The sequence below is a fragment of the Phyllobates terribilis genome, unplaced genomic scaffold (assembly GCF_046119375.1).
Source record: "Phyllobates terribilis strain yellow unplaced genomic scaffold, ASM4611937v1 Scaffold_1__5_contigs__length_1240528914, whole genome shotgun sequence".
Lineage (NCBI taxonomy): Eukaryota > Metazoa > Chordata > Amphibia > Anura > Dendrobatidae > Phyllobates > Phyllobates terribilis.
In genome coordinates, this window is record NW_027362761.1 from 1,095,426,138 (window position 1) to 1,095,498,226 (window position 72,089).

Below are 72,089 nucleotides of genomic sequence, written 5' to 3' on the forward strand. Positions count from 1 at the left end.
GAGGGCATTTACTGAACATACATTTCAGTAGGACAACATTTCGGATTTTAAAATAATTTCTCAAGCTGTTATAAAGTATTCTAATTTACTGAGATAATGACTTTTGTGTTTTCATTGGCTGTAAACCATAATCATCAACATTAACAGAAATAAACACTTGAAATAGATCACTCTGTGTGTAATGACTCTATAGAATATGAGTTTCACTTTTTGTATTGAAGAACTGAAATAAATTAACTTTTTGATGATATTCTAATTTTGTGAGAAGCGCCTGTATGTATAGGGAACGGTTTTATCCAGTCTACCAGGCCAGGAGAATGTGCTGTTCAGCGATGGATGACCTGGGCATGATGCCTCTTAGGAAATGAGCTTTTCTTGTAGACACAGTCCAGAATTTCCTTTTGACTCATAGGGGGTTAAACTCCACCTAAGTTGTAAAATTGATGCAATAGGTCACTGCTGCAGCCAGACAGTATCCTCTGATATAACTATCGTTAAATGTCCTATCTGCACACTGGTGGCTTTCGCATCCACGCAGCTTTTCTAAATAAAAAAAACTATAAATTTGAGATATGAGAAATTCATCCTGTGGGCGATGCAGACTCAACCTTGGGTGTAGCCACACAGACATTCTGCAATAAGGACATTAGTGACCTAAGGGATTAAGAGAAATTCTGTTTTTTCCTCCCAGCATGACTCATACTGAAGAGTCAGAACTGAGTCCTAATGACGTTCTAGCCCTCACTACATCAGCTTCATGTTTTTATATATTTTATATATTCATGGGTTTCTGAACTGCAACTTGAGCCACATTTCTAAGTGTAGCACAAACTTCCTTTGTATGCACTGACATCTAATGGCCAAATGATGGAACTGCGCTCAGTCACATGCAACAGCTCTACTCAAATAACTATTGTGGCTAGTCTGAAAATCGCAGTCCAAGAAACTTGAACGTGTGAAAGTAGTCATTTATTAGTAGTCTATTGGCAGCCATCATCATAAATGATTGTGCTCTAAACTTCCCAAGTTGTAATTTTTTATTTATTTTCTTTTGTTACATTTTTTTTTTTTCCCCATCATTAACTTTTTATGATTATAACTTTATTTACAGGTGGAGACCATTGGGAAAAAGGTGGCTTCCAAGAGGATCCCTTTTACACCAACAGCCAACATGCCCAAAATTAGCCTCGGGGATGTGCCCCTCAAGAAGGCCAGAGTATAATGCTGCTGGGTGGGGAAGGGTTAAGGATGGTGTTTTGTTTTTTACTGTATGTCTTTTGTGACTGGAAATAATAATAATAACCTATTGAAGTATAAATTCTGCCCTGACGAAGGCTTCACATGAACACAATTGTACATGGTCTACACCTCCAGTATTTGGCCATCCTTAGGGGTTACATTTTCGGAGAACTTGGTTGACTCTCAATGTCAACAGTAGATAATGTATTTGTAAATTATTACACTTCCAAAAAGTGAACTGTAAAGACCAAACAAGCATTTTTACTATTTCTATAGAACTACACAATATATTCACTTTATTCATTGAAGTTTAATGGCTTCTGTGTAAAAGAAAAAAAGGCTTTGCAGTAACTATCTGCCGTTATTTCACAGCGAGAGTGGATTTTGTGCATTATTTTTGTACGTGGTTATTTATAAGTGACACTTTTTTGAATCAGATCTATTTTTTTTGAACATTTTTATATTTTTATAATCTGTGATCACATATCATGCTTGTTCTGTTCGTGCACCTATTGTCTGTTTGGGGACCCCCCCAAAAAAAGATTTTTTCAAGACTTTTAACATATAGGAAATCATTTATCTTGTTGACCAGATGGTTAAAGTTTTTTTTTTTTTTTTTTTTTTACTTAAACCATATATTTCATGTACTCCAACTTTAGTGACTTTTTGTTTCATACTTCAATTGCAGGCATTTTGGACTAAAAATATCTAAAAAAATAATGCAGTTTGGTTTTATTAAAAGTTTTGCAATGTTTGGCTTTTATAGACTTTTTCCCTGCACATTCAACTTTGATGAGGTCATAAGTCAGCTGAGAGGAGTTAAAGAAAACAACAAAAAAAAAGGTTACAAACTCTCCTAGAACTAGCTCACTGATAGATTCTCGGTTAACTCATTCTGTAGACAGTGCAACACAGAGGCTATAAAAGGTAAATTGTGCCAAATTTTTAATGAAACCCAAATTGCAAAAAGTTTATTTTTTAGCCCCAAATACATGCATTTGAGTATTAATCTTTTCCCCTAAGGAGAAGAACCCCTGGAACAAATTTGTATACGTGGTTGTATGTGGAAACTGAAAGGGTGGCAGTATGTGCAATAAAAAGGCCAGCGTCCTCCGGAGGTTTTATGGAATATGGCAGACCAATCTAGCAAGTTTATAAGATGTTAAGGGAATGGATCACTTTTTATATATTTTTTTCCTAATGAAAGGAGTTTTCCAGGACTTTAATATTGATGGCCTATTCTAATGACAAGTAATCAATATCTGGTTATTGGGAGGGGGGTCTAACTGCTGGTAACCACACCGAGCAGCTGATTAAGGGGGCACAGCAATCCAGGAAGAAATTGTTTTTGGAAGAAATGCTAAATGTTAATATGATGTTTGTTTGCTAAGAGTACGAGTATCACTGGCATAGTAATGCTATTTTCTGTCTATGGGATCATGTTAATGTTATACTTTATTTTTCTTTCAATGTAATTTCTAAAATAAAGAATTGCATCAATAATTTTTTTGTTTGTCCTCTGTCCCATTTTTGGTAAACTTAATGACTCCAGGTAAAAATGTGGCGACACTCCATCTGATGTGAAAGGCAATGCTTTGCTACTCATGTAAGTCATAGAGCAAGGAGGGGGAGGAGGTGAGATGTGACCATTTATCTGAATGGCGGATCCTGTGTTATTTATAAAGTATTATCTGTCATTATAAACTTGGCTCATAATAATCAAGTGACTGAGAAATTATCCCTACAGAACCAGCAGGTTCAGCTTACACTCCCTGACAGAAGTTATGTCGCTTATCCATGTTATGTAAATGAAAGCTTATAACCTGACCTTATATTCATCCATTGGTTTTATAAATTACTCTTTTGAAAGCTGAAACCCTCCCAAATTTGGTTTAGATTAAGAAAATAATTTGGCATCAATGCTGAAATATTGATCACTTTAGCAATTACAGAACTAACAGGTCGAACTTGATGGACGCAATTTTTTTTCGGCTTTACAAACTATGTTATTTAATGAACACAGAATGGTCAGATTTTGACAAGACAAAAGTTTTGTCGCCCACAGAAAGTAATGTGATATTCAAACAAATAATTATCTTAAAATACAAATATATGTTGCATAACATTGGTGAATGAAGTTCTGGTGTTATTAAGAGTCATATTTAATATTTTGTGTGACTTCCATGAACTTGAAGGACTGCATCCATGCGGTTCAACAATGATTCATACAATTAATGAAGTCATCAGGAATAGCAGAGAATGCCGTCTTACATGCCTCCCAGAGTTCATCTAGATTCTTTGGTTTTGTCTTCCAAGCTTCCTCTTTCATCCTACCCCAAACACGCTCAATGATGTTCATGTCTGGTGACTGGGCTGGCCAGTCCTTGAGCACCTTGATCTTTTTTGCCTGGAGGAACTTTTGTAGGGATGGATGGATGAGATGGAGCACCATCCTGCTGCAGAATTTGACCCCTTTTATGATTTGGAATGTAAGGTAGCTAATACTTCTTGATATTTTAGGCTATTGATATTGCCGTCCACCTTGCAAATGTTTTGCACACCCTCATACTGAATGTAACCCCAGACCATGATCTTTCCACCACCAAATGTAACTGTTTTCTGGGTGTATTTTGGATCCATACGGGCTCCAGTAGGTCTCCTGCAGTATTTGCGGCGGCTGTGGTGTAATTCTACTGAAGATTCATCAGAGAAATCCACCTTCTGCCACTTTTCCAGCATCCATCTGTTTAGCAGGCTGTGGGACTTAGCAAATGCCACACGTTTTTTTATTTGCCTTTTGTTTAGTGCTGGCTTCTGGGCACTGATTCGACCATGGAGGCCATTTCGAGACAGAATCCTACAAACTGTTCTAGTTGACACAGGGACTTGAGGTGACTAGACCTGTTGGAGCTCTGCTGCAGTGGAAGAGGGACTTGCTTTGGATTTTCTAACCAACAAACGTTCCTCCTGAGCAGTTGTCTTGCGGGGTCTGCCGGACCTGGGCTTGTCAAACACATCTCCAGTCTCTTCAAATATTTTTTTTAATTCTTTGTACTTGACGCTGAGACACATTAAACGTGCCAGCCACCTCTGCAGTGGATCTGGTCTTCAGCCTCTTGATAATCAAGGCTTTGGTTGCAGGGTGGATTTTTGGCATGTTGTCAGAGCTCAAGTTGCAGTTCAAGTGAAGGTCTGGGGTGTGGGGTTTCTTTCTATACACACCCACTAATTAACCGATCATTTACTGAGCACTGGTGAGGATGTAAACTAGGATTGGGTGCATTATATGACCAGGCGACAACTTTTGTCTTGCCAAAATCTGACCATTCTGTGTTCATTAAATGATCAGTATTTCGGCATTGATGCCAATTTATTTTCTTAACCGAAACCAAATTTGGGAGGGTTTCAACTTTCAAAAGAGTAATTTATAAAACCAATGGATGAATTTAACGTCAGGTTATAAGCTTTTATTTACATCACACGGGTAAGCGACATAACTTCTGTCAGGGAGTGTAATATGAGGATTGGATTGAAAACGACAAGAGTCCTTTTCAATATAGATAGTGATGTGAAAAGAAAAAAAAAAAATTGTGTTTATTGATGGGGTAGTCTTCTGCTAAAAACCAGATTATCACAAATTAATTCCAACCACAATGGAAATAAAGGATAAGGTTTTTTTTATGTAAAGGTGTGTGTGCAGAGTAGGATTGGTATAATGGAATTTATATATTTAATAAAAAAAATAAAAAAAAATGCTGCTCTAGATTCATTAAAGTTTATTATGGAGCTTCAATGGCCAATAATAAATCACCAGGGTTGGACGGGTTCCCTGTGGAAATATACAAAATATTTGGGGATATATTACTACCTCAATTGCTGTGCACCTTCCAGGAGGCAGCCAGGGAAGGCATTCTGCCCCTCTCAATGAGAGAAGCAGTTATTGTAGTGATACCCAAACCCGGGTAAGGATCCATTGCTCCCCGAATCCTATAGGCCTGTATCCCTGCTACCTACAGACATTAAAATTATAGCAAAAGTTCTGGCCACCAGGTTAAATAACATAATATCTGATGTTATACAGAGTGATCAATCGGGCTTTATGCCAGCTAGGTCTACAGCCGTTAGTCTACGGATATTATTTCTTAATCTTCAGTTGCCAGTGGACAATGCAGGAGACAGGGTTATTTGCTCACTAGACGCTGCTAAAGCATTTGACTCTGTTGAATGGGAATATCTATGGGTGGTTTTGGAGAAATTTAGTATGGGCGCTGGATTTATTTCATGGATCAAGCTACTATATGAGAGGCCATTGGCATGATTAAGGGTAAATGGGCGTCTTACTTCAGCCTTTGAACTGGGGAGGGGCACCCGGCAGGGATGCCCGTTGTCCCCTTTACTGTTCGCACTGGCCATTCAACCACTAGCTGCGGCTATCAGGATGCACCCTGGCATAATGGGATTTCGCAGAGGGAATATAGAGGAGAAAATTGCGTTTTATGCTGACGATGCACTACTATTTTTAGCGGAAGCCTCCAAAACATTATCTGTAGCTATGGAGACAATCGAGAAGTTTGGGAAATTTTCGGGTTTGGTGATTAATTGGACTAAGTCAGTGCTGCTTCCAATAGATAATGGGAACGTTAATGCACCTCACTATACTGACTCGGACTTACAAGTGGTCAATGAATTTAAATATTTGGGTATTAATGTAACATCTAAAGTAACTGACTATGAGAAACTAAACCTCAACCCAATACTGGCCAGATTCAAGTGTAAACTGGACGCGTGGTCTAAATTGCCACTGTCAGTGGTGGGCGGCACTAACTTGGACAAGATGATCTGGATGCCACAATTGCTATATGTATTGCATAATTCTCCTATATGGATTCCCCAGAGATATTTCCTTAAAGCAAACAGCATGTTCAGGGACTTAATCTGGGGAAAACAAGCTCCAAGAATTAAACTGGAAACTTTGCAAAGAGATAAAACAATGGCTGGCCTTGCTGTCCCAAATCCATGGGTTTATTATATGGCAGCTCAGCTCCAGCATATTCGTGGGTGGGACGACCCTGGAGGGGGAGGGGGGGCTCAACGTCTTCTACTCCAATCACATCTTAAATCACTCAGACTCTATGAAGCATTGGAGGCTCACAAATTTAAGACACCCTCTTGTAGAAGCCCAACTACGCTGTTAATACACAAACTTTGGTGGGCAGTGAGGAAATTACAGGGGATACAAGGGATCTCACAATTTACATCACTGTGGGAAACGCCATGGCTCCCTAACCTATATAAATTGGAAGGGTTTAAAAATTGGAGTCTAAAAGGACTAGAAAGATTCACTCATGTTTTAGCGGGAGATTCACTCAAGGAGTTTACACAGATACAAAATGAATATGGACTGCCCAACACCGAATTTTATAAGTACCTTCAGTTACGACATGCATATCAGGCAGAGGGTCTTGTCCTAAATAATGGAGTTCCTCAAAATGCTATAATACAGAGAATGGCTAGGTCACATAATTCTGGGGGGGTAATCTCATTGCTTTATAGGGGTCTGCTGGACCTGGTATTAGCAAAACACCACATAAGATCAAAAGAAAAATGGTCTGAAATACTGGAAAGAGTTCCCCAGTTATCTCTGAGTGAGTCCCATAGATTCTCCCACTTACAGGTGCTGCACCAGTCATATAGAACACCCCAATTTCTCCACGATACAGGGCTTCGATCAGACCCCCTATGTGCTAGATGTAAAACATCCCCGGCTAACATGCTTCATATGATGTGGACCTGCCCTGCTCTGGAAAACTTCTGGAGGGATGTAATAGCGATCATTGATAGAACATACTCAGTCAATTCAGATCCCTCACCATTAGTATGTATACTGGGATATATAGAAGATCTGAGCACTGACGAACATGGCAAAATAACGGTGGCACGGATGTTATACATGGCCAGGAAACTAATAGCCCAACATTGGTTATCAGAGCAGGCGCCCACGGTGATGGAGTTTATAAATAAGATTAATTGGTTATTAAATCTGGAAAAAAGTATATATCTGAAAAGCAAGGCCATCTCTAAATTTGAAAAAATATGGGCTCCATGGATTGATGGCTCCGGCCTAGCATCCAGAGAACTGCATAGATTTCGACTTGGTCTGCTATGATTGATGTATAGATTACTTGACAGGTGCAAAATCCTACATTGGACTGCTTTAGACATGTATATAACTGCTCCAAAGCAAGAGTTAGATACCCCTTAATACAATTGTGACTATTCATACTGTAAGATTGTTCATTTGCTGTGGACAGAACTGTGGAACATTTAACTCAAAATGTTTTGTGTGGGAGGGATAGAATAGGGACTGGGTCCCTTCTTTGGTTGGGTTGTTTTACGGTTGTGTTACAAAAAAAGTTTTAACAATAAATATTTGATTTAAAAAAAAGTTTATTATGGAGTCAAGAATATCCTTGTGTTGTCATAACAGTAATTTATTTTCTTAAATATTTATAATACAAAATAATGAAAATCATTCAAGATGTCACTCAGAACGAGCGCCATGCTGTCCAATGTAACACACAAAAAAAACTTGACAGTAGTGGAATAAAGGTTCATCTGTAATCTAGTTGGTTGATAGGAAGGACTTTGCCACTGTGGGGGGGGGGATGGACTATAACCTGCGGCGCCACATGCTGGTTTCTTTCTAATGAAGTCTTCATTATATCTCCTACTTTTAAAGGTTTGGAAATTAAATGTTTCTTTACAATATGAAGCATCAGACTGCTTCCAGCTGATATTCCCAAACCTTCCCGGCTCACCCCACATTATACCGCACCATAGGGCACACTGTAGATGGCTCACATCCATTTTGAAATACATCACGTTGTTCATCCTAAGTTCATATCGTTCCAAATTATTGCTTATATGGCTTTTATTTTCCTTTTCTGAACCAGATTCTTCAAAAAGAATTCACCTGAATGTAACAAGAAAAAGTTATGAAATATTCACAAAATGTGCAGAATAAAGCCCCTATAATAATTCACAGGTGACCAGCGCTAGAGGAAATAGATCTAGTTGAAACATAACTGGTTACTTTAACATTTTCTTTTATTAGTTTTTCAAATGAAAGGTTTGAGGCCTGCAATTCCTTAATGACAATGTCATGGCTGTGCCCGGGCGTGTGAATACAAACCACCATCCGTATCAATATCCAAAGTGGCCATTATGTGCAGATTGTGATTTGGGAAATAATTTGGTAACATTTAGTATAAGGGCCAAATGGAGTCGCTGCAGATTTGCGCTTGTTTAACAGTTAATCCATCACTTGATTCTCTAGAGGAACAGCTGTTTTACCTACAAACTCCCCAAATGTAATGGTATAGGCTTGGGGCCCCCATTCAGCAAGAGTGGCGACCTTCATGCCAGTCTTAATGAATCAGGAGCCTCACACTCCACCCCATCATCAAGAGGCATACACCTGAAATTCTGGTGTAAAAGCTTTGATGTATCGGGCCCTTGATGTTTCAGTTGAAAGTGAAGGTTCCCTGCAAAATTAAATGAATGTTTACAGGGGTTATTCTCAGAATTGTAAGCCATCCCCTATCATCTGGATAAGGGACAACTTACTGATCACTGGGGATCCCAACAATGGGGTGATGCGGAGCCCTATAATAAATGGTGTGCGCTCATTCTCAGCTTCAATCATTGTCTATGGGACTGCTGGAGAAGGCAGAGTACAGCTGTCAGCTATTTCTAGCAGTCGTATAGACAATAAAGAGAGCCAAGGTCTAGTATGTGCACCGTAGCGCAGTCCAAGATGGAGCTCTGTTCCCTTGAATGGTAAGGGTCCCAATAGCTGTGACCGCCAGTAATTTCAATTCTGGGAATACCCCTTTAACTAGCAATTTGTAAACAGCAGCAACTGCTGACTGTTGTGGTTTGTGGACGTGAACCCATCACTCTATTTTTAAAGTATTTAGTGAAGTGCACATTTATGGCTGTTAATTCCCATGTAGAGTAGTGGCCAACCCATTTAAAGAGGTTGTCCACTACTTTTTACATTGATGGCCTATCCTTAGGATAAGTCATCAATGTCTGATCGGCCGGGGTCCAACACCCAACACCCCCGCTGATCAGCTGTTATCAGTGGCCGCCAACCAAAAGTGCTTACTTGCCAAGCTGCTCCCTCTTCTGGTCGGGGCCGGGTACTGCACACCCATCTCCTATTCAAATCAATAAGAGGCAGATGTGCAGTACCCTGCGGCGGCTACTACAAGTAGATAGAGTAGCTCGACAAGTGACTACTTCCGGCGGACCCGAACCCCGATAACAGCCGATCAGACATTGATGACCTATCCTAAGGAGAGGCCATCAATGTAAAAGTAGTGGAGAACCTCCTTTAACTTTCACAAACGTAGGCTATGTGCACACGGTGAGTATTTGCAGCAGATTTCTCTGCACCAAAAAACAGAGTGTTGGCAGGAAAAATGCTGTGTACAATACATGTGTTTTAATACATTTTTATGTGCAATTTTTTTCCCCATTCATTTGAATGCGGGAAAAATGCTGCAAAAGCGCAGAGCAAGTTGACATGCTGCAAATTTGAAAGAAGGCTTTTATGATAAAAATCTGCAGAGGAAAAATAAGCAGCATGTGCATGAGATTACAGAAATCACGTTCATTTACTGTTAGGGTATGTGCACACTTTAAGTATTTGGTGCAGAAATTTCTGCATCTCTTGGTAAGAAAAATATAGCGACAAAAATGCGCGTTTTTTGGTGCAGATTTTTCTCCGCTCAGAGTGAAATCTGCAGTAAAAACACTGAACGAATTAACATCCTGCAGATATAAATCTACAAGTCACAAATAAGCAACGTGACCATGAGACTTCAGGAATCTCATTCATTTTGCCGGAATCAGGAAACCCTTCAGTTTTTGTGACAAATCCGCAATGTGTGCACAGGCCCTTACTGTAAAAAGTTGTGTTTTTTTAACCCTTTAAAAATGTGAGGAACAAACACAGCAGAAAAGCAACAGAAAGTTTAATGGTAGACAATGAATTTTAGGCATGCTAATATTATATATGAAAAACATTTAAAATATAATATGTTGAAGATCCCATCACAGTACTAACTACCGGTATATAAGCTGGGAGACATAGCCTGCCCTTAATATCAACAAGCACCATGTAATTTCTCATTTCTCCTGCAGGGGCAGTGTAGGGAAATTGAACACTAGCTGCATGGTTTGCATGCAGATTACAGCGGATTGCTGAGGTCCAGCATTGGGACACCACGTGATCTACTTGTTTCTAACAAAACTGACATTCCTTAATTGTTACTATTTTCTCAAAAGTGCACAAGCATAAGATGGGCATTCGTATCAATGCTAAGTATAACCTAAAGAAACATAATGGCGTACCTGCTTTGTAAGAGGACCGGACTAGAGGACCGCTGGCTGTGTACAGGAATCCTAGCTCGTTGCCTATTTTCTCCCAGTGCTTAAACTTTTCAGGTGTGACATATTCTTCAACCTGCAGAAAAACAAGTAAAATGATCTGATATTAAAATAAAAATCTATCTAGAATATTATTATTAGCTATTCAAACCTTAAATCAATACTACCAATAAAAAGAAAATTTGTAATATATCTTAATCTGAGAAATCTGCTTCTTTCTCCTCCTGGACTGATCTTTCACTCTCAATTTAAGGCCACGGCCCCATTATCAGTGTTCGGTCAGTATTTTTTCTCAGGAGTGGGAGCCACAACCAGGAGTGGGTGATAAATGCAGAATTGGTGACTTGTTTCTGTTATACCTTTTCTCTGATTGTTCCTCACCTGGTTGTGGCTCCCACTCCGGAGAAAAAATACTGACCGAATACTGATAGTGGGATCGTGGCCTTAGGGTAAAAAACAAACAATGAAGACAGATTTTCCCATTACTGAGATGGGGGATGGCAGTTGCTGCCCATGAGATTCTATGAAGAGGGCAGTAGGGACGAGCTAGAGGCAGATACAGACATTCTGATGCAAGTTCTCCTAAAAAAGACAGTTATATTCTGAATCTTTGGTTAAAAAGAAATTAGTAAAGTGTAACTGTCATTTAAAGTGTAATCGTAACCTTTATTTCATAAATCAATAGTACACATGAAAGTAAACAACTTTATAATATATCTTATCAGAGAAATCTGTTTCTTTCTCCGCCAGGACTGATCGATCATTTATACAATTCTCAAGTCAAAGGTAAAATCTGTATTCAGTGAAGACAGATTGTTATATTTAATGAGATAGAATCTTGTCAGTAGTAACTGTCATGTCCTATATAGATGGCAGGAACCAGAGCAAAGTTCCTCCCTCTTCCTCCAGATTACATAGAATATTATAAGCAGCAGCTGCCATTTCCTATCTCAACAATGTAACATTCTGTCTTCACTGAATACAGATTTTACCCAGGAATTGAGAATTTAAAAAATGAAAGTCATAAGTTACTTACCGGTAACGGGATTTTTCGGAGACCATGACAGCACCACGAGAGAGGGGATCCGCCCACCAAGGACAGGAAACCTACAGGCTTAAAAGGGGGCGGCCCTCCCTCTCAGAGCATTGAGAGGACCGCCAGGTTAGTAGACATAACAAAACAATCATAAAAATAACATTTTTATACAACACCACTAAGTGAGAAAAGGTTGTAATTAATAGATGAGGAGTGCTCCCATAAGGTGAAGGGAGGGAATATAAGGGTGCTGTCATGGTCTCCGAAAAATCCCGTTACCGGTAAGTAACTTATGACTTTATCGGTCGACCATGACAGCACCACGAGAGAATTGCAGAGATGAAATAAGTCTAGGGAGGGACCACTGCCTGGAGCACTCTTCTCCCAAATGTGAGGTTGGATGAAACACCCAAATCCAGTCTATAGTGCCTATAGAAGATAGATGGAGAAGACCAGGTAGCAGCCTTACATATGTCTTCCATCGAGACACCAGTTTTCTCCGCCCACGAGGTCGCCACTGCTCGGGTAGAGTGAGCCTTCAACCCCTGTGGCGCTTCCTCACCACTGGAGACATAGGCTAGAGTAATAGCCTCCCTGATCCACCTAGCTATGGTGGATTTAGTAACCTTAAGCCCCTTCCTCAGCCCTTGGAAGGAGATAAATAAGGAACTATCTTTCCTGAAGGCCTGGGTGACCAACAGGTACTTAATCACACATCTTCTAACATCTAAGGAATGGAACTCTGCTTCTTTTTGGTTTCTTGGATTAGGACAGAACGACGGAAGTATTATTTCCTGGAGTCTATGGAAACGGGAAACTACTTTAGGGAGATATGCCGAGTCCGTTCTAAGAATTATTCTATCGTCCAGGATTTGAGTGAAAGGTGGGGCTGAAGACAGAGCCTGGATATCACTAACCCTTCTAGCTGATGTTAGAGCCATTAGAAGTGCTGTTTTAAGGGAGATGGACTTAAGAGATGCCGACTCTATTGATTCAAAAGGTGAACCGGTTAATGCTTTTAGAACTAAATTTAGATCCCAGGGTACTAAATTGCTTTTGATAACCGGTCTGGATCTCAACACAGCTCTGGTAAAGCGAGAAATCCAGTAATTCCCTGCCAAGTCACAGTTATATAGAGCACCTAAGGCCGAGACTTGGACTTTAAGGGTGATTGTCGCCAACCCCATCTCGAGGCCCTTCTGTAAAAATCCTAAAATTTTACTAATTGGAGCGCCCGTACCAACTGTAGAACCAGAGAAAGAGAACAATTTTTTTTCCAAGTTCTAGCGTAAATCCTGGACGTGACAGGTTTTCTACTATGCATTAGTGTAGTCACTAGATCTCGGGAGAATCCTTTGCGTTCTGACAGGGACCTCTCAAGTTCCCCACCGTCAAGTGGAGGCCAGGAGCTTGAGGATGGAGTATCGGACCCTGGCTGAGGAGATCCGGGATTTCTGGTAGGACCCAAGGATCGGAGATGGACATGTTCCTCAGGCATGAGAACCAGGGCCTCCTGGGCCCAAAGGGGGCGACCAGAAGGACCCTCGCCTTGTCCTCTCTGATCTTTCTTAGAACCATGGCCTTCCGAAATCCAGGTGGCTCAAAAGGCTGGTACCGATTTGGAGGAAGGACCCTTCTCAGCCGGGGGATCATCCATGGAGGCTGCAGATTCGTCCATCCTGCTGGAGCCGTGTTGACTGGACTTAGACGCCGAACCTCGTTTTCCTGAGGACCGGGCATAACCAGAAACACGCGGGCGATGCACCTTTTGGGGCTCCCCAAACTGCCGCCGAGATGGTGGAGATGGCGGCTGCTCAACTTGCTGCTGCAGTAGCTGCTGCTGCTGTTCACTATCAAACTCCAATATAGGGAGAATGAAGCTGGGAAGCCCTGAACAGTGGTGCCTGGCCAGTTAAATAGGCCTTGATCCACCCCTCCACCACCAGATTTCAATCAAATTCCTCTTTTTTTTTTTTCCCCAGTACCTTTACAAAGAGGGACTATGAGGTACAGACACCCTATAAAAGCACTACAAGGCACAGGGGCACCCTGAAGCACTGAGAGATACTATGAGGCCCCATTAGGTACTAAAAGGCACTGAATCGCTATGAGGTACTAACAGGCGCTATACGGCACTATGAATGCACCATAAGGCACTATGATATGCTATGAGTCACTATAATATGTTATGCTATGAAGAGCCATAAGGCGCTATGAAACGCTATGAGGCACTATGCCATGAGGCACTATAAAGCACTATGAGACGCTATACGGCACTATGATGTGCTTTGAGACACTAACATGCGTTATGAGGCACTGTGAAGCACTATGCGGCACTGTGAAGCGCTATGCGGCACTGTGAAGCGCTATTAAGTGACATGAAAAGCTATGCCATGAGGCACCATGCTATAATGTGCCGTGAGGCACCATGCTATAATGCGCCAAGAGGCACCATGCTATAATGCGCCAAGAGGCACCATGCTATGATGCGCCAAGAGGCACCATGCTATGATGCGCCAAGAGGCACCATGCTATGATGCGCCAAGAGGCACCATGCTATGAAGTGCCAAGATGTGCTATGAAGCGCTATGCTATGACGCACTATGATGTGCAATGAGGCACTATGATGTGCCATGAGGCGAGGCACTATGATGTGCCATGAGGCACTATGATGTGCTATAAAGCGCTATGCCATGACGCACTATGATGTGCAATGAGGCACTATGATGTGCCATGAGGCGAGGCACTATGATGTGCCATGAGGCGCTATGCTATGAGGCACTATGATGTGCAATGAGGCGCTATGCTATGAGGCACTATGATGTGCCATGAGGCATTAAGATGTGGCATGAGGCACTATGATGTGATATAAAGAGCTATGATGTGCTCTTTGTGAAGCGCAAAGAGGCTTTATAAGGCACTGTGAGGCACTGCGCTCAGATTTATATTTAAAAGAGTAATCCATCTGAATGAAGGATAAACCTTTCCTTTGGGTGGTAAATCTCAATTGTCAGACTAGCCCCACCTGAAGGAGCCAACTGATGAGACGCAGCTGGACAGCAGACCTTCACAGAGACCATGTGCTGTATTAACACCATGTGCCGTCCCATGGATGGAGTAAACAGACTGGAGGACAACAGTAAAAACCTCTGAGTGTTACTTTAACATTTACTGAGCAGATTGAGGCTCATTTTTGTGGTAAATTCTAAAGGCCAATCATGAGGCTCTGGTGGCCCAGACATGTGGCTAACTTTAGCCTAGAGGTCTAAGGTCCAGCTTTCATCCTGAAGCCAATTTTAAAGCACAATGCCCTTGGCCCAGATGGGGTCTTACAGAGCGCACACACATCCATTGAGTTTTGCACTAACATCCTTCAGCCTTTCCTAGTAACCATAACAAGGAAAGGGCCCCATAAACAAGGTATACATTCACGAAGATCACTCACCACCAGCTGTACGGATTCGGAGGCAGAAACGAGTCACAGGCCTGTTCCTCTCCCTCCGTCCATGCCTGAGCAATACTGGGGTGGTAAATCCCAGGCAGGGGCGCCTCCAATAGTGCGCCGATCAAAGCAGGAGCTGCTGCCCCCAGGCAGGGGCGCAGCTCAACAGGTGCTCCCATTGATGTGCAGAGCTGGAGCTGCTGATCCCAGACAGGGGCGCAGTTCCACAGCAGCTTCTCCACTGATGCACTGAACTGGAGTTGTCGACCCCAGATAGGGGCGCAGGTCCACAGCAGCTTCTCCACTTATGCACGGAACAGGAGCTGTCGACCCCAGACAGGGGCGCAGGTCCACAGCAGCTTCTCCACTGATGCATGGAAATGGAGCTGTCGACCTTTTTTTTTTTTTTTCTCCTTTTCAGGGACGCATGCATCGCGGTTAATACCGCACTAACAAACAGATGCCGGTAACCCGACTTCCGGGTTCCGGTCACATGATGTCCTCGAGGTGTGGTGACGTCATCAGGCTGCGACTTACAGGAGGACGGAAGTGCGCGCCCGCGCGAGGATGCCTCATACACCGCCGGCGCTCCCAGGTAGGTCCTGCCCATAGCAATGGCCTGCTACCTCTGAACGAGGCGCCGCTCTCCCGCGGCCCGCTCTTGGTGGGGCCGGAGGTTCGTAGACGGCCTCAGACCCGGCGCGCCGACCTCCGCCAGGTGTCGATGGGGACAACACCCCATGCAACTCACATCTCCAGGGCAATGGTGGGCTTGCCATCCCAGATAGGGGCGCAGTCCCACTGCAATCCAGATCCCAACCAGGGCAGACTCCTCTACAGAAAGCACAATCTGGCTGAAGCAGATAAAAGGGCTGCCACCCCAGATAGGGGCGCAGCTCCCCTGCATATCCGGTGCAAAAACATGCTGTGCCTCTCCCAGATAGGGGTGCACTTGCATAGGCAGAAAGCTGGAGCTGCAGATCCCAGATAGGGGCACTGCTCGACAGCCGTCGCCATCCAGATCTTCCACGAGACTGCAACAGGTTCCCTCTATCAAGGACAGGAAACCAAACTGAGGCGAGAGGGAGGGCCGCCTCCTTTTAAGCCTGTAGGTTTCCTGTCCTTGGTGGGAGGATCCCCTCTCTCGTGGTGCTGTCATGGTCGACCGATAAAAATCAGTCCTGGCAAAGAAAGAAGCACATTTTTCTGATAAGATATATTGCAAAAAAGTTGCTGATTTTCATGTGTATTATTGATTTGATAAAATAAAAATTAAAAACGACAGTTACTCTTTAAGGAGAACTTGCAGCAGAATGTCTGTGTCCACCTCCAGCTCCACCCTCCTATTCCATAGAATCTTATAAGCATCAACTGTCATCTCCTCATATCTCAGTAATGGGAAAGTCTGCCTTTACTTAATATAGATGGATGGAGTGTGAAAGATCAGTCCAGGGGGAGAAAGAAGCAGATTTCTCTAATAAGATATGTTACAAAATTCCTTGTGTAGTATTGATATTGAAATAAAAATTAAATTGACTTATTCTTTAAGACCCCCATACACATTAGGCTAATATAGGCTAAACCTAAGCTGACAGTCTAATGTGTATGGAGTGCTACCGATTCTCGCCCAATAGATGATACATGTCAGATGTTGGACTTCAGATCCTCCGGGAGATAAGCCACTTGAGGAACTAGCAGCTCCCATAGAGAACACAGGAGCGTTCGGATAAGCTGATTGTTACTTTGCATGGATGCGTTGGGAAAGAAAGCTGCCAGCAGAACAATCATTTGGCCGACCACTGGGGGGGGCTATAGAAACACGTTTCGCTCTACGACATTAATAGATTCATAAAAAGAAAACCTCGGTATAGAGTGTGGCCGCACCTTGAGATGACGCTTCGTTGGTTGCATGTACTGGCCGAGGGTTAAACAGTCTACGTCTGCGTCACGTAAAGCTAGAAAGTGAGAACATGCACATAATTAGTTCAATACTAACCCGTCATATGACTAGTGGGAGAAAGTGATGTGGAATATGTTGGTATTATATAAATAAAAATTAATTATTATTATCCCAATGGTAATTCTCTGATGCTCACCTGCCATGGTGTCATACACTTGCTCCTCGGTCTCTCCTAACCCCAGCATGATGGAGGTCTTCGTCACGACGTCGGCTCGCACTGACTTAGCATGTCTTAGGACGCTAATAGATTGCTCAAAATTTGCACGAGGGTCACGGACTTGCCTACAAATATATACAGAAATGTAAATGACATTGAATTCGGCACATTCAATATTGTATTTGTGGAAAGATGGTGATCACAGGTAATAAAAAAGATATAAGTGGGGTATAAAAATAAAACATACCTTTGTAGAGCTGGGACGGTCTCCACATTATGGGCATACACGTCCAGTCCGGAGCGGACAATGGTTTCTACAGCGTTCATATCTCCACGGAAATCTGGCGTTAGACACTCGATAAGGATTCTGGAATTCCTGAGCAAATAGACGATAAAGCAGAATTAAGGAAAGGAAAATAGTAGCGAGGGAAAAGCGAATAGTTAGATATATACAATGCACAAGACACATGGAGCCATTAGAAATGAAGGTAATCGGAGATAATCTGGACTGGTAATGGGGGCCATCACCACCTCCAAAGCAAATGGAGGTGTATTATTAGGAGCCACTGGACAGCAAAGGGCCCATATATACTGTTCTTGCACATGGCCTTTTCTGTCTGTGTCAGCTACTGAGAAACTGCATATATTTCCAAGCACTTTTCTCACACATTCACACAATTAGCAGTTATTGTAGCAAATCCGTTCCAATTCCAATGTAGAAATGTATTAAAACTAGATTTTTTCTTAACATTTTGCCCCAACTGGAATTGCAACAAATCAGCAAAAAAAAAGTATTTTTTTGCAATTGCGCAATAACACAGCTTTCTACTGCACTACATAAAGGCAGATGCATGATTGGTGCTGACTAATATTCTTATGAACAGTAACTTTATTATGTATTTTTTTTAATGTATTTTGCAATTGTTACTAGCTCAGTTGGAAACTAAGGAGTCGTAACAATTATTGCTAAATGTGACTTTTAGGCTGTGTGCCCACGTAGCATTTTTCAAGCGTATATGCTGCGGAATTTCCGCAGCGTAAACGCTTGAAAAACGCATGTATATCCGCACCCCATGGTCCCCAATGGGATTCCGCAACTTCTATGCACATGCTGCGGATTTTTCCGCAGCGTTTATGCCGCGTTCAAAAATCCGCAGCATGTCATTTAATTTTGCGTTTCCGCAAGCGGAATTGCCTTAGTCCAATGCATATAAAACGCAAGGCAATTCCGCATGTGGAAAACGCGTGATAAACGCGCGAAAAATGCGCGATGAACGCGTGCGGAATTCCGCATGCGTTTTTCCGGGAGAGGACTTGCATTTATGCAGCAGAAATTTTCTGCTTCATAAATGCAACGTGGGCACATAGCCTTATACTTCCTGTGAGATTTTTCTACACTTTCACAAAAGTCAATGAACCTATATAGCAAGGGTGTGGTATGGGCTGTACAAGTAATGAGAGTTTAAAGAAACTATGTCAGCACAGAATGACTGTTCAAACTAAGCACAGGTGCTCGGTGCTTCACGGTGGGGCCAGTCATTTATATATCTTCCCACCTGCTTGGTTTCCCTCCATCTCTGCCCTTCTCTGGGGTTGGAGATAGGAGGAAAACAAGCAGGTGGGAAGTATAGTTAAATGGTTCGCCCCGGCGTGAAGCACCGAGCAGCGGGACTTCATTTAAACAGTCATTCTGTGCTGACAGTCCCTTTAAAGGGATTGTCCACTCAGACAACCTCTTCTCAATCCCTATGTTGCCCCTTTGTAGTAAAATAATAAAACTTATACTCATCTCCGATGCTATTCCAACGGTGTCAGCACTGGCTCTCCTGGTGATCGCATGACATTATGTTAAGCGATCCCTGAGACCAATCAGGGCTGGCTTCACTCTCCTCTCCTACAGATGTATTTCATTCATCTGAAGGAAGTGAGAAAGCAGCCACAACTCTCATTATCTCTGGATGTATGTGATTTGTCCAAAGGAGGGGAGAGTGGAGCCAGCGCTGATTGACTGCAAGGATTGCGTGATGTAACAATGGTACGCGATCCCTGGGAGGGCTAGTGCCGATATTGCTGGAATGGCGCTGGCACCGGGGGCGAGTATAGGGGTTGTTATTTTACTAGGGGGAGACATACGGATTGAGAAGGGGTTATCCGAGTAGTGGACAACCCCTTTAACATGAGCCATATGCTATGAGTAAGTAAGAATGCACCATAACAAGTATATAAACGTATAGATACAAGTGCACTGAAAGCCAATGTGTAACGATGGAGTTAAACCTTTATTAAGTCGCACAATAGCATATAACATGGATATTAAAAAGAAGTGTCTAACGTGGAATAAAAAGGGCTTCAAGCATCTAGGGGGTATTGACAAAAAGCACACTGCATGTATAATCAATAATATTGCACAAAATATCCCTTTAAATTGAGTAATACAGTAGATAAACGGAACAGTGAAGAATATATATTGTAGTGTTCTATCAAGAGCAAACATAATTCATAGAAATATTTATAGGTAGCAGCAATGGTCTTAAATATATTCAGGTAAAGATAAATATCAGTAATGGTCATAGATACATTCAGGTTTACAATGTGATGTATATTAGGAGCAAATAGTAAAGTACATAGATGTATATGAAGATGTTACCAATAAGGTTGTCTACACATTGGTGTGGTGCAAGACCAAAACTCCATTTTTACACATTGAGTTTCAGTGCACTTGTTTCTCTAGGTTTATTCACAAAGGTATAGCTATACTTTAATTTGGTCTTAACAGAGATAGCGGTACATATTGTCACCATATACAGTGGCATGTAATAGTTTGGGCACCCCTGGTAAAAATTACTGTTATTGTGAACAATTAAGCAAGTTCAAGATGAAATGATCTCTAAATTGCATAAAGTTAAAGATGACACATTTCCTTTATATTTGAGGACAAAAAAATATATATATTATATATATATATACATACACAGTACAGACCAAAAGTTTGGACACAACTTCTCATTTAAAGATTTTTCTGTATTTTCATGACTATGAAAATTGTACATTCACACTGAAGGCATCAAAACTATTAATTAACACATGTGGAATTATATACTTAACAAAAAAGTGTGAAACAACTGAAAATAGGTCTTATATTCTAGGTTCTTCAAAGTAGCCACCTTTTGCTTTGATGACTGCTTTGCACACTCTTGGCATTCTCTTGATGAGCTTCAAGAGGTAGTCACCAGAAATGGTCTTCCAACAATCTTGAAGGAGTTCCCAGAGATGCTTAGCACTTGTTGGCCCCTTTGCCTTCACTCTGCGGTTCAGCTCACCCCAAACCATCTCGATTGGGTTCAGGTCTGGTGACTGTGGAGGTCAGGTCATCTGGCGTAGCACCCCATCACTCTCCTTCTTGGTCAAATAGCCCTTACACAGCCTGGAGGTGTGTTTGGGATCATTGTCCTGCTAAAAAATAAATGATGGTCCAACTAAACGCAAACCGGATGGAATAGCATGCCGCTGCAAGATGCTGTGGTAGCCATGCTGGTTCAGTATGCCTTCAATTTTAAATAAATCCCCAACAGTGTCACCAGCAAAGCAGCCCCACACCATCACACCTCCTCCTCCATGCTTCACGGTGGGAACCAGGCATGTAGAGTCCACCCGTTCACCTTTTTTGCGTCGCACAAAGACACGGTGGTTGGAACCAAAGATCTCAAATTTGGACTCATCAGACCAAAGCACAGATTTCCACTGGTCTAATGTCCATTCCTTGTGTTCTTTAGCCCAAACAAGTCTCTTCTGCTTGTTGCCTGTCCTTAGCAGTGGTTTTCTAGCAGCTATTTTACCATGAAGGCCTGCTGCACAAAGTCTCCTCTTAACAGTTGTTGTAGAGATGTGTCTGCTGCTAGAACTCTGTGTGGCATTGACCTGGTCTCTAATCTGAGCTGCTGTTAACCTGCGATTTCTGAGGCTGGTGACTCGGATAAACTTATCCTCAGAAGCAGAGGTGACTCTTGGTCTTCCTTTCCTGGGGCGGTCCTCATGTGAGACAGTTTCTTTGTAGCTCTTGATGGTTTTTTAACTGCACTTGGGGACACTTTCAAAGTTTGCCCAATTTTTCGGACTGACTGACCTTCATTTCTTAAAGTAATGATGGCCACTCGTTTTTCTTTACTTAGCTGCTTTTTTCTTGCCATAATACAAATTCTAACAGTCTATTCAGTAGGACTATCAGCTGTGTATCCACCAGACTTCTGCACAACATAACTGATGGTCCCAACCCTATTTATAAGGCAAGAAATCCCACTTATTAAACCTGACAGGGCACACCTGTGAAGTGAAAACCATTTCCGGTGACTACCTCTTGAAGCTTATCAAGAGAATGCCCAAAGTGTGCAAAGCAGTCATCAAAGCAAAAGGTGGCTACTTTGAAGAACCTAGAATATAAGACATATTTTCAGTTGTTTCACACTTTTTTGTTAAGTATATAATTCCACATGTGTTAATTCATAGTTTTGATGCCTTCAGTGTGAATGTACAATTTCCATAGTCATGAAAATACAGAAAAATCTTTAAATGAGAAGGTGTGTCCAAACTTTGTCTGTATTGTATATATTATATATACACATATATCTTCATCTTTTACATTTTAAAAATTACAATAAGGAAAATGGGCCAATGCAAAAGTTTGGGCACCCTGCACGGTTAGCACCTAGTAGTGCCCCCTTTTGAAAGTATCACAGCTTGTAAACACTTTTTGTAGTCAGACAAGAGTCTTTCAGTTCTTGTTTGAGGGATTTTCATCCATTCTTTCCTGGAAAATTCTTCCAGTTCTGTGAGATTCCAGGGTCGTCCTGCATGCACTGCTATTTTGAGGTCTAGCCATAAATTTTCAATGATGTTCAGATCAGGGGATTGAGGGCCATTGTAAAACCTTCAGCTTGCGCCTTTTGAGGTAGTCTATTGTGGATTTTGACATGTGTTTAGGATCATTATCCATTTGTAGAAGCCATTCTATTTTTAACTACAGCTTTTTACAGATGGTGTTATGTTTGCTTCAAGAATTTGTTGAAATTTCATTGAATCCCTTCTTCCTTCTACACGTGAAATGTTCCCCGTGCCATTGGCTGCAACACAACTCCAAAGCATGATTGATTCACCACCATGCTTAATGGTTGGCAAGATGTTCTTTTCCTGAAATTTTGTGCCCTTTTTTCTACACACATACCATTGATTATTGTGGCCGTTTCCAAAATACATCAGGCTTGTTTAGATGTTCTTTTGCATACTTCTGATGCTGAATTTTTCTGGTGAGGACACAGGAGAGGTTTTCTTCTGATGACTTTTCCAAGAAGGCCATATTTGTGCAGGTGTCTCTGAACAGTAGAACAATGTACCACGACTCCAGAGTCTGCTAAATCTTTCTGAAGGTCTTTTGCAGTCAAGCTGGGATTCTGATTTACCTCTCTTTCGAGCAGCTCTCACTGAAATTTTGCTTGGTCTTCCAGACCTTATCTTGACCTCCACTGTTCCTGTTAACTGCCATTTCTTAATTACATTTCAAACTGAGGAATATAGCTTTCTCCTGCTTTGTGGGCCTCCACCATTTTCAGACTACTAGGCAGCTGCTTAGAAGAATCCATGGCTGCTGTTTTGTGGCACAAGGTTAGAGGTGGCTGGGTTTTTATAAAGCTGGGAAATTTGCATCACCTGGCCTTTCCTAACGATGATAGTGAACAAGCCATAACCCTAATAGACTAATTAAGGTCTGAAACCTTGGTTAAAGTTATCTGAGAACAAAAATCTCCAAGGGTGCCCAAACTTTTGTATCGGCCCATTTTCCTTTTTGTAATTTTTAAAATGTAAAAGATGACAATGTTTTTTTTTTTTGCCTAAAATACAAAGGAAATGTGTAATTTTGACCAGGGGTGCCCAAACTTTTACATGTCACTGTAGAAAAGAAGTGACGGCCCTCACTAGGTTGCAAAAAATAAAAAATGTGCCTATTCTTCTTCTGCAGCTACTGTACATGATGGAGGAAACACAGTTGCTTTTTTGCAACCTAGTGAGCTCAGTCTCTTGTCTGTATGATTCCTTGGAATTTCTGTGCTCAAGCATATATTGACAGTGTGCTGCAAACATCTTATTTTTTTACTTATATTACCAGTCCTACCATCCCATCATGTGGAAAACTGCACAAAACTCCCTGAAGGCATAAACGACTATTTCATATGTACCTCTCTTTGAGAAGAGACACCGTTCTTGCAAAGTGTTCGGCTCCTCCATCTGGAAGATCTGGACAAGTACAAAATAAAAACTGAAGAAGCCATGGGAAATAAAACAAAAGGCAAGAATTATAGATACACGTGAATAGCAAAGGGTTACTCCCATCTTCCTGGATGGCTATTGTTGGATACTGCTTTTAAATACAAGTACTTTTGCAGTTTACTGCTTATTACAATTTGCAGCCGTTCTTGAAATATTAACATTTTTCTTTTGTTTACAGCTCGTTGCCGAGGAGACCGACCACTGCTGCTGTGTAGCTTGTAATCACTGTGCTGAAACTGTCCAGGATTAGGAGGCAACGTCGATCTCCAGCAATTCTGACCAGCATTAAAGCAATGCTTACAAGCACAAAAGAAAAGAGCTTGTAAGCACTTGTAGAAGTTCTGCTGTCTCACAGAGGTGGTCGGTCTCCAAGGCAACGAGCTGTAAATAAAAAATAAGTGTTAATATCTCAGGAACGGCTACAAATTTTTATAAGCAGTAAATTGCTTGTATGTAATAATACTATCGGACAATATCCAATATCCATTTATGAAGATGGGAATAACACTTTATAGGGAACCATGTCCTTCAAGAACTATGGAGATGCCAGAGGTCATTCCTGCATTAAATAACAAGTGATGGCATTTCCTTGTAATGTGCCTTCAATTTTATAAAATGGAAAAAATCCCTTTTACAGCAACTAAAAAATGCCATTAATGTCATAAAAAATGATTTCACTGTACTAAAAACACAGGAAATACTCCACCTGGTGGCCAGATAACAATACTGCAGAAGGCGATCAATGGAAACATACCCAAGTAAGGCTGGGTGAAGAGTCGGATATTTATCCAGAAAAATCAGACGACTTTCATCCATTTTGTCATCGGTGTGTTCATTTTTTTTTATACCCATATTTATGTATTAACAGAATAAAATGTAGATGATCAAAATAGTTTCCGGTGTTAATAATGGCAATGTAACCGCAAAAATCAGATGATGCAATACAGCTGATCCATAAGGTATCCAATTCTTTTTTTTTTTTTGTGCACCCATAGAATTAAATTGGCGAGCGTCATTTAGTGTAAAAGCTTTAAAAAGTAGCATTTTTTTCCACCGCAAGGCAGAATTGTGCAAAAATACTGTGACATTTAGCGTTTTTCACGCCACTTTGGATTGACTCCACCAAAATGGAGAGAGCTCAGGAGGAGCCATGCCCCCCTCCAATTTATAAAAGGTGCCCACGTTTTTACGCCACCAATGCTACACTACAGTCTGCTAGTAACGTTTCTGGCACGGTGCATTAAGGTATACGCCACATGGAAGTGTACACCGCAAGGAATTCTACATTGCATGGAAGTGTACGCCACATGGAGGTATACGTCACATAGAAGTGTACGCCACACAGAAGATATGCCGCATGGAATTCTACATTGCATGGAAGTGTACGCCACATGGAGGTATACGTCACATAGAAGTGTACGCCGCATGGAAGGGTACGCCACACAGAAGATATGCCGCATGGAATTCTACATTGCATGGAAGTGTACGCCACATGGAGGTATACGTCACATAGAAGTGTACGCCGCATGGAAGGGTACGCCACACAGAAGATATGCCGCATGGAATTCTACATTGCATGGAAGTGTATGCCACATGGAGGTATACGTCACATAGAAGTGTACGCCGCATGGAAGTGTACGCCGCATGGAAGTGTACGCCACATAGAAGTGTACGCCACATAGAAGTGTACGCCACATAGAAGTGTACGCCACATAGAAGTGTACGCCACATAGAAGATATGCGGCATGGATTTCTACATTGCATGGAAGTGTACGCCACATGGAGGTATAACTTTTGTTTTTCCGTCAGCATAGCGGTTTTATGCGGAATAAGTTGTAGTATTGAATGACGCCATTCTTTTACCATATGCTGGACTTTAAAAAATGGAAAGAAATTCCAAGTGGGGTGAAATACAAGGCAATTCCACTAATGTTTTCGGAGTCTTATTTTTATGTCGTTCCTTGTACGGTAAAAATTATCTGGCAATATGATTCTGCAGGAGAGTGCAATCACGCCGATAATCTTTTTTATTAAAAAAAAAAAAAAAAAATTAAATCTTGGGAAAATACATTTTTTGGCTTGTGTCGCCCTTTTCTGAGATTCACAATAAGTTGTATCAGACGTAAGAAGGTTTCCAGCTCCAGGAGAAAAAAAAAAAAAAAAAAAATCAAAATTTTATTAGAAAACTTTTTTTTTTGAAAAAAGAGTAATATCATGACCACAGTCACCAACCTCTCCCAGAATATAATTAGACGTTGGTGACTGTGGTCATGATATTACTCTTTTTTCAAAAAAAAAAGTTTTCTAATAAAATTTGGATTTTTTTACCTGGAGCTGGAAACCTTACGTCTGATTTGGAGCCCTGCTGCCCAGCTGATTCCGTGCTCCGGACAATCAAGTTGGTGAGCGGACTTAACTTTGGATTTCTATTACAACTTATTGTGCTCTGAATGGGCCTGTGCCCAGGCTTGTTTCTCGCACGGTGACCTGTGATTTTTATCAGTACCATTTGGGGGTACAATGTTTTAATAGCGTTTTTGACTTTTGGGGGGATGCAAGATGATTGGCAGTGACATTTAGGCCATGTTCACACGTTCAGTATTTTCCCTCAGTATTTGTAAGCCAAAACCAGGAGTGGGTGATAAATACAGAAGTGGTGAAGTGTTTCTATTATACTTTTCCTCTGATTGTTCCACTCCTAATGTAAAATACTGACCAAATACTGAAAATGTGAAAGTGGTCTTAAGGTACTAAACAGCAGTAATCAGAGTAAGCTTTGGTCGCTGCTGTTACAGGAGGATTTCAGCTGTATAAACACAGTCAGCACCTACCTTGTGATGCAGGCCCAGCTCCTGAGCCTGCTGCATATACCCCCATCCAAAATGTGACATACATGTCTATCATAGGTCAGGAAGGGGATAGTGTGCACAAGATGCATTGCAGTCATGTGGCGCATACCAACCGTCTCTGTCCACAGACGTCAGGACCACGTAATCCAGTCCCCAGTCCGCTATGGCTTTAGCTGTATTGTACGGTTCATCAGGATCTAGTGGTGGAGGCTTTTTAGCAGTTTTCACTGAACAGAAGCGGCAGCCCCTGGTGCACGTGTCTCCCATTAACTGAGGATAGAACAGAAGAAAACGGCAGGTGTGATCACTATGCTAGGCGAGATACAGATGTGGCAATTACCTTATTCTTTACTCACCATGATTGTTGCAGTAGCGGTTCCATATTCTCCACCGCCCCAGCACTCTCCAATGTTGGGACATCGGGCTTCTTCACACACCTATTCAACAAAGAGAGTCATTTACAGACACTAACTTGGCTGCTTTGTGAACACGAGAAAAAAAGAACATTATATACAAATACTCATATGTTCCCTGTATTACATTAAAGGACATCTTGGGGAGAGCAAGGCGGCAGCAAATCCTAATACCAATGCATCTCCTGCAACCAGTCATGCCAAAAGCCCTGTTCTTTATTATTATTATTTTTGGAGAAAAATCCATTCTAGCTCATACTTACTGTGTGAAGATTCAGATTTCTTAATGTGTTTTTCAGTTTATTATAATTTTTTCCCATTGGAATCTCAGTCTTTGCCCAAGGAGGGAGCCTTAATCTGAAAAATGGATAAAAAAAATAAATAAATAAATACTCTCAGGCAGTATTCACACAGTGGATTTTCAATGTGCATTCCACAACAATAGCGCAGCACAATGCAAATAAGAGAAAATCAGCACTGATGTGGGAGCATGTTATAAATCTGAAGTCATTCATCCTTTAATATTTCCAAGATCCATATTTAACAAATTTAATTTTTAAGTTTTCTTTACTTTTTTTAAATGCCCATCGACTGAAAAACCCATATAGATCCAATACTGAGAGTTTGCTACAACTGTATGCATTCCAGGCAACCAACTAGACATTTGTGGGAAGAGATAAACCAAAAGAAAGATGGTGCTACAAAATATCTCACAAATATATCAACTTTACTAACGATAAAATATAACGGATTTTGTTGAAAACAGAGTAGCTTGATAAAGGGTTAACAACAAACTTCCCAAGGCTATAAACAGTATATAATTATTATGCCCATATATCTATTGCAGTATATTCCTTAGTGATTAACATATATATCAAATAAAAGAATATATATAGGATGCAGACTTACATAGCAATAATGTGCAACCCTGTTAGGTGATAGCCCTGCGCCCCCAACGCGCGTTTCACCCAGCTCCTTCAGGAGAATATATTATATATTTATACATACATACATATATACACAATGTCTGTCCGCTATTTCATCCTTCTTCTCTGCTAGATTTCTAAAACTTAACATGGACAAAACAGAATTCATCATCTTTCCCCCATCCCATTCACCCCCCCCCCCAACTGACCTATCTATCAATGTCAATGGCTGTCCACTCTCCCCAGTCCCTCAAGCTCGTTGCCTTGGAGTAACCCTGGACTCTGATCTCTCCTTCAAACCACATATCCAAGCCCTTTCCACTTCCTGCCGACTCCAACTCAAAAACATCTCCCGGATCCGTGCATTCCTCAACCATGAATCTGCAAAAACACTAGTGCACGCCCTCATCATCTCCCGCCTCGACTACTGCAACCTCCTGCTCTGTGGCCTCCCTTCTACCACTCTTCCACCCCTCCAATCTATCCTAAACTCTGCTGCCCAACTAATCCACCTGTCCCCCCGCTATTCCCCGGCCTCTCCTCTCTGTCAATCTCTTCACTGGCTCCCCATTGCTCAGAGAATCCAGTTCAAAACCCTAACCATGGCATACAAAGCCATCCACAACCTGTCTCCTCCATATATCTCTGACCTAGTCTCCCGTTACATACCCGCACGCAACCTCCGATCCTCACAAGATCTCCTTCTCTACTCCCCTCTTATCTCCTCCTCCCACAATCGCATGCAAGATTTCTCCCGTGCTTCCCCCCTACTCTGGAACGCTCTACCCCAACACATCAGACTCTCGTCGACCGTGGAAACCTTCAAAAGGAGCCTGAAGACCCACCTCTTCCGACAAGCCTACAACCTGCAGTAAACACCACTGCACGACCAGCTCTACCCTCACCTACTGTATCCTCACCCATCCCTTGTAGATTGTGAGCCCTCGCGGGCAGGGTCCTCGCTCCTCCTGTACCAGTCGCTGTCACATTGTGTTCAAGATTATTGTACTTGTTTTTGCTATGTATAGCCCTTTTCACATGTAAAGCGCCAGGGAATAAATGGAGCTATAATAATACTAATACACACACACACACACACACACACACACACACACACACACACACACACACATCAGGAGCTTTTCCCGATGTATACTGAAACATTGCCATTAGCCCTTCTTCCCCGAGAAGACTCCAAAAGTGTGTTCTTTTAACCTTCGTCTGCCAAGTATGTGCCAAAATACCTTTTGTTTAACTGTGATGGTAAAGCGCAGCAGTCTGCTCCACTCTATACCGAGGGCCACTGAAAAGAAACGTACACAATGCAATCGGTCTCTTTATGGTAGATGGCATCCATCATGACTGGCCAGTCAGACGCATACCTCCCCATTGTATGCTCCCCAAAATGGCCATAAATGTAGTGTTGACCTAGCCAAAGACTCTCTGAATTCTGCTGTGGATTCACACCCAGATTGGCCCCATTCAATAAATCAGATGTTTTTGAGCAAAGACACGGATTCACACTGAAAACATTTGGAGGTGGAATGTGAAGCAATATCAGCTTGAATATTCCCCCGTGTGAACAGAGCCTTAGGTGAGTCAAGGTTTTTCAGCTTCAATACATAAACTAAAACATTACGTATATTTCAATAGCTGGAGATGTTTCCATCACAGAATTATTCCGCTTTAGTGTCTGTTCACACCTACATTTGGGAATTCGGCTTTTCTGTTCCGTTTTAGGAAAATACAAAGTGAATGTCCAAAACGGATCAATTAAGTTAGTGACAGCAGAATGGCGTCAATTGAATAGTTCGGCATGATGAGCTTTTTTCCTGTTCTAAAAACCGACACATACCGGAAAACGAGATGGACCCTGTAATAGTCAATGGGGCTCTTCTGCGTGCGTTCGAATCATTTATGTAACTTGTCCATTGCAGGCATAAATTCTGTTTGTCAGTTCCTAAAGCGAAACACACAAGCAGAATATTCCAACGCAGGTGTGAACCCGGCCTTATTATCATAAAACTGGAAAGCTCCTACAATGTAGAAGCGCCGTCAGACCTTATAGTATTAGAATTACAATAGCAGAACCTATCAGCGCTATAATCGCTGGGAGAAAGTGATCGCCGAAGCGGCACCCCTAATACTTTACAAAAAAAAGTTGTGGAAGAACCAGTCAGGTGGGCGACTTGCTGTTTTGCACTGACCAATTCCGGCTTGGAATTGTTTGGGGGATTACTACATTCACCTGCATCATGTTATGGACTGAGCGCAGACTGGGGGTCCCAGTATAAGTAACATTACACAAAGTACTCAAGCACAATATTTTATGAGAATATCGGGGAAGACAGATCTTTATACCTCTCTCCCTTCTGACGCTTTAGATTGCCTTTATAGTCCGACCACGCATTTTTATCAGCCAAATCCCCTGATATAAAATCTTGTAAGTCTGGTCCATTCTGGATGAGATCCTTCTGGTCATCTGATAACCCGACGAACACTCTGTAAGATGTATGATACTCAGCCACCTAGAAAAGAAAATATCAGAGAATGAAATGCTTCAGGCGCTGTTCAGACACACATCTGCTCTGCAAATATATCATATATTAAGAGTGAGACCTCAATCTAATGTCCATTTTTCAGGTGCACCTTCTTTTCGTGTTTTTTACATATATACATTATAGTCTATGGGGCTATTCACATGTCCATGGATTTTTTCGGACCACCTGTCTGCTAACCTCCCCCAAAAAACTGATACTTTTTTTTTTATCTGAGTCACAGATCAAACTCCCCAGTGCAATTCTATGGGTCCATGTGAAACTCTGACAGAAAATTGATGGCATCCTAGTTCTGTCCATTTTCACTGTTTGCCAGGAGAAGCCTGAGAAACCTCCATCAGTTTTCTTCTAGCAGCAATTCCGACATGGATTTTCAAAGTCAATACACCTGCTTCATTGGGTCTCTTGTCCTCCATTCTCTCTTGACCATAAACCGGTCTGACCCCCGTGGGTCTGACACTTATACAGTGGGAAAATGACAACTTCTCCAAGTTGGAATAACTTATGTAAAGAAGAGATTTCACTGGATTTTTAATTTAAACCAAGTACCTCTCCAATAGCTGTTGTTTCACGGATTCTGGAACACTTTTTTCCCCGTGGGACAGTTATGCTCCATAGTAATAAAGAAGCAAATTTTCCCTTCAAATAACTGGGCATACACCACTGAACTACTATGTGGGTGCAGGCATTTTTTGGATTGGCAAGAAAAACCAAACACCCACAAAGAAGTTCTGTGGTACAAGCCCAGTTGGTTGAAGGAAAAATTTGCTTCCCTAATTATTATTATTATAGCGCCATTAATTCCATGGCGCTTTACATGTGATAGGGATATACATAACAAAAGCATTTACATAATCTTAACAAAACGAGTCAGCGACTGGTACAGGAGGAGCGAGGATCCTGCCCGCGAGGGCTCACATTCTAGAAGGGATGGGTGAGGATACATTAGGTGAGGGAACAGCTGGTCGTGCAGCGGTGGTTACTGCAGGTTGTAGGCTTGTCGGAAGAGGTAGGTCTTCAGGTTTCTTTTGAAGGTTTCCACGGTCGGCGAGAGTCTGATATATTGGGGTACAGCGTTCCAGAGTAGGGGGGGAAGCACGGGAGAAATCTTGTATACGATTGTGGGAAGAGGAGATAAGAGGGAAGGAGAGAAGGAGATCTTGTGAGGATCGGAGGTTGCGTGCAGGTAAGTACCGGGAGACTAGGTCACAGATGTATGGGGGAGACAGGTTGTGGACGGCTTTGTATGCCATGGTTAGGGTTTTGAACTGAATTCTCTGGGCAATGGGGAGCCAGTGAAGGGATTGACAGAGAGGAGAGGCCGGGGAATAGCGGGGGGACAGGTGGATTAATCGAGCAGCAGAGTTTAGGATAGATTGGAGAGGCGCAAGAGTGTTGGAAGGGAGGCCACGGAGCAGGAGATTGCAGTAGTCGAGGCGGGATATGATGAGGGCATGCACTAGTGTTTTTGCAGAGTCTTTGCTGAGGAATGCACAGATCCGGGAGATGTTTTTGAGTTGGAGTCGGCAGGAGGTGGAAAGGGCTTGGATACGTGGCTTGAAGGAGAGATCCGAGTCCAGGGTTACTCCAAGGCAGCGAGCTTGTGGGACTGGGTAGAGTGAACAGCCATTGATGTTGATGGATAGGTCGGATGGGGGATGTGAATGAGAGGGTGGAAAGATGATGAACTCGGTTTTATCCATGTTGAGTTTTAGAAATCTGTCAGAGAAGAAGGATTAGATGGCGGTCAGACATTGTGGGATTTTGGTTAGTAGGGGGGAGATATCGGGTCCAGAGAGGTAGATCTGTGTGTCGTCAGCATAGAGGTGATACTGAAAATCGTGAGACTATGAGCTGTCCCAGGCCAAAGGTGTAGATGGAGAAGAGCAGAGGTCCTAGAACTGAACCTTGGGGGACACCGACAGATAGGGGGCGAGATGAGGAGGTGGTGCGTGAGTGGGAGACGCTGAATGTCCTGTCTGTTAAGTATGAGGAGATCCAAGACAGAGCCAAGTCCGTGATGCCAAGAGACGAGAGAATCTGGAGTAAGAGGGAATGGTCCACTGTGTCAAAGGCAGATGACAGGTCCAGAAGGAGGAGGATGGAGTAGTGTCGCTTGGATTTGGCATTTAGTAGGTCGTTGGTGACTTTGGTCAGGGCAGTTTCAGTCGAGTGATGCGGTCGGAAGCCAGATTGCAGGCGGTCGAAGAGGGAGCAGGAGGAGAGGTGGGAGGACAGTTCAAGGTGGATATGTTGTTCTAGTAGTTTTGAGGTAAAGGGGAGGAGTGATATGGGGCGGTAGCTAGTTAGAGAGGAAGGGTCAAGGGAGGGCTTTTTGAGGATGGGTGTGATTGCGGCATGTTTGAAACATGAGGGGAAGACACCGGTTGTTAGTGACAGATTGAAGAGGTGGGTTAGGGTTGGGATGAAGACTGTGGTAAGGTTAGTGATGAGGTGGGATGGGATTGGGTCAAGGTCGCAGGTGGTGAGGTGTGATTTGGAGAGTAAAGAGGAGACTTGACCTTCTGTAATGGTGGAGAAGTGGGTTTTGGAGGAGGAGGGTTGGGTAGATATGAGGAGGGGTTGTGTGGACTTTAGGCAAAAGTTTTGTCTGATGGAGGCAATATTCTGTTTGAAGAAGGAGGCAAAGTCGTCGGCTGAGATGAGAGAAGAGGGAGGAGGTGCTGGGGGACGAAGGAGAGAGTTGAAAGTGTTAAATAGCTGTTTAGGGTTGTGAGATAGGGAGGATATGAGAGATGAGAAGTAGGTTTGTTTTGCTGTAGTGAGTGCGGCCTTGAAATTAGTGAGGGATTGCTTGAATGCGATGAAGTGCTCGATGGAGTGAGACCTTTTCCATCTCCGCTCCGCAACCCTGGAGGCCCGGCGCAGTTCTTTAGTAAGTTTAGTGTGCCAGAGTTGCCTGTTGGATGTGCGAGATGGGTATCTAAGGGTATCTGGCAAAACTTTGAAACCGAGGCAGACAAAAAAAAGGAAAAAAAGAAAAACTGTTCCACGGGGCTGTGGAGTCGGTAAGCCAAACCACCGACTCCTCAATTTTCTTGACTCCGGACTACTGAACCCAATTTATTATATATTTTAGGAGTCAAAGTTGTTCCATTTTATACCAACTCCACCAAAATGGACACCAACTCCACAGCCCTGCTGTTCCAGAAACAGCACCAATTGGAGGAAGGATCATGTATGTGCGTGTAATGCACATAGTCACATACACACCGGGAGTGCTCTTCCACCTGTCTTCAGCCCCACACTGGCACCTGCAGTCGTGACACACATCTTCAGAATGCAAGTCTATGGGGATTCTGACTGAGGCTCTGTAGTCTTATTTTGAGTCCCATAGACTTTTATTGAAAAAAGTGAGTTCCAGAACACATAGTGCTCCAGTGGCTTACAAAAGCTGACACTCGACTATAGAAGACCTTCAGGTTCAGTGGATCTGCAATTACTGACAAAGAAAGACAACACCTTTGAAATGAGTTAGATGGAAATCTCTTTTGACCCTTGGATATCTCTGCAGGGGGTCACATCAGACTGTTTCCAGTTGCTCTTTTGACTGCGGTTAGTCTATATAAGCACTGCCAGCCAGGGGGCAACAGCAGGGACCACACACGTCTAGTGTTCGCACACAGACAAGTACCGTAGATGTGGAAACCATCTTTGTTGACACATTGGTACCTTGGACATTTGGACAGTGTTACCGGAAGGGCTGTGGAGTCAGTAAGCCATACCTCCGACTCCTCAACTTCCATGACTCCGACTCCACGATTCCGACTCCCTTATACATGGCTCAAGTTTAATTGATAAATTTACTGTAGCACAGGTTCATCTCAGCTAAAAGTCTAGACCCTTAGATCAGGAATAGGACAGACATTTATAGGACATTTCAGAACTTTCCCAAATTCTTATGAAAAAATATTCCCCATAAACTGCATTGAATTACTGTACCCAATTTATTATATATTTTAGGAGTTGGAGTCGGTCCATTTTATACCGACTCAAATGGGCTCCGACTCTGATTCCACAGCTCTGGTTGCCGGACCCTGTCTAACATACCCATGCACCGACCACCTTTATTTATAGGAGTTACCTACATTCCCCATATTTCACATGTCATTCCTTGGTACATTAACGGGTACACAGTAGTACAGTTTGCACATTTTTTTGGTATTTTGCCATAAATACAATTTAATAAAGCTTATGTTAAAACAACATTTTATGTAAAAAAAAATAAATAAATAAATAAAAAATGCAGCACCTTCCCTTTTAAATAAAACATCTAGCGAAAAATGTCCTTAAGAAATATCATTATCAGCTTCTTTTATCCGCTTAAAAACCTCATTTGTGCTGAAATCCATCTTTAGCTTGTGCTCACAGATCTATTTGTTCTGCATATTTTGCTGGCATCTTTCTTGGGGGCCATACACGGTGGGACGCTGCAGGTCAGTCCTAGGTCAGTACAGGGTGTAAGATACAGATCTTATGTGTACAGAGCACGGATACGATGGGGGTAAAAAGCTCGTAAGACGCCATCACATAGGGCGGGAATATGAAAATCAGTCACCGATAGCGGAGAATAAAGAAGAATATGCACCAATAACACTGGTAAAGGTAATCTGCTGCAAAACACACTAATAAACACCGCTGATTGTAAATTAGAGCCACCAGTGTCTCCCCCTACAGAACATAACAGGTTAATACACCCTGTATACCCCCTATAGCTAATAACTACAAGGTGCATTGCTTCTGGTAAGGACAGACCATCAGTTTAGTAAGCTGTATGTACAGCTTGCACACAGTAACGGAATCTCACCCCTGAGAGCCGGAGCAGCTCTGCTCCCCTCTTCAGCCCGACCAGCCTCATCGTACTCTGCACAGTGGCTGCAGATCTTTAATACTCGACGCTCGATTAGTCCAGTCTGATCACTTCCACTCAGAGCCTATCACAAACTACGGACTGACCCTCGCAGGCTCCCGTATAAAGGTCACCGTACTGTGCTACCGCATTGGACTGAAGTAGACCAATGCCTCACTACTTAGCAGTGGCGGAAGCTTCCATACTTGTCATTACATATAGGAGTGATTTTATACATTGCCTATGTGGAAGCTATAACGAAATACACAACGTTTCGTCACATCGGCTATGGATTGATCACGGCTGCGTATCTCACGCTGCTGACCTGTAGGCGGTCCTAAGCCGAGCGTCGCCGGCGGTATAAAAGCGTGATGACGACACAGGGGTTCCCTTTCCTCTGTCAGCAGCGAGGTAAGGATATGGCGGCCGGCGCAGGCTGTGGCTCTGGGATCGGTGTCCATCCTGGTTATTTCCGTGTTTGTTGCGTGTAATGATGTGACGAGTGGATTCCGCAGAGTGTCCCGTCACTGATGGGTGACATATTGTCTCGTGTCCTGCTCCACAGTCCTGGATAAGTGGGTGATATGGTCCCTCCCCTCCCCTGGCCGGGCCTGGAGCTGGCGGAGGCTGGCTGCCTATGGCCGGGGCTCATGTGTCCTGCTTTATCCTTTGTTGCTTCATGCTGAGCCTGGTGTGTATGTGTGTGTGGCTGCTGTGTCAGTGCTGGGGCCTGTGCAGACTGAGGCACAGGCAGATCCAGTGCTGCTTAGTGTGACCCTGCAGAGATGACACTTATATACGGCATTGGGGGGCGTCCTAGTGACCCTAGTGGTCAGAGGGGTGATTTGTGGTCCCTGTATCCTCACTGCTCATTGCTGGTATGAGCTCTGACCCCCAACCCAAAATGAACCTTTAATCTCCCCATACTAATGTCTTGCCTGTAGCCTCTGGCTGCTATGTCTTCATGATGCCAGCCTTCCCTGGTGAACATGGCACTAAGGCTGGCACCTTCTGTCCTCTATAAAATGACTCCAAAGAGGTGTCTAATGGTTGAACGGCAGCCGTTGACTACATTCTGAGCCATTGGTCGCTCGAGGACTGTTTACACAAGACGAGGAGCAATGACTGCGACAGAATACAGCTGATCTGTCCCCATATATGTGTGATATCGTCAGCACATCACTGTCTCCACCAGGCAAGATGCTGCCGAGTGCCTATGTGTAAACATGGAAAGAAATTGTTACCCAATGAACCAGAATTTTGCTCGATCGTTGGGTGATTGCTCGGTGGGCTTACACGGCCCTGGAACGAGTTTGTCAATTAATGGCTCCTCTAAGAGGGCCTCAAGTTTGTGAATTTAACTTTACACCTGTTGTGGAGCTACTACTCCCATGATGCTACAAACATTTGTTTTTTAATATGACGTCCACTTGGGTGGCTGTAAATTTTGGTAAAGGTGCAGCTAATCCATGTAAATGAGCCATATGGGTACAGAAGAGGGGTTTGCATAAAACGAGCTGTCATGACCTGGTTTTAGATAAATATTGTGTTGATCTGATATCGATATCACTTGTCTGCTCTATTACACATGATGTACAGGAGGAATCCTATTGCTCCAGTCCATAATCTATGTAATTCATCTGCATGCTTTGTGCTGCTGAGTTCTGTACATATGAGAGATACTTGGAAGACTAATGGATCTTCTCATTTTGTGTTCCTCCAGAATGAAGACCATTCTCAGTAACCAGACTGTTGACATCCCTGACAAGGGTGAGTATCTTGCGTGGATGTGTCTCGTTCTCTCTAGGTTACGTTCTTACAGACTTTTTTCTTTTATAGTTAATATTTCCTTGAGGGGCCGCACAGTTACTGTGAAGGGGCCCAGAGGAAGCCTGCAGAGAAACTTCAACCACATCAATGTGGAATTGTGCTTGCTGGGCAGGAAGAAGAGGAGGGTGAGTATTGGGAGATTGCAACTTTATAATGGCTTTTCCAGGCGGGACGTCACGTTTTAGCCAGTCCTTGTGAACTGTTCAGCAGTGGTGACGTTCAAATGTGTGCGTGACTGCTGAAGGCAATTACCAGTGCGAGCAGCAGTCACGTAACTGCCTGCATGTGGTATCCATACTTGCAGTCACATGCCGACTAGTCTCATTTCAGTTTCTCTCACTTTACTTTTATTGAGAGAAGCTGAACTTGTCTAGTTGCCTTGCGGCCAGAAGTCTGATAAATCGCATACAAGCAGATTTATGAATACCAGCAATACCAAGGAGTACATGTCACTGATCAAGCTGGATTAGGAGCGGAGATACAAGGCTGGATGAGGGCAGGTAGCAGCTTTTTGTATTCTACATAGACACGTCATTGAGGTGCAGACTGGGATGGTGAAAAACCCATTTGTCTACCCCTAGAAATAAAAAAGCTGTGAAATTATTCACCTGCATCAGAATTGCTTCTCTACACTTCGTCTGAGCTTATTCAACAATCCAGCACTTATTCTATCTATTGAAGTTGCAAATCACAATGACAAACCTTAGTATTTTGTAAAAATTTTTTGTCACTTACTTTACTAAGGGGGGTGTCCACATTAAAAAGAAAATGGGGTAATAGGGGAGACTTAAAGGGGTTGTCCAGTCTTAAACTGCAAGTCTGCTGTCACTTTCTATCTGACTGCAGACTTGTGAATCCTCACATCACATGCACTGCGCGCTGTGAGGATTCTCTGGCGCCAGGAATGGCAGTCATGCGACTGCAAGTATGCGATTTGCACACTTCTTGCCACATTCCGACTAGACTTTCCGGCCTCACTTATTACACTTCCATTGAACGATCTAGACGGGATGTGGCTGGGAGTATGCATATCATCACATACTTGCAGTCACATGACTGCCATTCCCAAATGTGGGGATTGCAAGTCTGCAGACACAGTAGTGTTAGACTGACAATCCCTTTTAAATAAAATAACAAAAGGAAGCCGTTACGTATTTACACCCCCCCACCTTACCCATGCTGTGCCCATATTTGCTTGGCTGTTAAAATGACGTTCCTTTGACACAGGGCTGTCAGCCAGTCACAGCCTCGTCCATGTTAGTTTTGTTTCTACTTTTAATCTAGCTGCCATCTTCAGCTGTACTGACTTGCTGCCTGCTTTCTTTTTTTTTTCAGCTCCGTGTAGACAAATGGTGGGGAAACAGAAAGGAGCTGGCCACAGTGCGCACAATCTGCAGCCACGTGCAGAACATGATCAAGGGTGTCACTCTGGTGAGTTAGTGAAGAGTTCATCGTTTACTGAAGACCATTTTCTTTTTTACGTGCGAAACAAAAGTTTACATTAAAGGGTTTGTCTCATTATAAATTGTTAAAATTGCAAAGTGGTTGTAAAAACCAGCTACTGAAATTTACTTGTTAACAATCCTCTGTGCTCAAGATTAGAGGGCTTTTTAATTTGGTTTAAGGCTCGTTGCCGTCCACTTCTGCAGTTTAGCAGCAGTGGATGGTCTCTTGGCTAAGGAGAGTTGTGCTTTAAATCCCTTTCCAACAGCCTGCCATGGCTGCTCTGATGCTGAATGGATCTGGCCAGAATCAGTGCCTGATTGCTGAAAATGCAAAGCCTCTGCTTGCAGCATCGTAAAGCGCACCGTTCAGGCCAGCAGCATGATGATCCCGCTGGTCCGAACGGTCAGTCACAAGGTGACCGGAACACCCCCCCCCCCCCCCCCCCTGCAAGCAAGAAACTGGGAGGCATCGGTGCCATGCCCTCCTGAAGAAAATATGAGCATAACCTTTTAAAGACTTTTCCACTGCTAAATTTTTCATCAGACTGTTGTATACATATACACTTGTGTCTATACTGACGTTGCACAGTAGCTGCTTGTTCGGAGTGTTCCCACCTTAGATGTTTATAGCACGTCTAGGACCAAGCTAAAGATCCCAGCCTATTTATGGCACATATTGTACAGGAAATATCTGAGGGAGGAATACATATCTTGTAGTCTATGTATACATTGACTGGTCCGAATACTGCTACCCATGGCTTATGGCTAGTGGAGTTGTTGCTGGATGGATTGTAAGCCACTGAAACTACCTGCTGTAATATTTATCCTGTGGTCATTGTTTCCTAGGGTTTTCGTTACAAGATGAGATCTGTGTACGCTCACTTTCCAATCAACGTAGTTATCCAGGAAAGTGGTTCACTTGTGGAGATAAGAAACTTCTTGGGTGAGAAGTACATCCGCAGGGTGCGCATGAGAGCAGGTATGTGTACAAACAGATGGTCGTCTGGTTATTTTAGATGCATTTTCAATTCAGTGTTCACATTATCCACTTGGTGTTGCCATCAATATTCTGTCATATACTCTCTCCAGTATCTGTACAAGTTATTTTAACTTTCTGGCACATAACACATGCTCCTATTCAATGTAGTGATGTTCACACTGAGTTATTTTAGGATTTTTTTTTTTATTGTGGAATGGCTCCAAAAACCCTACAGTGTGAAAAGGTGTCTGCCTTCTTCCTCATTTCTTATTCTTTTGCATGTTTGTCACACTTAAATGTTTAAGATCACAAAACAAATTTAAATATTAGACAAAGATAACCCAAGTAAACACATAATGCAGTTTTTAAATGAAGGTCTTTATTAAGAGAAAAAAAATAAATCCAAGCCTACAGGGCCCTGTGTGAAAAAGTGATTGCCCCCTAAACCTAATAACTGGTTGGGCCATCCTTAGCAGCAACAACTGCAATCAAGCATTTGCGATAACTGAGAATGAGTCTTTTACAAAGCTCTGGAGGAATTTTGGCGCACTCATCTTTGCAAAATTGTTGTAATTCAGGCACATTGGAGGGTTTCCGAGCATGAACCACTTTTTTAAGGTCATGCCAAAGCATCTAAATCGATTAAGGTCAGGACTTTGACTAGGCCACCTCACAAAGTCTTAATTTTTTTTTTCTTAAGCCATTCAGAGGTGGACTTGATGGTGTGTTTTGGATCATTGTCCTGCTGCATAACCCAAGTGTGCTTCAGCTTGAGGTCACGAACAGATGGCCGGACATTCTCCTTCAGGATTTTTTTGGTAGACAGCAGAATTCATGGTTCCATTTACCACATCAAGTCTTCCAGGTCCTGAAGCAGCAAAACAGCCCCAGACCATCAGACTACCACCACCATATTTTACTGTTGGTATGATGTTCCTTTTCTGAAATGCTGTCACTTCTATGCCAGATGTAATGGGACATAAATCTTACAAAAAGTTCAACTTTTGTCTTGTCAGTCCACAGAGTATTCTCTCAAAAGCCTTGGCGATCATCAACCTGTTTTCTGGCAAAACTGAGACGAGCCTTTGTTTTTGCTTAGCAGTGTTTTTTGTCTTGGAGCTCTGCCATGCATGCCATTTTTGCTCAGTCTTATTGTAGTCATGAACACTGACCTTAAAGCGCACCTGTCAGCAGGATTGTGCTTAGTAAACTACATACACTGTCAGGTGGGCGACGTTACACTAAGTAAAATGATACCTTTATCTGTCCTGTGGTTCTTTTATAATCTTTATTTTCAGTTCTGCCATAATATGCTCGTGCACTGGGGCGAGACTTTGGGGAGGGGCTGTAGCTGGTGCTCTCATTATGTATGCCTCTCTAGCCTCTGACAGGTCACTGTGCTTTCAGTGATCTGCCTACTATTTTAAATACTGCCTTTGCCATGGCAAAGTGAAAATTTACTTTTTCAAAGATGGCTGCCGCCCACGCATGCAGAGTAGCATCTTTCAGTTACCGAGAGATGCTACTGCATGGGCGCCATTTTTCTTTTGGAAAAAAAAGAATTTGGGTGCAGCAATATGGCGCCACGCGTGCGCAGTTGCATAGGCAAGCAATAGATGCTGCTGCATGGGTGCCATTTTGCTAGAGGTAAAAGAAACTTGCCTGCAGCAATATACCACCAGCGCATTAGTATTTCTTGATTGCAGAGAGATGCTAATGCACATGCGCGGCGCCATATTGCTGCACCCAAATTCTTTATGCAAAATGGCGCCGGCGCGTGCGCAGTAGCATCGCTCAGCAACAGAAAGATGCTACTGTGCAGGCCATTTTGGGGGATTTAAATTTTCACTTCGCCACAGAAATTACACAGGCAATATTTAAAATAGTAGGCTGGTCACTGAACACACAGTGACCTGTCAGAAGGCATACATTAGTAGAGCAGCAGTTACAGCCCCTCACTAAAGGCTGCCCCGAAGTACGAGCATATCATTATAGCAGAAGTGAAAATAAAGATCATAGAAGAACCACAGGACGGATTTCATCAACAAAGGTATCATTTTACTCAGTGTAATGGTGCCCACCTGGCAGTGTATGTGGTTTACTAAGCACAATCCTGCTGACAGGTGCGCTTTAACGGAGGTAAGCGAGGCCTGCGGTTCTTTGGATGGTGTTATGGGGTCTTTTGTGCCCTCTTGGATGAGTCGTTGCTGCGCTCTTCGGGTCATTTTGGTCGGCTGACCATTCCTGGGAAGGTTCACCACTGTTCCATGTTTTCGCCATTTGTGGATAATGGCTCACTGTGGTTTGCTGGAGTCCAAGAGCTTTAGAAATGGCTGTATAACCTTTTCCAGACTGATAGATCTCAATTACTTTGTTTCTGAATTTCTTTGGATCGCAGCATGATGTCTAGCTTTTGAGGATCTTTTGGTCTGCTTCACAATGCCAGGCACTTTATCCTATTTAAGTGATTTCTTGATTTGAGAACAGGTGTGGCAGTAATCAGGCCTGTGTTTGGCTAGGGAAATTATCACATCTTTGAGGAGCTGAGTTCAAACCACAGTTAATGTTGGGGGGGGGGGGGGGGTGGCGGTTTACTTGTTATCTTTGTCTAATATTTAAATTTGTTTTGTGATCTGAAACATTTAAGTGTGACAAACATGCAAAAGAATAAGAAATCGGGAAGGGGCAAACACTTTTTCACACCACTATTTGTTTTTTCTATGGGAAATCAATTTTGCTGTTTTAATGAGGGCTTTTTCCCCACTCTGAAGAGTTTAACAGAAATACTCAGATACTCATTGCTTTTGTGCAGCTCCTGAGGTTGTGTGCCCACTGTGTTTTTAAAGCGTTTTTGCCGTGGAATTTCCACAGCGAAAGTGCTTGGTAATTTGTGTCCCATGGTCCCCAATGATAATCCGCATGTGCTGTGCACATGCTGTGGAAATTTCTGCTGCGGATTATCATTGCGGAAAAATACGCAGCAGGGCAATTAATTTTGCGGACACGCAGCATAATTGCCGCCATTGACTTGCATTGAAATGCTTAATATCCGTGTCAGTACATTTATACACACAGATATTAAGCTTTTTCTATGTGCGGATGGTACCCGGGTTTGGAGAAGAGGAGACTCTCCTCCAGACCCGGGTACCATAGAACCTGTAAAAAAAATAAAGATTATACTTACCTTCGATGTCCTCCCAGTGTTTTGTCCGGTCTCTTGCATTTCTCGTGCTGTTGTGAAGGACCTGCCATGATGTCAGTCATGTGACATGACTCAGTGATGTCACCGCAGGTACTTCACACCACCGCGAGCCGCCCAAGACACCGGATGGAGCAGAGAAAACACCAGGTGGACATCAGAAGGTAAGTATAATTTTTATTTTTTACTTTTTTTTTTTTTTTTTTTTTTTTTTTTACTTAAACTAGGTCACACTACTATAAATCCATGCCGGTTGCATGGATTTATATAGTGTGAACAAGTTGTCAAGCACTTTCCAAGTGATGCTAAAATCGATTGGAAAAGCGCATGATAACCCGCATGCGGAAATGCATGTGAAGAACGCTTGACAAACGCTTCTACCTGCCAGGGAGAAGCGGAAAAAATATGCATCATTTCTGCATCTTGGGCACTTAGCCTCATAATTCCTAAAACTTCTCTTCAGTAAAAGCAAAATGCCTTCAAAAACTTTAAAGACTGATCATTTTTGAAAATCTCAGTAAACTTAATGTGAACATCGCCTGGTACTCCACAAGAGCTAGAGCTGCCCTTCCTGTGCTGTGAGGGTGCATCTAGAAGTCTGTGACCAAGCCAGTTTTCTGACATCTCTCCTTTTGGTTTAACCCCCTTCCCAACATCCGCTGTATATGTATGGCAAAAGTCTGGAGTGGGTGTATGAAGCTTGCCCCATACCTGGCAGGTGATGGCTGTGACAGCCAGGATCTGCCTGTAACAGCGGCGGGCAGAGCTGTTAACCTGTAATCATGGGGTGCTGATGGGCTGCTATGACAGCTGGGGTCTGTTGAAGATCAGACCAGACTTCAGCCCACACCCCTGTCCTTTTTTTTAAAGGGAACATGTCACTAGATTCGTGCAGCATAAGCAATGGTTCACATGAATCTGAGCCTAAATGCACGATTGCAGCCAATGTGTCTTTTTTTTTGTTTTTTTTTTGTTTTTTTTTCTCTGAAACGCCACTGTATTTCAAAAAGAATAGTTTGAAGAGTCAGCCAGAGATTATAGAGACTACTTGTCTGGTGCTGCCCCCCTGTCCAATTCCTTCCTTGTTCTGTTCCAGGTGACTGACAGGCCTCCCTATGTAGACACACAGGAGAAACATGTGGCTGCAGTGATAAGCCGGCCATCGGGGGGCACCGGACCAGTCTCGTGTCTCTTTAATAGACCCCGGCCGACTCTATTCTGATGATGAGCATGTTAGCCATCGCTAATACTGACCACATGAATTGCTTGAATTGTTCTTTTCTGCTTTATACGATACACTTTGATCCCAAGTGAAATTATAAACCATTGTTCAGGATTTTGGCTGTATTATATTCTTGCCGTCCAAACCTGGCACTACTTAAGTATGTAGTGTTGTTGATGTCACTTTAGATTTATTGTAACAGTGATGATCAGTTTTTCATAGCATCCATGATTCCAGTGTGAACAGAGCCTTTGCTCAGTGCCGTGTGCTTCATATCTTTTGCAGGATCTCGCTGTTATAACTATATAATGTGCTTTCTCGCCTTGTAGGTGTTGTCTGTGCTCTGTCCCAAGCCCAGAAGGATGAACTTGTTCTTGAAGGCAATGACATTGAGTTGGTGTCAAACTCCGGTAAGTTGTATATTGTGGTGTTTTAATGTGTAGATAATAGGGTGTTTGGGCTGAAACTGTGTAAATGGCCACCATCATCACTGCTTAGATAGTTTGGCATTAAATCCTGGAACTTTTTTTTTTTTTTTTTTTTACTTTGGTGATTTACATTCTTATAGCCGTCATCATTACACCCAGTGGTGCACAATTTTGTGGAAAACTGTCCCGCTGTATTGTATGAGCGCCATTCTGTGATCAGTAAAATATTACAGTTCATCTATTAAGACTTGCGGACGAAAATCTGTTTACAACTTAAATCGAGCAGCAAAATATTTTAGCTAGTAGGGATTATTTGTGACGGATAATTCCAATCTGCCCGTATGACAGACTGATTCCTGCTCCTGGTTAGGTTCAGCTTTAGGCATTGGTTAAAGCTGTTATGCCGGCTTGGGACTAAAGTCTGCAGTCCCAGCACACTTGTGAAGGCGGCTTTCTGCGAAAGCACAGGTTTTACCTCCTGATAATCCATCAAGTGGTGGAGAGAGTTTACAAGTGTTAATCACGCATGTGTAACTGCAGCACGATCGAGGGGAACATGTGGGTCATCAGTCGGTGGTCGTCTTTGACCCCCTATACACAGACTTTCTGAGCTTGATGGAACATAATTTTAACTAGATACTGTTGTATGAGTGTAAAGTGTAATTGCTAAATTGCTGGTTCAAGAACTCTAAGCAAACTAAAATATAAAGTAAAAAAATTGAACCTCTGGAATTGCAGTTTTTCTTTCAATGTAACTTCTGCAAGAAAAAAAAAAAAAATGCAATAAGTGATCAAAACATTAGTAGTTATGTTTTGTGTTTATGGGATACCTGCTTTAAAGGGGTTGTGCAGCACTTTAGATCTTCTACCCCCCCCCCCCCCCCCCCAGGTCCCTAATACTTTTTGTAAATACCTTCTGTTGCAGATAATGCCTGTGAGTGGCACAATCGGTGGCTGCTCACAAACATCACGTGACCCCGCTTCGACGTCACAAGTGAAGTGTGACTCAGAGCTGGGGTCCCAGCAGTGGCTGATGGGTTGTGGGTGGGGTTATTCCCCACATCACACCCAGCATCCACCGCGCACTTTCCCAATGAATGGGGAGAGGCAGATGCCGGGTGTGATGCAGGGGAGTAACCCCGCCCACAGCCAGGCATCCACCTGGACCCAGGAAGATCGTGACCCCCGGCTGCTGCCAGCACTTGTCGTGACATCAGTGGAGGTCAGCGCCGGCTGCAGCCGTGGGGTTACGTGATGCCTGTGAGCTGCCAGTGATAGCGCCGCTCACAGACATTATGTGCAACAGAAGGTAATTACAACAAGTCTTAGGGACCTTGGGAGATGCATGTGGGGGTAATCTAAAGTGCCACACAACCCCTTTAAGGTTCTGCCATGTAATTTATAGGGCTATTTATTGGAAACTGTTGTCTTCACCTGATTAAAAAAAATGCTGTAATCTAAAGGCCGTGCAACCAAAACCTGCTCTTGGCAGTAAAAACACTGTGCAAAAAATGCAGGTTTTGCTGTTTGTTAGGTGCAGGTTGCATGTATGCTTTGTCCACAGAATATGGGTCTGTGCACACGTGGTGGTTTTGTTGTGGGTTTTCTGTGCAATTATGGCACAACCTGAATTCTTGTCTACTTCCAGCAAAGTGAATGAGATTCTTGAAGTCTTGTGTGCAAGTTGCTTATTTTTCACTTGCAGATTTAAATCTACAGCAAATCACTTGTTTCAGAAGATTTGCTGCAGATTTCACCCACTGAGTGGGGAAAAAATAATGTAAAAAATGCATGCATTTTCCTGCCAACACATCAGGATTTGGAGAATTATCTGCTGCAAATACCCTTAGTTTAATAGATAGTTTTCAATACTGGTTTCCTGTGTTTTTTGCTCTGTTTGCACTTTGCTCTCTGTGGTTGAAAAAGACTAAAAGACTTGACGTGCTGCAGGCTTTAAAAAAAAACAAAAACATGCGGCAGTTCTCAATCAGGAAAATAAAGCCATGCGCATGAGATTTCTGAAATCATAGCTTTTGCTCTAACTGGAAAACGCAGGTTTTCTGCAAAAGAAGGTGTGTGAACATAGTCCAAGTCCTGCTACATGGCAGTGTGCGGTATCTGAGGTTGCGTGGATTTAAATGTATGTTTTTCTTCTAGCTGCTTTGATCCAACAAGCCACCACAGTGAAGAACAAGGATATCAGAAAGTTCTTGGATGGCATCTATGTCTCCGAGAAAGGAACAGTTCAGCAGTCTGAAGATTAAGAGGTAAGTTGCTAGGTTCTGTGTATAGTGACCTTATGGGGACATGTGCACATGTAATGTTAGGTGTGAGGGCCAATCTACACTACTGTATAGATTTTTCTATATATTATATAGAAATACTTTTATGCCCAAAAAAGCCAGAAAAAAATATCCATCTCTGGTTAGCCAATAAAGGTATTATGCCGAGAATACTTTTATGCCTAAAAATGAGTATTTACATCAAATTTTCTGGCTAACACGGTACCACAATATAATTTTGTATCATACATCTGTATGTTCTCCCACTAATCACCAATTATATAGCTAAGCAGTCTTCTGTAAAGCTGGCCATACACATAAGAATGCTGTCGGCCAAACAACCTGATTGTTTTGCATGGGACCACTCAGCCGAGCTTTTTTTCTTCCCACCAAACAAAAGGATAGTAACATAGTTTGTAAAGCCGAATAAAGACTTGCGTCCATCAAGTTCGACCTGTTAGTTCTGTAATTGCTAAAGTTGATCCAGAGGAGGGCAAAAACCCCAAATGATTTAGCCAATCTTCACCTGAGGAAAAATTCCCTCCCGACTCTGAAACCAGCAGTCAGAATAAATCCCTGTATCAACCTACTATTTTATCTTATTTTTAAGTATACGCTGAAATCTGCCTGGTATCTAGAAATGCATCCAGTCCCCGCTTGAACTGGTGTAGTGAATCCGACATTACCGTCTCCTCACTCAGTGAATTCCATATTCTCACTGCTCTTACCGTAAAGAACCCCTTCCTATGCTGGTGCTGAAACCTTTTCTCTTCCAGTCTTAGTGAATGCCCTCTTGTTACCGCAATATCCCTCCTTTTGAACAAATCCCGGGCAAGATCTCTATACTGTCCCCTAACATATTTGTACACATTTATTATGTCCCCCCTCAACCTTCTCTTTTCCAGGCTGAATAGTCCTAGTTTTGCCAACCTCTCTGGGTATTGCAGTCCCTCCATTCCCTTTATTAATTTTGTTGCCCTCCTTTGTACCTTTTCAAGCTCCTTTATATCCTTTCTATATATTGGGGCCCATAACTGAGCGCAGTATTCCAAGTGTGGTCTGACCAGTGCTTTGTACAGTGGAAGAACAATGTTCTCATCCTTTGCAGCTATACCTCTTCTGATACATCCCATTACCCTGTTTGCCCTTACAGCAGCGGCCTGACTTTGGGCACTCCAATTTAGTTTGCTATCAATCAAGATGCCCAAGTCCTTCTCCATCTCTGAATTCCCCAATGATTTCCCATTCAGTGAGTACTGGTGACTTCCATTTTTCCTTCCCATATGTATGACCTTACATTTCTCCTCGTTAAACCTCATTTGCCATTTAATGCTCCACCTACCCAGCTTATCCAAATCCCTCTGTAGGTCTGCACTGTCCTCTTTTGTATTAATTGTTTTACATAACTTTGTGTCATCTGCAAATATTGATATATTACTATTTATCCCGTTGACTATGTCGTTAATAAAGATATTAAATAACATTGGGCCTAGTACAGACCCCTGTGGTACCCCACTAGTGACGCTTACCCAATCTGAGTATATTCCATTTATAACCACCCTCTGCCTTCTATCCTTTAGCCAGTTAGCTACCCACTTGCAGACATTTTCCCCCAGCCCCATCATTCTCATTTTGTATACCAACCTATTATGTGGCACGCTATCGAACGCTTTTGAGAAGTCGAGATACACGACATCCACTGGTTCCCCCTGATCTACTCGAGAGCTAACCTCCTCGTAGAAGTCACTCAGGTTTGTTTGGCAGGAGCGATTCCTCATGAATCCATGTTGGTTCGGGATTAAAAGATTATTAGCATCAAGATGCTCCGTAATTGCCTCTTTAATGAAGCTTTCAAAAATTTTGCCCACAACGGACGTCAGACTCACCGGCCGATAGTTTCCGGCGTCACTTTTCGCTCCCTTTTTGAATATTGGCACTACATTCGCCTGTCGCCAATCAAGTGGTACAGACCCAGTCTCAACAGAGTCCTTAAATATAAGATATAACGGTCTGTCTATCACATTACTTAGTTCCCTTAGTACCCGTGGGTGTATGCCATCAGGTCCTGGTGATTTGTTTATTTTAATGTTACTGAGGCGTTTCTGTACCCCAGCTTGGGTTAGATTTGTCATACTTAGTGGAGGATTAAGTTTGTCACTTCTCATTTCGCCTGTTAGTTCTATTTCCTTTGTGAAAGTTGTCGAAAAAAAAATTATTTAATAGATTAGCTTTATCCTCATCTTTCTCTATGATTTTGCCTTCCTCACTTTTTATCGGTCCAATATTATCCGATTTAATCCTTTTACTATTTATATACGTAAAGAACAGTTTGGGATTTGATCTACTTTCCCTAGCAATACGTCTGTTTCCTCCTTCGCTATTTTTATTTGTTTTTTACAGGTTCTCGTTTTTTCCTTGTAACACATTAGTGCCTCCTTGCTGTTTTCCTGTTTTAATCTCTTGAATGCCTCTTTTTTGCTATTTAACGCCCCTTTTACGTTCTTATTCAACCATATTGGTTTCCTCTTATTTCTGGCCCTTTTATTCCCATACGGTATATACCTCTCGCACTGAGTATTCAGAATTCTTTTGAAGGTTTCCCATTTACTATTCGTATTCCTTTGATTAAGAACTTTGTCCCAGTCAATAAGTTGAAGGCTTTCTTTCAGCTGATCAAACTTCGCCCTCCTAAAGTTTAATGTTTTTGTTGTTCCCTTATTGATAACCCTACTGAAGGGCATTTTGAAGTCGATAATATTATGATCGCTATTACCTAGGTGCCCCCCTATCTGTACCTCAGTTATTCTATCAGGCCTATTAGTCAATATTAAGTCCAACACGGCCTTCCCTCTCGTTGGTTCCTGCACTAGTTGGGAGAGATAATTATCCTTAATATTTGTCAAGAACCTTTTTCCTTTCTGCGATCTACAGGTTTCTGTTTCCCAGTCAATATCCGGGTAGTTGAAATCCCCCATTACAATCACTTCATTATGTTTTGCTACTTTGTCTATTTGTCCTAATAGCAGATTCTCATTCTCCTCTGTTATATTTGGTGGCTTATAGCAGACCCCCAGTAATATTTTATTTTTAGTTCCCTCTATCTCTACCCACATGGACTCGACCCCCTCTTCTCCCTCTCCTATATCTTCCCTTAGTCTGGGTTTTAGACATGACTTTACATATAAGCAGACTCCTCCGCCTTTTCCCTGTTTCCGGTCCCTTCTAAATAAACTATAATCTAATAAATTTACCGCCCAGTCGTAGCTATCGTCTAGCCAAGTCTCTGTTATACCTACGATGTCATACCTCTCCTCCGATATAAGCGCCTGCAGCTCATCCGCCTTATTGGTCAGGCTTCTTGCGTTGGTCAGCATGCAAGATAAAACTTTGGGGTTATTTAGCATCCTATTCTTCTCTAACGATCTAACTGTACTATCCCCACCCCCCTCTCCACCCTCATTATATTCACTTCTCCCCTTCCCCCTTGCTTGCCTCACATCCCACCTATTTCCTTGGTTCCCCCCCCCCCCGTCTCTAGTTTAAAAACTCCTCCAACCTATTAGCCATCTTCCCCAGCACCGCTGCACCCTCCCCATTGAGGTGCAGCCTGTCCCTACGGTAGAGCCTGTAGCCGACCGCGAAGTCGGCCCAGTTCTCCATGAACCCAAACCCTTCTGCCTTGCACCAACTCTTTAGCCACTTATTCACCTCCCTAACTTCCCGTTGGCGCTCCTGTGTGGCTCGCGGGATTGGTAGTATTTCTGAGAAAACTACCTTGGAGGTCCTTGCCCTAAGCTTCCTACCTAGGTCCCTGAAATCATTTTTAAGGACCCTCCATCTACCACTCACTTTGTCATTGGTGCCGATGTGGACCATGACCGCTGGGTCTTCGCCAGCCCCACCCAGTAACCTGTCAACCCGATCCGCGATGTGCCGGACTCGAGCGCCAGGGAGGCCGGCACATCGCGGATCGGGTTGACAGGTTACTGGGTGGATGGTGCAATTGAATTCAGACAGATGCCCAGTTCTTCTGAAACTTCTGTCAAGGGGCATCCTGGAGGAGCCCATATACATTTATCTAGTCACACTGACATGAGCCGTTTCTGCCACCTTTTATCAGTCTATGGGGGCTATAAATTGCAAAATTTCTCCTTTTAGATACCTATGACCAAAGTTTTGCATCTGTGGGTTAATGTTGTGTCCCATAGACTTTCAGGTAAAGCAGTCCTTAGTTTTGGAGGAAAGTTGCGCTCACAGAAGCATCTCACTATTTTTGTTTTAGCATATGGTGAAGGCTTTGTAACCTGGACCCCCACTGATATTCATGTATAGATTCATTTACACTTTACATTGTCCGTCATCTGTGTAGACGGGTGACGGACGACCACTGGCTACTGCTATTCCCGCTTTAGTGGGGTCCTCTTCATATTTTCTGATACCTGACTGTAGTACACACAGACGTAATATTACCTGTGCAGTGCACTGTCCCTCTTGCTGGTTCATTGTTATATTGAAAATGGTCAGTGTAGAATTAGTAGTTTACATGATGACCTGTATTGTTATGGGTAGACTGACCCGTCTGTGTAGTAGTAAGTGTGCTAAATAATATGGTTTTATGTATTTGAATGCTCAGTAATTTACTTCTGAAATTCTGGTGTTACCACAAACTTATGTATTTTGTTTTTGTTTTTTCTCTTTTCAGGTTAATTTCAGATGTCTGAATTGAGTTCTGCGTTCAATAATAAAGTCCATTTATCTAAGCCTTTGCCTGTGACTTTGATATCAGTAATGGCGTTTTCTGTGTTTGAAGAGGAAACTAGACTGTTCTCCTGTATAGGTTCTGGTGCTAACAAGCCATTTTATTCAGGTCCAGACTTCTTATTTAGATTTAGGTCCACTAACACTGTACAATTATTGGAAAGGAGCGTTCCTAGGAGCTTGTTTCCTGATTGGCAGCCTGTTTACACTGTTCCATTATCTTTTCAGTTTGCTTAAAAGATGATTGTTCTCAGCAGCACATCGCGCTTTGTGAAGCAGACTCGTTCTGCAGAGAACAATGGCCGCCTATGTGCAGTGAGCGATCTATTACTGATCCTTCTGTGAGCATATTTAAATGCGGTCAGACCATCTAAACCAGCTATTAAACGATGATCAAACAAGTAGCTAATCTGTGGTTTAGTGCTGCGGTCAGGTGGTGTAACCAACCTTTACATTAATGGCTACTGGCCAGTTATCGAAGGCTGAATTTTGTATATATACACCTTTCTGGTCCCCCTATGTATTAATAATGAACACTCAATGTAACACTCTATTAAGCCTAGTATTTAGCAGTGCGCATACCATGCTCCCAGAGTCTCTTAACACCAATGGCTCGTGCACACTAACGCATTTTCGGTCCAAGTGCAAACCGTCAAAAAATAAGATCACACTTGAATGAATGTTACTTAATGAGCAGTGCACATGTCTGATTTTTATTTATTTTTTTCTTTCCATTGGACTAAGCATGCGCGATTTGCTTCAGAGTTGGATGGCACTTGCCCATTAATGTTTATGGGTCCGTGGAAAAAATCAGACCACGCTGTAACAATCGAGTGTGGTCAGTTTTTCAGACTGGCATAATAGTGTAGGCTGCTTTTTTTTTTTTTTTTTTTTTCTCTTCCCTTTCAATCTTTGAGAAAATCAGATCCCAGTATGATTAGCATAATTGGACCAATTTTTTTTCTCTGGAGAGAACTTAACAGTGACCACATTGAATGTAGTCTGGATATGTTCACAAACTTCTATGGGAAAGGTATGTCCTAGGCATGCTCGGTGACCGGGCTTGAGGTATTCTATAGGCATGAGCATGAGATCCGGCAATCCCCATATTCCAAATATGGATCCTGTTGTATGCCTCACCCTTTGTAATCGTGTTATCAGTCTTGATTAGTGACAGGTTATATGACTGCTAAGTGACCTATTTAGGATGGGAAGCCTTATTTCTAGGGTCTGTGTGAAAACTGTCAGACCCAAGGGGTTATCACTTATGAATAGGTGAGAACCTCTGTCGATGGGAATAAACCCTTGTATCTGACAGCTTTCAGTGGGTTTAGGTCCGACCTCTTGAGACTCCCACTGACCCTGAGTGGTACTCTGGAATGCCCTTTCCTGAATGGAGTGGTGGCCAGACATACCACTGCTCCAATCACTCGATGGAGCTGCCATACAGCACTGTACTTTTTCCAACACTCCCATAGAGAATAAATATTGTGGTGGTCTGCACACCCAGCCATTGGTCTATTCAGATGGTATTCTTTAAAGCCTTGAGATTGGTGAACAGATCGAAGGGAGTCTTTTGGCACAGAATATCTGCTCAAAGTACATATGCAAATTGCCTTGTCAAAGAAAAAGAGGACTTGAACTCTATAGCGCCACCTATTGGAAGCAGCAATCCTACAAGTCACAATCAACTCTTTAACAAGTCGTGCAATATGACTTGGGATAAAAGCCAAATCAGAATCTCCATACAAACCAAGTACAGGCGCTCATGGCCAAACATTTAAGTACACCTTCCCACCTACTTGTTTATCCCTCTCTTCTCCCACCACCTCCCTTTCTTCGTTGACAGCTCTGGCTTTATAGGGCCAAAGAAGGGCAGAGATGAATGGAAAAAGTGTGTGCAGTGAACTTTATGGCCACACCAAGGGTGCAGCTAGTGTCTTTGCACCTTATGTATCCAGCTTTAAAGAAACTGTTGTAAGACCGTCAGACCCAGATCCATCTCTGCCTTTGTGTATTGAGACCTGCTGGCACATAGCGAGTTGAGCTACTAGAATAGGAATTTATCCACTTTGGATATTTATACCATTCTTTGGGGGCCGTACAAGTTGCGCATTAACGCTACCCCCAAGGTACGTCCTGACACTGACGCTGGCACTGGTGACAGGACCTAATCTTTCATTGCACTGCATGCATGTGCTCACTGAGCAAGAAGAGATTAATGGGCTGGAGGCTATTAAAATACTGTTGCTGGGCTAAGCACTGCGGTCCCCAGGAATCTGCACGAGGGCCAGATAAAGGTCATTGAGGGCTGTAAACGGCCTGCAGGCCTAAGGTTCCCCACCCCTGCTTTATCATGTGCTCCTCTAGATCTCAACTTTCTAAAATCTTTGATCAGAATCGAAGATGGCACAATATTTTCTGTTGGATAGAATGACTATCCTTATACTGCGCTCTGTCCTGGACAAGGGATCCAGTTGGATGAACATGTAAGTGGGCTGCACTGCTGGAGTAAATTAATTCTTCAGAGATGATGATCAGGCTCTAAATTCACAACGCGTTTCAACGTTGTACCTGTATCTTTTTCAAGTGAAAAAAAAACAGGACAAGAACATTGCCCCTTTGCGTAAGGGTTTTAGGACAATGCTGTCATCCCTTTTTAGCACAACCATTGACCTACATAATTTAATTTTGCCCAAATTGCCTGAACTACCACACCTCCTGAAATATCAATACAATTTAACATGTCCCTTCCACTTGGAAAGCCTCCAAAAGCAGAGCCATGCTGTATGCAGCTCCTGCAACCTGCAGAGGAAAAGAGGGGAAATATTATAGGCGCTGCTGCCTCCTATCCTCATCTCATACTGGGGGTTACCGCAAGGGATGCCTTGCCTTCATAAGGTACTGTACCTATGGACTAAACAGAGAATTAGGACCTTGATGGAACCATGGACCCCTCTGATATTCCACAAATATTGTGATCTAACTAGCTTTCACCGTACATCTCTATCATCCTCGCACTCATCTAGATCTGCTAATGTTTAACCCCCACCCCCTGACTGGTGGTCCCATGTATGACCGCGGGGAAAACCACTGTTTGGGCGCTCGGAAGGGAAGGAGCGCCATTTGACTTTTTGAATGTAAAGTTTGAATAATTAGTGAACGCCATGTTGTTTGTGGAGCCCCTGATGTGCCTAAACAGTGGAAACCCCCCACAAGTGACCCCATTTTGGAAACTAGACACCCACCCCCCCCCCCCCCCCCCCCCCAGGGAACTTAGCTAGATGTATGGTGAGCACCCTGAACCCCTAGGTGCTTCACAGAAGTTTATAACATTGAGCCGTAAAATAAAATTTTCACATTTTTCCAACAAAAAAGTTTTTCAGCCCCCAATTTTGCATTTTCATAAGGGTAACAGGAGAAATTGCACCATGCAACTTGTTGTGCAATTTCTCCTGAGTAAGCAGATACCCTATATGTGGGAGAAAACCACTGTTTGGGCGCACGACAGGGTTCGGAAGGGAAGGAGCGCCGTTTTGACTTTTTGAATGTAAAATTTTTCTTGAATAATTAGCGGACGCCATGTTGCATTTGGGGAGTTCCTGATGTGCCTAAACAGTGGAACCTCCCCCAAGTGACTTCATTTTGAAAACTAGACCCCTCAAGGATTTTATCAAGGGGTATAGTGAACATTTTGAACCCAGAGGTACGACACAGAATTTGATACAATTGGATCATCATATTGAATAAGTTGTCATTAGTCTTGAGCGCAAGTGCTCGCTACTTGAGTTTGCATCAGGTACACGGGTATGCACCATGTATCACGGGTGCTCAAGTGACATTCTCGAGTCCCCCGCCTGCATGTTTCACGGTTATTAGACACCCAAAAATAAACATGCAGGGATCGCTTGTGAGGTTTTTTGGCTGTATAACAGCTGCAAAACATTTGGGGCGGAGACTCAAGCATGTCACTAGAACACCAGCTATACTCAGTGCATACCCGAGCACCCGATGCAAACTCAAGTAGCGAGCACTTGCGCTCAACACTAGTCGCCATTGTCATTTTTTTTTTCTTTACTTCTGAAAAAATCCTAACCATAACCCTAGAGTTTGTTTTACGCCGTTCCTCGTGCGGTATAAGTGATTAGACGACTTTATCCTTCGGGTCGGTGCAATTTCAACGATTCCAGATTCATATTGAGTTTTTATGATTGACAGCTGTCACACTAAGATTAGTTTTTGCATCGCCATATTTTGAGAGCTATAATTTTTACATATTTTGGCCAACAGTCATGTGATGACTTGTTTTTATTGGTACCATTTTCGGCCACATGACTTTTTTTGATCTTTCTATTCCCGATTTTTAGGAGGTAGAATAAACCAAAAAAGAACAATTCAGGAATTGTTTGGTTTTTTTTTTATGCCGTTCTGTGTGTGGTAAAATTGATAAGGTAGCTTTATTCTTCGGGTCAGTACGCTTACAGCGGTACAACATTTATGTTTTTGTTTGTTTTGGCACTTTTACACAAACTATTTTATAGAAAAATTAATTGTTTTGCATTCCTTTATTCTGAGAGCTATAACTTTTTTATTTTTCGGCCTTTGGAGCTGTATGTTGGCTTGTTTTTTGCGGGACAAGATGACGTTTTCAGCGGTATCATTTTTATTTACATTCGTCTTTTTGATCGTGTTTTATTCCATTTTTTGTTTGGCGGTATGATAAAGCATTGTTTCTTGTTTTTTGGGGGTTTTTTTTAGTGTTCACTAAAGGGGTTAACTAGTGGGACAGTTTTATAGGTCAGGTCGTTCCAGATGTGGCGATACCAAATATGTGTACTTTTTATTGCTTTTTTTTTTCTTTTCATAAGATTATTTATGGGTACAATATATATCTTTTGATTTTTTTTTTTCATTTTTTTAATATTTTTACAATTTTTTTTTTTTTCACTTTCTGACATTTTTATTACTTTTGCACATTGTCCTACTATGAGACTTTCACTTTTTGCAGCCTAATTGGCTGCATAGCACAGGAATGCAGAACCATCCCTGTGCTAATCAGCCTGTCAGCGCTGCACAGGGAGAAGTTACTGTTGTCATGCACTGCGCATGACCAAAGTAACTTCCTGCCTCCTGGTGACCCGGATGTTGTCATGATGACCGGGTCACTATGGCAACATCTGGGACCGGACTCTGAGGCCGGCAGAGAAGATAAGTATCGCGCTTACCTCCTCTTGCCACTGGAATGCTGCGATCGATTTCGATTGAAGCATTTCAGGGGTTAATGTGCAGGGAGCGGTGCGGGACCCCTCCCTGCACATAGCACCGTGTGTCAGCTGTGTCAATCAGCTGATACGCAGGGGCGATCTCGCCCGCTTGTGTGCGAGTGAAATCGCCAAGGTGTACTAATACGTATCTGACCCATAAGGTCCAGGGCACAGATACGCATTAGTACACCTTGGCCCGGAAAGGGGTTAACATAAATAAACACTTGAAATAGATCACTCTGTTTGTAATGACTATGTAATGAGTTTCACTTTTTGTATTGAAGAACTGAAATAAATTAACTTTTTGATGATATTTTAATTTAGCGAAATGCACCTGTATATCTTGACTTCAGCAAAGCATTTGACAAAGTATCTCATACCATCCTTGTTCAAAAAATGACCAAGTATGCAATGGACCAGGCAACTGTTAGGTGGATTCATAACTGGCTTAGTGATTGGATCCTATGAGTGGTCATAAATGGTTGCACATCCAGTTGGAAGAATGTCTCAAGTGGGGTACCACAAGGCTCTGTCCTGGGGCCTTTGTCCAACATTTTTATCAATGATATAGATGACGGAATTGAGGGTAAACTGATTACATTTGCTGATGATACAAAGCTAAGAGGGATAGCTAATACCAGAGAAGATATAGGATTCAGAAGGATCTAGATACGCTTTAACAATGGGCAGCAACTAACAGAATGATTTTTAACAGGGAGAAATTAAAGTCTTACATCTGGGCAAGAAAATGCATATACCGAATGGGAAGAATAGGGCTAAGCAACAGGACGTATGAAAGACTTAGGTATACTAATAGATCACAGACTGAACATGAGTCAACAGTGTCATGCAGGTGCAAAAAATGCAAATACAATTCTGGGTTGCATTAACAGAAGCATAGAGTCTAGATCACCTGAAGTAATTATCCCCCTCTACTCCTCCTTGGTCAGACCTCGTCTAGAATACTGTGTCCAGTTCTGGGCATCACATTTTAAAAAAGACATGAAGAAACTGGAGCAAGTTCAGAGAAGAGCTACCAGGATGGTGACCGGTCTGCAAACAATGTCCTATGAGGAACAGTTAGAGGATTTGGGAATGTTTAGCGTGCAAAAGAGAAGACTGAGAGGAGACTTAATAGCTGTCTACAAATATCTCAGGGCTGTCACAGTGTAGATGAATCAGCTTTATTCTCATTTTGCTCAAAGAAAGACTAGAAGCAATGGCATAAAACTGAATGGGAAAAGATACATATTAGAAAAAGCTTTTTGACAGTGCGGATGATTAATGAGTGGAACAGGCAGCCACAAGAGGTGGTGAGTTCTCCTTCAATGGAAGTCTTCAAACAGAGGCTGGACTGACATCTGTCTGAGATGGTTTAGTGAATCCTGCATTGAGCAGGAGGTTGGACCAGATGACCATGGAGGTCCCTTCCAACTCTACTTTTCTATGTTTCAGTTTTGCGCCGACCACCTGATCATCCTGTTCAAATGAACAGAGCCCATGTTACACGCTCACAACATGTCATATAGCCACTGACTCACAGCGGTGCCGGAGCATGTGCTCATATGAAATGAAGCTGGGAACATGCACTCGGATTCAGTCATCTGTTCCAACAAACTTTCCACCCTAGATGTGAGAGGTTAACTCACTGCTAAACAGGTGGTCATCTTTCCATATCACATTTCTAGGCAAGATAGCGGCAGTGAAAATGTCTGTACTCCCCAAATTTCTCTACCTATTTGTGACTCTACCAACAAAAAAACCCTTATCAACCTTGAAGAAGATCCAAACCTCTTCCCTGAAAGTTGTCTGGCATTCTTGGCGGACATCGTGTTTCCAACTCTGTTATGTACGCATGTAAGTCACAACAGTATAGTAGTTTACTGCAACTAAAGGATTTATCCAGAAGATAGATGACGGAGGGTTGACCAAGAAGGCAGGGGTGATGCAGGATCGCAGAAGTCCAGCAAGGTGAATAACTCTTTAACTCTCCTCCCCTTCTTTCTGACCACAACTTACTCACATTCTCTCCCCTCTCCTCTCCCGGTCCACAATCCCCCATCCAGAAACTTGCACACCCTCGCAGAAATCTCAAACACCTCGACCTACACTCACTCTCTGAATCCCTTCTCCCGCTTACAGACACAAATTCCTTACACGCTGCAGATGCTGCTGTCGCCTAATATAACACAACAGCTGCAGCTCTTGAATCTATCGCCTCCCTCACACATACCAAAGCTCGCACAATCAACAGGCAACCCTGGCACACCAGCCTGACTAAAGAACTGAGACGAACTTCCAGGGTTGCTGAACGGAGATGGAAAAGGTCCCACTCCAACGAGCACTTCATCGCATTCACACAAGCCCTCACTACTTTCAGGTCCACCTCACTGCAGCAAAACAAACATACTTTTCATCTCTCATATCCTCCCTGTCTCACAACCCTAAACAGCTATTCAGTACTTTCAATTCTCTCCTCCATCCCTAAGCTCCCCCTCCCTCTCCATTCATCTCGGCTGCAGACTTTGCCTCATTCTTCAAGCAGAAGGTTTACAACATAAGGCAAAGCTTTTGCCATAAGTCCCCACAGCCCCTCTTGACAACTACTCAACTCTCCTCTTCCAAAACCAGCTTCTCCACCATCACGGAAGATCAACTTTCCTCTTTACTCTCCAAATCACATCTCGCCACCTGTGAACTTGACCCAATCCCATCCCAAACCTTACTGCAGTCTTCATCCCAACCCTAACCCACATGTTCAACCTCTCACTAACAACTGGTGTCTTTCCCTCATGCTTCAAACATGACTCAGTCACACCCATCCTCAAAAAGCCATCCCTTGACCCATCCTCTCTGTTTAGCTATCTTCCCATATCTCTTCTTCCCTATGCCTCAAAACTACTGGAACAACATGTCCATCCCAACCTGTCCTCCCACCTCTCCTCTTGCTCTCTTTGACCGCTTACAATCTGGCTACTGACCGCACCAATCTACTGAAGCTTCCCTGACTAAAGTCATCATGACCTACTAATCGCCAAATCCAAACGACACTACTTTGTCCTTCTCCTTCTGGACCTGTCATCTGCCTTCAACACAGTAGACCATTCCCTCTTACTACAGGCTCTCTCATCTCTTGGCATCACAGACATGGCCCTATCTTGGATCTCCTCATGCCTAACAGATAGGACAGTGTTTCCCCTCACACACCACCTCCTCATCTCGATCCCTACCTGTCGGTGTCCCCCAAGGCTCAGTTCTAAGACCCTTGCTCTTCTCCATCTACACCTTCGGCTTGGGACAGCTCATAGTCTCACAGCTTTCAGTATCACCTCTATGCTGATGACACACAGATCTACCTCTCTGGACCTGATATCACCTCCTTACTAACCATAATCCCACAATGTCTGTCCGCCATCTCCTCTTTCTTCTCTGCTAGATTCCTAAAACTTGATGAATTCAGTTTGATCTATATTATCTTTCCACCATTTCACTCAACCCCACCCCCCCATCTGACCTATCTATCAAAGTCAATGGCTGTCCACTCTCCCCAGTCCTGCAAGCTCGTTGCCTCAGGGTAACCCTTGACTCTGATCTCTCCTTCAAACCACATATCCAAGCCCTTTCCACTTCCTGCTGACTCCAACTCAAAAATATTTCCCGATCCGCATATTCCTCAACCATGAATCTGCAAAAACATTAGTGCACGCCCTCATCATCTCTCGCCTCGACTACTGCAACCCCCTGCTCTGTGGCAATCTATCCTAAACTCTGCTGCCCGACTAATCCACCTGTCCCCCCGCTCTTCCCCAGCCTCTCCCCTCTGTCAATCCCTACATTGGCTCCCTATTGCCCAGAGACTCGAGTTCAAGACCTTGGCATACAAAGCCATCCACAACCTGTCTCCTCCATACATCTGTGCACTAGCCTCCTGATACTTACCTGCACGCAACCTCCGATCCTCACAAGATATCCTTCTCAACACCCCTCTTATCTCCTCTTACCACAATCGCATACAAGATTTCTCCCGTGCATATCCCCTATGTTACGGATCCGGGTGGTGGAACCTCTGTGCTGAGATGCAAGGAGGGACCAGAGGGGCGTAACTAAGTGCCAACTCGGACCAACCCTGGCCACACGGTGGCTTAGTCGACTCCGTGAACCAAGGAGGGACCGGGCAGGTGAACTCGGTGCCACTCTGGGACCGACCTTGTGTGAGAGCAGGAGACTCCCACGGGTCAGATGGCTGAAGCTGACAGGTACAGCGGATGAGCACGACAGATTGCCTACCCGGATCACCCGTCAGGCTAGCAGGCGGGCACAGCTGGTAGCCAGACAGGTGGTTCGGGTAGGCAAGCAGCCGGGCACAGTAGGTAACCTGATAGGTGATCCGGGCAGGTAAACAGGCAGGCGGGCACGGCTGATAGACAGACTGGTGGGCTCTGGAACCTGATGTCTGAAGAGAGTGTTAGCACACAAACGACAACCTTGCACAGGCATCTCCATTTTGGAGGAGGTGCTTTAAATAGGTGTGGTCCTCCGGCCATTGGCCGGGGACTTTTTAGGACGGCGCGCGCGGCCCCTTTAAGAGGGAGGGAGCGCACGCACCCTAAGCACATTGCCCGGGAAGCTGCGCGCAACAGCAGCAGGGGAGCTGGAGGACACCGGGACGGAATTTAGGCCTCTCCTCAGGACCAGACCCCTTCCAATCCACAAGAAAGAAGGTCTTTCCTCTTCCCCTCTTGATGGCCAAAATGTTTTCTACCTCAAAAACGTCCTTAGCAGAGACTGGAGCTGGAGTGGTACGTGGATCGTCAGAGAAAGAATTAAGGACAACCAGTTTGAGGAGAGACACGTGAAAGGAGTTGGGTATCTGTAAGGAGGCTGGGAGTTCCAGCTTGTAAGCCGCTGGATTTATTTGGTTCAGAATCTCGAACGGACCGATGAACCGCGGACCCAACTTGTATGATTGTATCTTGAGACGGACATATTTGGAGGAAAGCCAGACCTTGTCTCCCGGACGGAATTTAGGCGCATCCAGACGTCTCTTATCAGCATGCTTCTTCATCTGCTCGGAGGACTGAAGAAGAGCAGATCTAGTGTCTTCCCAAATCGCAGAAAATTCACTGACCAGAGACTTCGCAGCAGGATTGTCCACTGAAGAGGAGACGGGAAATGGAATCCGGGGGTGTTGACCGTAGATCACAAAAAACGGAGACTTAGCAGAAGACTCACTCACATGGTTGTTATAAGAAAACTCGGCCCAGGGGAGGAGCTCAACCCAATCGCTATTGTGAGCGTTGACACAGTGACGAAGAAAACTGGTAACTATCGGATTGATACGTTCCACTTGACCATTGGACTGAGGATGATAGGCCAAAGAAAAATCCAAAGAGACATCTAGCAGCTTGCACGTGGCTCTCCAAAAGCGAGAAGTGAACTGAACTCCTCAGTCCGAGACAATGTGGAGGGGCAAGCTGTGGAGACGGAAGATGTGACGGATGAAGTCCGTAGCCAGCACAGGTGCAGACGGAAGACCAGGCAGAAGGATTAAGTGAGCCATCTTGGAGAAGCGGACGGCGACCACCCAAATGACAGTACAACCAGCCGATACAGGAATATCCGTGATGAAATCCATTGCAATATGTTTCCACGGAGCGGAAGGCACGGGAAGAGGAAGGAGACGACCGGCTGGAAGGTGCATAGGTATCTTGTTACGGGGACAAGAGGAACAAGCCGCGACAAAATCTGTAACATCCTTGCACAGGGTGGGCCACCAATAATGCCGGGCAATGAGCAGAAGCGTCTTCCTCTGGCCGGCATGGCCAGCCAGTTTGGACGAATGGCCCCAGAGTAAGACAGTCTTCTGATCCTGAGCCGCTACAAAGGTCTTACCAGGAGGTAGATGAGACAGGTCAAATGGAGCAACAGTCATAATTCTGGAGGCGTCAATGATATGTAGAGGCTCCTCCTCTAGGTCAGAAGACAGAAAAGAGCGGGATAGAGTGTCGGCTTTAATGTTCTTGTCTGCCGGGTGGTAATGGAGAGTGAAGCAGAATCAAGCAAAGAACAAAGACCATCTGGCCGGACTCGGGTTTAGTCTTTGGGCGGTCTGCAAATAAGCGAGGTTTTTATGGTCAGTGTAGATGACCACCGGGTGCAGAGCCCCCTCAAGCAAGTAGCGCCACTCCTCCAGCGTTAATTTGATGGCCAGCAGTTCTCGATCCCCTATGGAGTAATTGCGCTCGGACGGAGAAAAGAGTTTGGAAAAGAAGCCCCAGGTCACCATTCGCCCGGACGAGGATTTCTGGGTAAGCACTGCTCCGGAGGAAGAGGCATCAACCTCCAGGAACAACTGTTTATTGCAATCCGGACGGAGTAGCACAGGAGCGGAGGAGAAGGCTTGTTTAAGAGAGATAAAGGCATTCTCTGCCTCGAAAGACCACTCCCTGGGATTTGCTCCCTTACGGGTAAGAGCAGAGATGGGAGCTGTCCAGGAGGAGAAATGAGGAATGAAGAGGCGGTAATAGTTAGCGAATCCCAGATGCCGCTGAATAGCCTTCAACCCCTCCGGTCGGGGCCACTTTAAGATGGCAGACACCTTCTCGGGATCCCTCCGCAGTCCGGTCTCGGAGATGATATACCCCAGAAACGGCAGGGAGGTCTGCTCAAAGAGGCATTTCTCAAACGTATTCTTCCGGAGCCTCAGCAGGACCTGACGAACATCCCTCCGATGAGAGGGCAGATCAGGGGAGAACACCAAGATATCGTCCAGGTACACCACCACGCAGGAATACAGGAGATCTCGAAAGATATCATTTACTAACTCCTGGAAGACGGCTGGAGCATTACAGAGACCGAAGGGCATCATGCGGTACTCGTAGTGACTATCCCGAGTGTTGAATGCCGTCTTCCACTCGTCTCCCTGGCGAATCCGGACCAGATTGTACGCCCCACGTAGGTCGAGCAAAGTGAAGATCTTTGCACCTTTTAGGCGGTCAAACAGCTCCGAGATGAGAGGCAGGGGGTACTTATTCTTGATGGTAATCTGGTTTAGGCCCCTATAGTCGATACAAGGACGAAGAGAGCCATCTTTCTTTTTGACGAAGAAGAATCCTGCTCCAGCCGGAGAGGTGGATTTCTGGATAAATCCCCTAGCAAGATTTTCTTCAATGTATTCAGACATGGCATGGGTCTCAGCCAGCGACAAGGGGTAGATTCGCCCGCGAGGAGGTGAAGCACCGGGTATTAGGTCAATGGGGCAATCATTCGGCCTATGAGGTGGTAGTGTCTCTGCTTCCTTTTTATCAAAGAGGTCCGCATAGGACCAGTAGGGTGCTGGCAGGCCAGGTAGGTTAGTCGGAGTAGACTGGGGTCGAGCAGGATGAACCGGAACCAGACAGGTCTTATGGCATTCCTGACCCCAACGGAGCACCTCACCCGAGCTCCAATTCATGACAGGCTCATGTCTCTGTAACCAAGGCAGGCCAAGCAAGAGGGGATGAGAGAGACCGGACAGTACGTAAAAGGAGATCTTCTCCGAGTGCAGCATTCCCACCTGAAGAGTTACCGGCTCAGTGACCAACAAGATGGTTTCAGGGAGAAGCTTTCCATCCACAGAGGAAACCGCTAAAGCATCCGCCAGACGTATGGTAGGAATCTGAAAACGCTCCACAACGGCCCGTTGGATGAGATCCCGAGCGGCTCCGGAATCCAGATGGGCAGTCTCGAAGAAGCGGGTCTCACCACTGATAACGGAAATGGACAAAGTCAAGGGCGGAGAGGAAGAACTCTTGCCTAGGACGACCTCTCCGAGCGGTCCTAGACACTGGAGTTTCCCGGTCTCTCCGGGCAAGAGCGGATCTGATGCTCTATATTGCCACAATAGAAGCAACTCCCCTCGGCACGACGGGTCTCCTGGCGAGACTTGACCATCTTAACTTGGTCAATTTGCATAGGCTCTGGAGAAGAGACCCGGGGGGAGTGCAGGTTACGAGACTGGACTTTGGAGGACGGGAGCGAGGCGCAGAGGTTTCCTCTCACGGGTCATCTCCTTAGCGCGTTCCAGAAAACTGATGTCAATCCAGGTCGCTAATGACTCCAGGTCGTCCAGGGAGGGAGGTATGTCACGACCGGCTAGCTCATCCTTGATCCGTCTGGAAAGGCCCTCCCAAAAGGTGGACACCAGTGCCTCATTGTTCCAGGCAAGTTCAGATGCAAGGGTTCGGAAACGTACGGCATACTGGCCCATAGAGAGACTTCCTTGGCGGAGTCGGAGAAGCGAGGAGGCAGTAGAATATTTTCATCCAGGCTCATCGAACACCTTCCGGAAAGCCGTGAGAAAAGCCTGGAGATCAGACACCAGAGGATTCCCACAGAGGGTTAAGCCACGCCAATGCCTCTCCGGTGAGGTGAGACATGATGAATGCCACCTTGGCCCGGTCGGCGGTGAACTGGTGTGCCAGGAGTTCAAAGTGGAGCGTGCACTGATTTATGAAGCCCAACATAGGACAGGGTCACCACCAAAACGTGGAGGCGCAGAAAGCCAGGGTCCAAAGCCGGGTGCCACAGCGCCACTGGGTTGAGGTGCCGCCGGAGTGGGTGCCGCTCGGTTAGAGGCGGACACAGTCGGGGTGGACAGCGCGTCCAAGCGGGAGGTGACTGTCCGCAGATAGGACAGGATAGTATCCTGTTGGGATCTCTGGCAAGAGACCTCTTGGTACAGGTCTGAGAGCGAAGGAGCCTGGGAGCCACCGGGTTCCATGGCCTGTGCAAACTGTTACGGATCCGGGTGGTGGAACCTCTGTGCTGAGATGCAAGGAGGGACCAGAGGGGCGTAGCTAAGTGCCAACTCGGACCGACCCTGGCCACACAGCGGCTTAGTCGACTCCGTGAACCAAGGAGGGACCGGGCAGGTGAACCAGGTGCTACTCTGGGACCGACCTTGTGTGAGAGCAGGAAACTCCCACGGGTCAGATGGCTGAAGCTGACAGGTACAGCGGATGAGAAAAGGCAGGTAGCCTGACGGGTGATCCAGGTAGGCAAGCAGGCGGGCACGGCAGGTAGCCAGACAGGTGGTCCGGGTAGGCAAGCAGGCAGGCACACAGGTAACCTGACAGGTGATCCGGGTCGGCAAACCGGTGGGCACGGCCGGTAAACAGGCTGGCGGGCACGGCTGATAGACAGACTGGTGGGCACATTTTGCAACATTTTGTTCACAAAAGGCTAAGAAAAGGTAAAAGACAAAAATAGCATTTTTTATTTTACACAAAATTCATGATCCATGTGTACCATTTTGAAGAATATTGGGCCAAAAAATTCCACAAGCCAAAAAGAAAAGCGTAAATTGATGAATCTGAAATATACTGCTCAAAAAATAAAGGGAGCACTTAAACAACAGAATATAACTCCAAGTAAATCAAACTTCTGTGAAATTAAACTGTCCACTTAGGAAGCAACACTGATTGACAATCAATTTCACATGCTGTTGTGCAAATGGAATAGACAATAGATGGAAATTATTGGCAATTATCAAGACACACTCAATAAAGGAGTGGTTCTGCAGGTGGGGACCACAGACCACATCTCAGTACCAATGCTTTCTGGCTGATGTTTTGGTCACTTTTGAATGTTGGTTGTGCTTTCACACTCGTGGAAGCATGAGACGAACTCTACAACCCACAGAAATTGCTCAGGTAGTGCAGCTAATCCAGGATGGCACATCAGTGCGAGATGTGGCAAGAAGGTTTGCTGTGTCTGTCAGCGTAGTGTCCAGAGGCTGGAGGCGCTACCAGGAGGCAGGCCAATACACCAGGAGACGTGGAGGAAGGCAACAACCCAGCAGCAGGACCGCTACCTCTGCCTTTGTGCAAGGAGGAACAGGAGGAGCACTGCCAGAGCCCTGCAAAATGACCTCCAGCAGGCCACAAATGTGCATGTGTCTGCACAAACGGTTAGAAACCAACTCCATGAGGGTGGTATGAGGGCCAGACGTCCACAGATGGGGGTTGTGCTCACAGCCCAACACCATGCAGGATGCTTGGCATTTGCCACAGAACACCAGGATTGGCAAAGTCGCCACTGGCGCCCTGTGCTCTTCACAGATGAAAGCAGGTTCACACTGAGCACATGTAACAGACGTGACAGAGTCTGGAGACGCCGTGGAGAGCGATCTGCTGCCTGCAGCGTCCTTCAGCATGACCGGTTTGGCAGTGGGTCAGTAATGGTGTGGGGTGGCATTTCTTTGGAGGGCCGCACAGCCCTCCATGTGCTTGCCAGAGGTAGCCTGACTACCATTAGGTACCGAGATGAGATCCTCAGACCCCTTGTGAGACCATATGCTGGTGCGGTTGGCCCTGGGTTCCTCCTAATGCAAGACAATGCCAGACCTCATGTGGCTGGAGTGTGTCAGCAGTTCCTGCAAAATGAAGGCATTGAAGCTATGGGCTGGCCCGCCCGTTCCCCAGACCTGAATCCGATTGCGCACATCTGGGACATCATGTCTCGCTCCATCCACCAACGTCACATTGCACCACAGACTGTCCAGGAGTTGGTAAATGCTTTAGTCCAGGTCTAGGAGGAGATCCCACAGGAGACCATCTGCAACCTCATCAGTAGCATGCCCAGGCGTTGTAGGGAGGTCATACAGGCACGTGGAGGCCACACACAATACTGAGCCTCAGTTTGACTTGTTTTAAGGACATTACATCAAAGTTGGATCAGCCTGTAGTGTGTGTTTCCACTTTAATTTTGGGGGTGACTCCAAATCCAGGCCTCCATTGGTTAATAAATTTGATGTCCATTGATGATTTTTGTGTGATTTTGTTGTCAGCACATTCAACTTTGTACAGAACAAAGTATTCAATGAGAATATTTCATTCATTCAGATCTAGGATGTGTTATTTGAGTGTTCCCTTTATTTTTTTGAGCAGTGTATATCAATCACCATGTCCCCTCTCAGTAAGGCCATCAAAGCGTCCCATCCAATCATGGAAGAATTTTAGCTTCAGTTTGTAAAAATCTCATAAGGTTTTAATTAACGGATATTTATGTGGGTGATGTCACAATGTTGTGGTCATGAGGATATCACAGAAGAATTCCAAATAACATTGTGATGTCACAATGCTGCACAAAGTCGATATTTGATTCTAATCAAACATACAAGCCTTTAAGGGTTACCATCAAAATAAAGTGAACAGCTCCACTGGATGAACAATAAAGCCACAGAATGATGGGTGACTAGCATAAATATAATGATATAACATGTATGACCGATTGGAGTTAGTGGAGGAATTAGAGTGACAGCAGCTTCCATGTTCAGAGAGGAGGAGAAGGGAACATTTTAGGAATAAGATTTCTTAGGTCTTTGTACATCTAATTGTTGGTTGGCAACATGGAGCTGTATACACTAATAGAACCATTAAAATCACAAAGACAGTTGCGATTAAAATTATTCAGTCCCCATTACAAATTAGGTCTATGAGTAAAATCTACAAACTGTCTGCTATTTACAATAAACCAATGAAACAAGAATAATTTAAATAGCTCAGTACAACTAAAATAACAAGTGGTTTCTCCAAATCCAACACAAAATGCAACTGCAACTACTTCAGAATTATTCAAACACTTCATGACAAGAGTCTTTAGCAGTTAGGAGAGCACCTTCAAGGGCTGTTATGACCTGCTGAAAACGTGATGTATAGTCAGATTGCGTTCCTGAGAAATCTTAGCCTATTCCTCATGAATAATGGCCTCCAGTTCACTAATATTCTTGGAGTGCCAAGAAAGTGGTCCAAAAGGTTAAGAGAAGACATCATGGATCGTGGCTGGAAGTCAAGGGAGCCGTACGTGCCTGGATGAGCTCCGAACCCAGAGTCAAAAATTCCTTGACAATCAAGAAGTATAATAAGCCATCCACAGCTCAGAACACCCCCTTTACACCATAAAATACTACTGGGCCCCAATTGAGCCCGCTTCTAGGAGCCTTACATAGTTACATAGTTTATAAGGCCGAAAAAAGACAAGCGTCCATCCAGTTCAGCCTATTTCTTGTGCACTGCAGCTATTCCGCAGCGTTGATCGAGGGGAAGTAAAAAAAAAAACATGCGGTATAGGCCAATTTACATCATTGATCAAAAATTCACTTCCCGACACTAATCTGGCAGTCAGATTAAATCCCTGGATTAATTAACTATCACTAAGCATAAGATGTAATTTTATTGTTCTCCAGAAAGGCGTCCAGGCCTCTCTTGAACTCATTAAGTGAGTTGGACATCACCACTTCCTCTCCCAGAGAGTTCCAGAGTCTCACGGCTCTGACCGTAAAGAATCCCCTTCTATGCTGGTGCAGGAACCTCCTTTCCTCCAGACGCATAGTGTGCCCCCTCGTCTTTGTCACCATCCTTGGTATAAACAGCCTGGGACACCGCTTTGAGTTGATGCCTACCAGAAGGCCTTGAAGCCGTGACCTTTCCGTAAGGCGCCTGCCCCCGCTGCAGCCCATGACGGTGAGGCACTGGTTGGTGGTCCGGGGCATTGGTGGCAAGGGGGCCCCTAAGGAAGAGATCTCCCCACAGCTGCAAAAGTTTTGGAATTCTGTTCTGTGAAGCGATGAAACTTTTCAGGCCTATGGATCAACTGGATGTCTGGAGGAGGAAGAATGAAAGGAAGAGCATCCTGCCTACAGTGAAGCATGGTGGTGGCTCATTGATGCCTATAGTGAAGCATGGTGATGGCTCATTAATACCTACAGTGAAGCATGGTGGTGGCTCTGTGATGCTCTTAAGCTTCTTTACTTCCTCTGGCATTTGAAATCTGTAGCGTGTGGAGGGCAAGATGGATTCAGTCAAGTATCAGGAAATCCTAGGAGAAAACATCATGCCTTCTGTGAAGAAGCTGAAGCTGAAGCCTGGGCCCATTGTGCCTTCCAATAGGTTAAACACCCTAACAAACCCTGCCAAAGTTTGATTTCAGAAGATGTCCTAGGAGAGTCTGGTGTGGCCATCACAATCGCCTGACTTGAACTCCATAGAAAATCTTTGGTGTGATTTGAAGAAGGCCATTGTCCATGAGGAATAGGATAAGATTCTTCAGTAATGCTAACATAAGATTGAGTCTGGCTATGCATTGCATTTGCAGCAGGTCATAGCAGCCAGAGGGGCTTTATTAAGTACCAAAAATGCTTGTCATGAAGGTTGTTGAACAATTTTGAGACTGAAGTAATTAGTAAGGTGCCATTGTGTTTACAATTTGGAGAAACCACTTGTTATTTTTGTTGTATTTAAATTATTCTTGTTTCACTGGTTTATTGCAAACTGCAGAAAGCGTGTAAATTTTGATAATAAATCAAATTTGCAATGGAGGTTAACTTCTTCATGACATGCACCGTGTAAGTACGGCGTAAGTCAGAAGCGGGTTTATAGAGCGGGCTCACGGGGTGAGATCGCCCCATTCCCGGCAGATCATGGCTGTGTGTTACAGCCAGGACCTGCCTCTAAGAATCGCGGGTGGAGTGGAGCTCTGCCCACGATTGTTAACCTGTTAACTGCCTCTGTCAAACTCTGACATCGTCATTTAACATGTGCCGGCATGGGGGCGCATCATTCCATGCACCCATGGGCACGCTCGTCACGTAATCGCATTGCGTCAATGGGTTGCTAAGACTGCAGGGGGTCTGTTGAAGACCTCCATGCTTCTCAATATGGAGCTCCTTTGTAACCAAGACTGTGGCTAGGCTTCAATGCTATGGCATTGCTAAATATGGCACAAGCAATCAGACAATCACAAGTTCAAGTCCTCTAAGGAGACTATTAAGAACAGTGAAAAGTAAAAATAAAAATGTTTTAAAAAATAAGAAAATATAAAATAAAACATAAAAGTTCATACTCATACACTGTTCCAACTCTAACATTCTATGATTCTATGATACATAAAAGTTTTCCCTCATTAACAATAAAGATAATAAAAAATACACATATGTGGTATTGCCGCATTCAGAAAAGTCAGATCTATAAAAATATAGAAATAATTTACCTGATCCGTAAACGCCGTAAACGGAAAAAAAAATACAAAATGTCAAAATTACTTTTTTGTCTCACTGCAATACCACAAAAAAAAGCTGTAACAAGCAATCAAAACGTCATAGCTATCCCAAAATGGTATAAATAAAGACGTTGTCTCGCCCCGCAAAAATAAGCCATCACAGCACTCCATCAAACAAAAAATGAAATTGTTATGGGTCTCGGAAAATGGCGACGCAACCCCAAAATTTTTTTCTCCAAACTTCAGATTTTTTTTTCACCACTAAAATATTAACAAAAAACTGGACATGTTTTGTATCGCCGTATTCCTACTAATGAGCAGAATCATATTGTGAGGTAATTTTCACCACAAAAGGTACACCTTAAAAACAATTTCCAAAAACAATGTCAGAATTGTGTTTTCTTCACAATTACTCCCCGCTTGGAATTTTTTTCCTGTTTTCCAGTCCACTAGATTAAATGAATGGTGTCATTCAAAAGTACAACTTGTCCTGCAAAAAACAAGCTCTTGCATGTCTATGTGGACAGACAGAGAAAAGAGTTATGGTTCTGGGAAGAAGGGGAGAGAAAAAAAAATGAAAACGCAAAAATGGAAATTGGCCGCGTCGTGAAGGGGTTAAATAATTTTGATTGCAATTGTACAATTGTGCTTCTGTTTTCCATTATGCTAAATGGAGACCTTGTCCTTGACATATCATTTTTTGGGGAGGAAGCATACAGGCAGGGCCACTGACCCTTTAATTTCCCAGTTCTGGAAACTTTTGTGAACAGTCATCGATTTACTGTGCGAAGGATGAAACTGAATCCCCTCCCCTTATAACGAAGAAGCTGGGGACTGGGGTTATCGTCTATGAAGAAGTCCTGGAAATGGAGCTGATGATACCATCAAGACATGCCCCCAGAATTTTCTATACAATGGAAAATTATACATTTGTTATAAGTATGATATTTACATTTATGGTGTTACTTTTTTCTTTTTTTGACAGAGCTACACAGAAACGTATTAATATTGCTGGCATTCGCATCAGTGGCCGGGTTTGTGAACATGATCGGGAATATCTGTATTTGGTAAGAGATGACTTTCTTCTACCCTTGTTTCCATTGTGACTAATACATAAGAATTGACTGATAATATTAGAAATGATTATTTATCGGTTTTATTTGGTAGAGGTCTGTCAGGGAGCACGGTCAATGGGAGGCTGGCAGCTATCAATAAGGCTTCCATGGACAGGCTTTGCGCTAGCCATTCCATCTAGCAGATCCCAGGCGGCACCCTGGTCTTCACCCTTTAACCCCTTTACAGGGGTCTAGACTTATACAAGGGCTTTGTTGGGTCCATCAATTGGCTGCTTGTCGATGGAGCGAACTGACAGAAGGTGGTCGAAAAACTGTGTCAAAACCATGAGGTCAGGGACAAGAATC

General features: G+C 43.7%; 3 protein-coding genes across 4 annotated transcripts in view; 2 read left to right on the forward strand and 1 right to left on the reverse strand.

The window, feature by feature from the left end:
* Positions 1–2,086, forward strand: part of UGDH (UDP-glucose 6-dehydrogenase) — a 21,435-nt gene extending 19,349 nt beyond the window's left edge. For both annotated transcript variants that reach the window (XM_073645895.1, XM_073645900.1), the window contains one exon: positions 1,112–2,086. In XM_073645895.1, coding sequence (XP_073501996.1) covers positions 1,112–1,222 — 111 coding nt within the window. In that variant the 3' untranslated portion in view covers positions 1,223–2,086. The remainder of the gene's footprint in view (positions 1–1,111) is intronic.
* Positions 2,087–7,668: 5,582 nt separating this feature from the next.
* LIAS (lipoic acid synthetase) lies at positions 7,669–35,335 on the reverse strand. The gene is made up of 11 exons (XM_073645909.1): positions 35,183–35,335; positions 30,158–30,324; positions 27,134–27,227; positions 26,814–26,894; positions 26,571–26,727; positions 23,518–23,575; positions 17,538–17,666; positions 17,270–17,415; positions 17,058–17,128; positions 10,660–10,771; positions 7,669–8,212 (listed from the first exon to the last, which is right to left on the reverse strand). Exons 1-11 carry the CDS (start codon positions 35,231–35,233, stop codon positions 8,160–8,162), a joined length of 1,119 nt encoding a protein of 372 aa, XP_073502010.1. The 5' UTR covers positions 35,234–35,335; the 3' UTR covers positions 7,669–8,159.
* Positions 35,336–35,530: 195 nt separating this feature from the next.
* RPL9 (ribosomal protein L9) lies at positions 35,531–51,369 on the forward strand. Its single transcript, XM_073645920.1, has 8 exons — positions 35,531–35,635; positions 36,948–36,994; positions 37,064–37,179; positions 38,390–38,485; positions 39,346–39,478; positions 44,229–44,309; positions 46,485–46,594; positions 51,312–51,369. Exons 2-7 carry the CDS (start codon positions 36,949–36,951, stop codon positions 46,589–46,591), a joined length of 579 nt encoding a protein of 192 aa, XP_073502021.1. The 5' UTR covers positions 35,531–35,635; position 36,948; the 3' UTR covers positions 46,592–46,594; positions 51,312–51,369.
* Positions 51,370–72,089: the final 20,720 nt, after the last annotated feature.

Coding starts and splice junctions, on each gene's coding strand:
- RPL9 (XM_073645920.1), top strand. CDS start 36,949: ATGAAGACCATTCTCAGTAACCAGACTGTTGACATCCCTGACAAGG. Junction 38,486..39,345: donor TGATCAAGGGTGTCACTCTG/GTGAGTTAGTGA, acceptor ATTGTTTCCTAG/GGTTTTCGTTACAAGATGAG. Junction 44,310..46,484: donor TGAGTTGGTGTCAAACTCCG/GTAAGTTGTATA, acceptor TTTTTCTTCTAG/CTGCTTTGATCCAACAAGCC.
- LIAS (XM_073645909.1), bottom strand. CDS start 35,233: ATGAGGCTGGTCGGGCTGAAGAGGGGAGCAGAGCTGCTCCGGCTCTCA. Junction 30,325..35,182: donor AGCTGCTCCGGCTCTCAGGG/GTGAGATTCCGT, acceptor TTTCTTTTCTAG/GTGGCTGAGTATCATACATC. Junction 23,576..26,570: donor GACGTCTGTGGACAGAGACG/GTTGGTATGCGC, acceptor GTACTTGTCCAG/ATCTTCCAGATGGAGGAGCC.